Genomic DNA, 71,161 nt, shown 5'->3' on the forward strand with positions numbered 1-71,161 from the left:
AGGGCTCTTCCAGGGAGACATACATGCAATGCTTTATTATTTTTTCCCCAGGACGTGGTTTCTCTGTGTAACAGTCCTAGTTGTTCCGGAACTAGCTCTTGTAGACCAGATCAGCCTTGAACTCACAGAGATTCGCCTGCCTCTGCCTCCCAAGTGCTTGGATTAAAGGCGTGTGCCGCCACTCCTGTGCGGTGCTGTCAAAGTCCACTGTCCTTAGATAAAAAGAGAGCTGTCCACTGGCCAGAATAAACTAGATGATTCAATCCATCTAATCTATACCTTAGCCAGCATCTTGTTTTACATTAATCAGGATCACCTTCCCTTTTCCCCACAGGGGATGAAGGAGGTAGACAGTGGAAACCCTTGCCTTTGGTCCTGACCATACATCCTTTTTCTGGGGGGGGGGGATATTTTAGTATACCTATTCCCCCCACCTCTGCTCATTTACTCATGCTGTTGGAACATGAACCCCGGGACCTTGAGCATGCTGGACCTTCACCTCCCTCCTCCTCTCCTTCCTCTTGTCCCCCCCTCCCTCCCTCCTTTTTTTCCTCCCCTCCTCCTCCTTCCCATGCCCCTCCTCCCTCCTCTTTCTGTGACCACAGGGTCTCACTCTATACCAGAGTGCTCTGGAACTTACTATGTAACCCAGACTGGCCTCTAACTTGAGGCAATCCCTCTGCCTCAGCCCTTCAAATGCTGGGATTACAGGAGTCTGCCCCAACATCCAGCCTAATATTTGCTGATAGTCCCTGAGGGGATCAGGAGGCAAGGATCCTGTCACTCCTCCTAAAAGGCAAACTAAAGCAAGTGATAGCCCCCAGAGGGTTCTGATCCACTCACGTGTCACAAAAGCCTTGCAAGAGCCCAGTCAATTACACATTATCTCACTTATTAACCAAGGCTCAGCGACTTTAAACTAGCAGTCCAAGGTCACCAGTGGGTGTAGAAGCCAGAATCCAGGCGTGATCCTTCGCCTTTTGCACCCAGGTGCTCCTTCGGGACGCGCGGCCCTTCAAGTTTGGACCGGAACCAAATTTCCCAGCCCTCGAAGAATCTGTATCGAGGCGAGGATCGCGAGCGGGGTCACCGGGTACCCCTTCTCGGGGGACCAAGAGCGCTGAGTCAGCGTAACCCGAGCAGCCTAGTGAGCGCTATGCCCCCGCCCCCTGACTTGCGCCCCGCCCCGGGAGAGGGCCAGCCCCGCAGCCCAGCGCAGCAGCCGGAGCGCGACAGCTAGGCCAGGCAGCAGCGCGGCTGCCCAGGGTGCAGCATGACGGCCATCGGCGCACAGGTAGCCCGAGGGGCCCGCGGGGCGCAGAGCCGGGGTATAGCCTACCATGGGGAGGACTGGGGACCCTCAGTGACTGAAGCCTTGGGTCAGGGTGACAACTCCCCAAATGCCCAGTTCTTGCGAGTAACCTCCCCCCTCCCCCGGGAAGGTTTCTCTGAGAGTGATCTGGGGGTACCTGCTCCGCAGTGCAGCTCGCTCTCTGCAGTCTTCTTGGCCCCTGAGGGCACCAAGGGCCACCAAACTTTCTGCGGGGTCATCAGTGAATGACCTGTGAGTTGGCCTTTTCTCAGGGGTCGTTGGGAGTTTTTAAAAACTGGGCGTCTGGAGTGGAGGACCGACAGAATGGATTTGCAAAAGGCTAGACTTGGTTTACATAATGGTGGGCTAGCTGCTTGCAAAGTCAGAAGTTTCTGGGAGTCAGGACTGCAAAGATAATCTTCTCTAGAAGGCCTTTGGGGAGCTAAGTAGAACTGAGGTGTAAGAGTACTCACCGGGGACCCCACATCCCAGGAAAAAGGCTCCTGTGACAGGAGCCTCCACTTCCTTTAAGATCTGGCTTCTTTTGGGGGTAGTGCTGAGAGTGTTTGTGTTGGCTGAGAATCTCGACATTCCTACCCATTCAAAGGGCGGCCGGGAAGTGTCCACTACCCCGAGGCTTGCTTCCTGCTCACCCAGGCATCCCGGTGTCTGGCTGTCCTCTAGGCTGTCCACTGTCTAGTCTTGTCCTGAGGAGCAGATATGTCAATTGACTCTGCCTTCAAATGCTCAGGCCCTATGACACTAATAATGTTGGTAGTGTCCCGCTATTAGCCGTCATTATTATGTTTATCATTATCGATACTGCTTAAGACAGACAGTATTTTGCTTTGTTGTTCAGGATGGTCTCAGACCCCTGGGCTATCTATCTATCCTCCTCCTCAGTCTCCTGAATACCTGGCATTATAGACACAGGCCACCCCTACAGCTCTACCCATTTTACAAAGAGATAATTGAGGCTCAAAAGTGACCTGCCCACAGTGGGTAGCCAGGTGACAGAATGTAGACAAATTCAAGTTTTCCTGCCTCCAAACCTCACCCACCCCTTTGGTGACAAGAAAAAGACCCTGCATAGGCCACCCCCAAACCCTTTTAATCAGAACTCAGTTGCTAGGGTGCAACAGACAGAGACTCTGGTTAGGTGACTTCTTTTTGTTTTGTTTTGTTTTGTTTTTGTTCCTGGGCATACTCCAGATCATTTCCAGGGAAGGACCTTGGGAGGAAGGCACAGGGCACCCCCAAACAAGTGTGGGGGTACCCCAAGGAGATGCCCAGAAACCAGTGTGGGGTGTGGGAGGAGCTAGGCTAAGTGGTACAAAAACCATAGATAAGAGCCCCTTTCTAGGGGAGGAGGAGGAGAAAAGAAGAGGGAGGAGGGGGGGGACAAGGAAAAGAAGTGATGGGAGGAGAGGAAGGGAGGAGAATGGAGGATAGAGAGAAGAGGAGGAGGGGGAGAAAAGAGGAGAGAGGGTAGGGAGAGGATGAGGGAGAAGGGAGGACTGCATCTGCACAGGCATGTTTGCCCTAGGCTCAGCTGTGTGTGGCAGTCAGGACCATGAGCTACACCCATGTTAGTGCAGGGTACAGAGTGCTCTTGTCTCTACTCTGAGGACAACTTGGCCAACAACTTCGCCCCCTTAGTAACCTTAGGAGTTAGGTACTGTTATCACCCTTCAGTGGAGAGGAGGTGGAAGGGGGAATGAGTGACAGCTAAAAGGCAGGACCTGTTAGTGCAGTTCTCTGTTCCGTCTTCTTGAGAGACTAGGGCAGGGCAGGAAGATTGCAGGTTCAAAGACTAGAGTATGATCAGGCCGTCTCAGAATAAAAGACTAAAAAGTGTGTGTGTGGTGTGTGTGTGTGTGTGTGTGTGTGCATGCTAACGCATGTGTGTGTGAGAGTCTGGTGCAGAATGCTTGCCTAGCATGAATGAGGGTCTATACCCAGTAGCAAGGGTGGGCACGTGGCCTGGATCATGCTAGTGGTGGATCTGAAATGAACAGTTAGGTTGATCCTGAGCAGGCTACAGAAGAAATGTCAGTGTGTTAGGGGTGGCCAATGCGGGGACGGTGGCCTGACCCAGCCTGGACAGAACACACCTTGCAGAGCAGTAGATACAGGGATGTGAGGCATGGTGTGAATCCAGTATGCATTCTTGGGGTGCTGTTGGTCTTGGGGAGCAGAGGATAATATGACATGGCATTGGGGGTGGCCTCGGTAGCCCTTGACCTCAGGCAACAGGTCAGCTGGAACCGGTCAGGGTCTCAGGGTAAAAGAGAATGAAAAGAGAATGAGAAGTGTTGTTTAGTGGAGGAGGTCAAGGCCCTGGTTGAAGGGATAACCTTAAGCTACAGAGATGAGACTTATGGGGCAGGGGCAGGACTGGCTGACCACTTCCCCTTTTCCAGCTGGCTCTTGCACTGACTGCTACCACTCAGCAGCACAACCCTCCATGCCACCCCGCCCCAGCCCCCCCACCCCGCCCCAGCCCCCCCACCCCGCCCCAGCCCCGCCCCCCACCCCAGCTTCCAGGAGAAGTTTCCAGCCCCCAGGGTCACTGGAAGCTGGTACCAGCAGTATAGGCTGAGGCAGACACAGTGGTTCAGGATGAAGGCTAACGTATACATGATCCTTGCTGGTGTTATAGACCACTCTCAGGAACCAGGAATCACCTACGGCCACACATTTTGTATGTGGCTTAGGGGCCACACATTTTGTATGTGGCTTAGGGGGATGGGACAACCTGAAGTACCGTTCCTCCTCCTGCTCTGTCTACCTTGTTTTTTGAGACAGGGTCTTGCACTGACCTAGAACTCATCAACTAGGCTAAAGGAATTCCTTGTGACTGGCCTGTCTTCCCAATGCTGAGATTACTAACATCCACTATACCCAGGTTTTTTGTTTCTTCAATTTTTGTTTTTTAACTTGGGTTCTAGGGATGGAATTCATGTCTTTGTGCTTGCAAGGAGGGCACTTTACTGACTACTTTGGTGTGGCCTGGAACTCATCAAGTTGGGGAGACTGACTGGCCAGTGAACCCCAGTGATCCACCCATCTCTCCCTCCCCAGTGCTAGGATTTTAAGTGTGTACCAACACACCCAGCTTTTTCATGGGTTCTGGGACTCGAACTCAGGTCCTCATGCTTGCAAGCACTTTACAGACAGAGCCATCTTTCCAGCCCCACATGTCTTTACTTCATGAGCCTTTAATCCTTGTAGTCTTACTGTTGGTCAGAGAGTTTAAATAAAGCCTACTTCAAGTCCACAGAAAGAAAGGCGACACCGGATCTCTCTGTCACCTCTGTCTGATCCCAGTGTGGCATCTTAGGGCCTGAAGATTAAAGTCCAGTCAGGGCCTGGGACAGGCGGGGCCGAGGAAGGGACTGAATGTGCCTGTTTTCCAGACAGCATGAGGCCTAGGGTCAAAAGGTGTCTGAGCTGGCCTGTGTGTCTTGTGATTCGTTCTCTGTATCTGTAGCTGCCCCATCCTGTGACCGTATTAGCCTCTAGGGATTTCATAACCTTGCCAGGTGCTTTCCTGTGGGGATCGCCAGCTTCACTGGGCAGACGAGAAGAAAACAAGGGCACAAACTGGAGATGTGGCTCAGCTGGCGAAATGCTTACCCAGCGCATGTGAAGCCCTGGTTTCGAACCCTAGCACCAAATAAACAAATGGGGGCTGCTTGCCTGTCATCCCAGGAAGGAGGAAGGGTAGAAGTTCAACATCATCCTTGGCTATGTAGTGAATCAAGGCCAAGCCTGGATGTATTAAACAACGCTGGCTCAAAATACAGGGAGAAAGAGAAACGAGAGAGAGAGAGAGAGAAAGAGAGAGAGAGAGAGAGAGAGAGAGAGAGAGAGAGAGAGAGAGAGAATACGTATACACATTTGAGACAGGTCTCTCACTGAATCTGAAGCTCACTGATTAAGCTAGACAGGCCAATGAGCTCTAGAAATCCACCCATCTACCCCTAGCCCATCCAGCACCGGAGTTACAAATATGGCTCACTTTTTATGTGGGTGCTGGAGATCAGAACTCAGGTCCTCATGCTTGTGAGTTTCCCATCTCCCTAACCCTAGCAGACAGCCTCATAAGGGCTCTGCCTGCGGTCTCCCGGGAACCAGGTTCAGCTGTACCTGAGAGAGGTGCAGCTCACGCTTGCCTTTGGAATCTTACTCACAGCTGCCATAGGATGCGTGCTGCAGTTGCCTTTCCATCATTCCCCTCATTTCCCAGCTGCAATCTTTCTGTGTTATCTCTTCTTCCTACCTCAAACAGTGACGTAACCTGCTTCTGTGCATCCTATAAATGAGTCAGTTAGCTTATGTCTGGGCAGGAGGCTTAGTCTATAAGGAACTTTCAGCAGAAACTTGACCAGTTCCCCTGTGTTCTTCCTCAAGCACCTACCAAGAGCACAGGTCTAACAGTGTGCCGGATACTGCACATACCACGGTCTCTTGACATGTGGCCTTGCCCTCCGAGGGGAACGCAATGTCCAGGTGGACAGCCAATGGCGTGTCACTCCAAAATACCACCAGAATAGAGTAAAGAGCTAAACAGGGCACCTGCCGGAGAAGAGCAGTAGAGGACCCGTGGGGGCTGGCTGGGTGGGAAGGACCTCTCCGAAGAGAATGAGAAGAGACGAGGTGTCATTCTTGGGGTGAGAGAGCTGCCCAGGAGCTGCCAGACAGGGGCCCAAGAGGCCTGAAAGAATATCTTAGGGATGGAATTATATTAACCTGCCATGGTGTGTGTGTGTGTGTGTGTGTGTGTGTGTGTGTATACATGTTCTCATTAGGAGACCAGAGGGCAATCTCTACTATTGTTATTTAGGCACCATCTTCTCTATGTGTGTGTGTGTGTCTTTCTGTTTCTCTCCTCTCTCTCTCTCTCTCTCTCTCTCTCTCTCTCTCTCTCTCTCTCTCGCTGGCCTGCCTTTCTCTGCCTGCCCAGCTCTGGGACTACACACACTTACCACCATGCTTGTCTTTTTAAAATGTGGGTTCTTGGGATCAAACTGTGGCCCTCGTGCTTGTAAAGCAAGCAAGCAAGCAAGCAAGCACTTTACCCACAAGGCCATCTTCCTGGCTCCAGTTTGGGCTTTTCATTCTGGGTAGAGATCCTGAGAACAGTACGGGATTAGTTTGCAGTTGGTAAACACTTGGCCAGGCTCTGGCAGTGGAGGGAGACAGGTAGAAAATGGAAGGGCCTCCATTGGGGGTGGGTTGAATGGGAAGCTGGGAGGGTCAATTCATGGCTTCCCACAAGAACAGAGCAAAAAAACAGGGCTGGAGTAAGTGGGATTGCATTCTGGGAGTTTCCCCTGGTGTCCCAGGCCCTTGTCAACTCACCAATTTGTGTGGTGTCTTCCAGACCCAGAGGCTGATGGGCCCTAAGAGGCCCCACCGGTCCTTCTTTGAGTCCTTCATCCGGACACTAATCATCGTGTGCTCGGCCCTGGCTGTGGTCCTCTCCTCGGTGTCTATCTGCGACGGCCACTGGCTCCTGGTGGAGGACCGTCTCTTTGGGCTGTGGTACTTCTGCACCATCAGCAACCACAGCGGTCCACACTGCCTGAGAGACCTGGACCAGGCTCACGTGCCCGGGGTGGCAGTGGGCATGGGCCTAGCACGCACTGTGGCTGCCATGGCTGTGGTGGCTGCCATCTTTGGCTTGGAGCTGCTCATAGTGTCCCAGGTGTGTGAGGATGTCCGCTCACGGCGCAAGTGGGCCATCGGTTCTTACCTCCTGTTGGTCGCCTTCGCCCTCTCCTCTGGGGGCCTCCTCACCTTCATCATCCTCCTCAAGAGTCAGATCACCTTCATGGGCTTCACCCTGATGTTTTGGTGTGGATTCACTGCCTCCTTCCTCTTCTTCCTCAATGCCACCAGCGGCCTTCACATTAACAGCCTCACGCAGCCCTGGGACCAGCTAAGAAAAGTCTAAGACCCCGCCAGGGGGCCCTAGCTTCTATAAGAAAGCACGGTCATGACGGGACTTCTCTGACATAGGACCTCTGGCTGGAATTGAGACAATAAGCTCTACAAATGGCCCCGGACTCGGGGGGCGTCTCTTCAACTGACCCCCAGGCCAGAGGCCAGAAAAGTGCCTCAGTACCACAGGACACAAGCTGTAGAGGTTAGCCAAGCTTTTAAGATGTCAATTGTAAAATAAGAAGGATGTTCTAAAACTTCTTCCTTGGGTGTTTTCTTCCCTGGACCGGAGGAGACTTTGAAAGACACCAGCAGTTGGTTCCAGGCTGTCTGCCCAGCTAAGCAAGGTTCACACCTGTTTCGTGGATAGCACTGGCATGTGGGCTGGAGGGGCCCTGGGACAGTTTTTTTCTTCTGTATATGCCTGTGCTGTGTGTGTGTCTGTGTGTGTACATGTCTTAACATGTACATGGGTTCATGTATGTGTGGATGTACAAGTAATACAAGTGTGTGCATATGGAGATCTGAGGTTGATGTCTGGTCTCATCCTTAATTGCTTTTCTACCTTATTCATTGAGGCAGGGTCTCAGTCAAACCCAGAGCTCACCTGTAAGACCAGTCTCACCAACCAGCTTGCTCTGTAGATGCCCCGACTGCCTCCCAGGCTGGAATCCCAGGTGACGCCACACCAGCCAACATGTATATTGATTCTGGGGACCCAAACTCTGTTCTTCCTGCTTTCATGGCATGGGCTTTAGCCACTGAGCCATCTCCCAGTCCAGCCCTAAAGACTCGAGGTTTCTAAGAATGGCTGAGTCCTCCACCTAAGGGATCAGTCAGTGGCTAGGACCATCTCCCATCAGCTCAAAAGAGCTTTGCACGCATTTCCCTGGCTTTCCCCACAGAAAGCCCTTTGACTAGTATATTTTCAATTTGCTGACTTAAAGAAGTCCCCCCATCCTTTGTGTGGACCCACAGGTTCTGGCACACCCCAGTTTCTGGAGGCTAGCTGTCCTCTCTCTGGGCATAGTTTGAAATCTTCCTTGAGCAAAGTCCCTGCACAAGTGCTCTTACACAGTCTTCCCCGAGGCCAGTTTCGACTCAGGCAGGGCTGTTAGTGAGACTCTCATTTGTAAGGGTCGGGTGACCTCAGCGCCCGTTTCTGATCCTGGGACACATTTCAAAGAACACACGCTTTCACTGCTGAACGCCACAGCGGGTGTGGGGACAAACAGATGCTGAGTAATAATTAACAGCTTGCAGGGGACAGGTGGAGGCGAACGGGGTCACGAGCCTGTGGAGATTTCCATACTCCTGAAAGAACTGCTCTCCTCTCTTTCATTCTCCCTGTGTGTGTGTGTGTGTGCATATGTGTGCATGTGTGTTCAGGTGCATGTGTGAGCACCAGTGTATGGAGGCCAGAGGACAACCTTGCCTGTGTTGTTTCTAGATGCCATCCTTTTTTTTTTTAATCTTTGTGTGTGGGCGTAGGCATGCGCACACCATGGCACACAGGTGGAGTTTAGAGGTCAGTTCCCCCTTCTGGTCTTCACCTGCCCTTTGGTTTGCGACCGGGTCTCTTTGCTGGTCTCAGCCTGGGAGCTTCCAGGGATTCCCTGCCTCTCTTTTTTCAGCCTACGAGCGCTGGGATTACAGATGTGGTCACTACTGCATCCAGCTTTGTGTGGGTGCTGGGAATCCCAAGATGGGTGGTCAGGTTTGCATAGCAAGCGTTTTTACCCACGGAAACATCACCCTGGCCCCATTTTGTTCAAGATGGTCTCTTTCTGGTCTGGAATTTGCCAGGTAGGCCAGTGAGCTCCAGAGACCTCTGGCTCTCATCTCACCAGAGCTGGGATTACAAGCACATGCCATCATGCCCAGCTTTATTTTATTTTATTTTTTTCTACATTGGCCCTGAGGATTGAACTCAGGCTCTTGTAAGGCAGTTGATCCACCAACTGAGCCATCGCTGCAGCCCCCAAATCTGTTTGCTCATCCTGTTGCCCCATTTCCAGTTTTTGCCACCCAGAAACAGGTGAAATATGTTCTTATATATCCTGTAAGGTTCCTTCCCCCTCCAGCCCCGGTGGGCTTTTGGACTTTGCCCTGATCTTGTCGTAAGGGTCCCTTCCAGGGCTAGGTGAACACACCTGTGATGCTTCTGGCACCAAACCCAGGGCCTTCTAGTCACTCATCAAATACTTTACCACTGAGGGCCCATTTTATTTTGAGACAAAATGTTGCCCAGGCTGGTCTCTACTTTGTGAGCTCAAGTGATCCTTCTGCCCCACCCTCCCCAAGTAGTTCTATTGTGATTTTGTATATGTATGAATACATGTTCATGTGTGTATACATATATGTGTGAGGGTACACGGGCATGTGAGACCAACCTTATATGTCATTCTCCAGGAGACCACATACCTTGCTTTTGAGACAGTGTCCTTCCCTGGCCTAGAACTCACCAAGTGTGCTTTCCTGGATGGCCAGTGAGCCCTAGGGACTTCCTGCCTCTGTCTGCTCAGCACCGGGATCGGAGGCCTGCACAACTGCACCAGGCTTTTACACCGGCTCCAGGAACTGAACCCAGATCGTCATCCACTTTACCCCTAAGTCATCCCTCCAGCCCCTTCTACAGTGAGCTTACCTATCTTCATCTTACTTACTATAGTGCGTGCATGTATGGAAATGTACACATCATGTGCACATGTGGGGGTTGGAGAACAGTTTATGCAGCTGGTCCTTTCTTTCTGCCTTGACGTAGGTTCCCAGGATGCAGCTGAAGCCGTCATGCTCGCTCACCATGAGCTTCCATCGGCTGAGCCGCTTCTCTAGCCCTGACTTTTAGGCATCTTTATTCCAGTTGAGATTCAGGAGACTACAAATGCTACATTGGAACCACCACTATCCAGGGTCCTTGGAGACCCCAGAACTGGTTGTTGGGTTTGTTTTGCAGTGCTGAGGGTCACTCACATCCAAGGCCTGGTGCACCTGGGCAGGTGCTCTCTGACTGAGCCACATTGCCCTCTCTACCTGAGGAGTTCATGGGGACTGTCTGGTTTTACCAAAACCAGAACTCATTGACCACTCATCCTGGGTCTCAGCCTGGGAAGGGGTCCTGCAGCAGGCTGGAAGATGCAAATCAGAGGCCAGCTTTCCGTTTCTGTTTAGGCTTCCCTGCTGGGTTCTGTTTGGAAGGAGATTCAAACACTTCATCCTCTTTCATCCTCTTAGAGAGCCAGGGAGTGCCAATGTGCCGGCATGGACAGCCAGAGTTATGGAAGCTTACAGTGCAGGGAGATGGGCCTCTGCCTGTTTGAGAGTTGGGAAATCACCACCCACCTTGAAGCTCAGATTGTTAAAGACTGCATTAGGAGTCCATGGAGATGTAGCATCGCTGGTAAAATGCTTGCCTGCTGTGCATGAAGCTATGAGTCTGATTTTCAGGACCACATAAAGCAGGCTTGGTGGTGCACGCCTGTGATTCTAGCACTTGGAAATGAAGGCAGGAGGATCAAGTTCAAGGCCATCTTCAGCTAGGGATTAGTAGACCAGCCTGGGCTATAGAAGACACTGTCTCAAAAGAGCGACAAGACTTTCATATTGTTGCCAAGTATCTTGGGCAAGTCTTGGGCCTTCAGGGAGCTGTCTCCCATTCATAGAGAGGATGGCTTACTTTCTGATGTACCTGTTTTCCACCAAGTCCTCATACAACATCAGGGATAATGGAAAGGGGGCTTCAGAAGCTTAGTTTAGCTGCTGTCCTGAATGCTCTATGAGAACTCTAGGGCAGACAAGATCAGCCTAAGACCCAGGGGCTTGATTCCTCATATTTCCTGAGCTTCTAGGCTTGTCCTTAAAAGTGAGCTGGAACCTGGAGGCAGGGAAGCTCCCTGCTCCTTCAGAGAGAAGCTGGGAAGCGATGTCGAACATAAGCCTTCCCCAGGTGGCAAAAGATCGACACACAGAGACTAGGCTGTTCTGGATGTCATTTATTCCCTTGCCTCCTCTGGAGCCACTGAATTACTCTCTCAGAAGAAGAAAGAGCAAATCACAGACCTGTTTCTTGCTCCATGGTGACCCAGTCTCAGTTCTAAGGAGGCTCAGACCTGGAGGAAGGCCTCTCGGCCCCTCAAACACAGAAGAGCCGTTAGAAGAGAACCGTTATATTGAGTGTCCAGCTCTGTGTCCACTGCCAGTCCTGCTGCGGCCTCAGATGATGCTGGCCCTGGGGGTGCTCCGGCTCTGCTCCGAGGTGCTGGTCTTAGTGCCGTGGGTGGCACCACTGGTGGCATTGCTGAAGGAGTTGCTGAGGGCCACAGGGCGTAGCGGGAACTCTTGGAGGCGCCACTGGCGCCATTTTTTCTGAACTTCTAGCTGCACCTGCCCAAAACCAGCCATCAGCTGCAGCAATTGCTCGAGAAGGTAGCTCAGGCCTCTGCCTAGACCCTGGCTCACTGATGAGCCCAGCTGTCCCTACTCTCATGGCCCTGCTGTGCCCCCTTCCCTATAGGTCTCTGACTGACACCATTCCTGCCCCATAAATAGAAAAGGTACTGAGGGCCTTCTCTACCGTGGGAACTTGTACGTGCCATCTTTAAATTTTAAAATTATTATTATTATTATTTTTACTTTATTTAGAGAGCGAGACATGTGAACACCCGTGCATGCCATGACATTCTTGTGGAGGTCAGGGGACACCTTGAGCTCTCCTTCCACATCAGTTCTGGACTGTACCCGCCATCTTCTAACACTGCGTTCCTAAGGTGTGAGAATTGTTCCATAAACTGCAGTCAGGTGTCCAAACCTGCATGCTTGTTCACATAACCCCCTCACCCCAGTCCGGAATCCATCCGCGATCTGAGAGTTTGCTCTTAGACATTTCCTCTATGGTCCTCAAGAGAACACTTGAACCTCTGAAGTCAGCTTTGATGTTTGATTTTTGGGAAACATCTGGGGTCACTCCCATTCAAGTGTGAACCAGACAGATTGGTCAATAGCCACAGAGACACTTGACCTGTGTGCACTACCAATGTAGCCAGGGTCAGTGGCTGGAGCTTCATATCCTGAACCCTCAGTCTCTGCTCAAGCCTGGGGCAGTTCCAAGTGACCCACTTCACTCATGGGAAGCCTGAGCTCTGGGTGGGAAGTGACCCAGGTCCCTCCCAGAGCCGGCAGCAGAGCTGTCAGGAACTTGGGTTTGAGTGGGGTCTGGGCTCGACTGGGTTTGCTGAGCTTGCTCATGGAGTTTGGTAAGGAACACTTCACAGACCTAGTCCAGACCCACAGAATCTATTTCTGTTGGTTCTGCCTGAGGACATTGCCCAAGATGTGATCTATCATACCACCAGATGACTCTGCCAAGCAAGCAGACCTGCCTCAGCCCCCTTCTCACTCTCCTTGGCTGGTCATCGGGGAGTCTTGTACTGGAATCCTGTGGTTCCCCAGGACACTCACCTCTCCATTGAGGAAGCAGTAGAGGACAGCAACCACCAGCCCCTGAAGAAGGAACTGTGTTAGTCCCACCTGCTCCTGCCTGAATCCTTGAGTGAGCACACACATGCGCAACACACACACACACACACACACACACACACACACACCACCTTCCCCACCCTCGCTCCTTAGGACCTTTCAGCCTTGGAGAATTCCCTACTTTGGGGCACGCAGTACACTGATCTGCCTGCCTGTCTTCAACACAGGCAGACGTCATTTTCATTTATTGACCCTGAGACCTAACATATGACCTCCAACTCCTGTGTCAGGGACGATAAGGGAAGAGCTTCTGACTTGGGTCCTGATTAAAGGGACCATTTAGGTCTCTGGAATTGGTGAAGAGTGCCCTCCAGGATAGCAGAGATAGGAGGCCCCTGAAGAATCACCCCCATCCCCTTATGAGGGGCAGGGTCACTCCAGTGGGAGATCCTGGGCTCACAAGAAAGGTGATAAATTCCTGCTGGAGAACAGACGTATGGTGAGAGCAAAGTATGCGTGAGTGCAGGTCTGTAGCAGGTGTGGGCAGCTCTGAAGTCAAGTGCAGGTCTGTAGCAGGTGTGGGCAGCTCTGAGGTCGAGTGCAGGTCTGTAGCAGGTGTGGGCAGCTCTGAGGTCGAGTGCAGGTCAGTAGCAGGTGTGGGCAGCTCTGAGGTCGAATGCAGGTCTGTAGCAGGTGTGGGCAGCTCTGGAGTCAAGTGCAGGTCTGTAGCAGGTGTGGGCAGCTCTGGAGTGGAGTGCAGGTCTGTAGCAGGTGCAGCTCTGAGGTCGAGTGCAGGTCTGTAGCAGGTGTGGGCAGCTCTGAGGTCGGGTGCAGGTCTGTAGCAGGTGTGGGCAGCTCTGAGGTCGGGTGCAGGTCTGTAGCAGGTGCAGCTCTGAGATCGAGCGCAGGTCTGTAGCAGGTGTGGGCAGCTCTGAGGTCGGGTGCAGGTCTGTAGCAGGTGTGGGCAGCTCTGAGGTCGGGTGCAGGTCTGTAGCAGGTGTGGGCAGCTCTGAGGTCGGGTGCAGGTGTGCTAACTGGTGCAGGAAGCTCCGGGGTGGAGTGCAGGTCTGTAGCAGGTGTGGGCAGCTCTGGAGTGGAGTGCAGGTCTGTAGCAGGTGCAGCTCTGAGATCGAGTGCAGGTCTGTAGCAGGTGCAGCTCCGGGTGTCGAATGCAGGTCTGTAGCAGGTGCTGGCAGCTCTGGGGTCGAATGCAGGTGTGCTGGCAGGTGCAGGCAGCTCTGGGGTTGAATGCAGGTCTGTACAGGTGTGGGCAGCTCTGAGGTCGGGTGCAGATGTGCTAGCTAGTGCGGGCAGCTCCGGGGTCGAGTGCAGGTCTGTAGGAGGTGCGGGCAGCTCCGGGGTCGAGTGCAGATGTGCTAGTAGGTACGGAAGCTCTGGGGTCCAGGCTGTGTCTCCTGACTTGGAGGGGTGGAGTTTATCTGGACCTTTTCTCAGAGCTCCTGTTTTCCTGATGATATTCCCTGGGTCGTCAGTCTGCAATGCCCACAGAGCCGTGAGTGATGTGTGTTGGTTGCTACTGACTCTCAACTTGGCAGAGGCTAGGATCATCCTAGAGGAGAACCTCTGAGCATTCCTTTAGGGGTTTTCTAGATTAACCAAGGTGGGAAGACTCTCCCCAAACATGGGGGGCGGGCACTACTCCATCCAGTAGAGAGAAAGTCAGCTGAGTACCACAATGCCACCAACTGCCTCGGGTCCTGCCACCAAGGCTTCTCCACCATCATGGGCTGTACCCTAGAACTCTGGGGCAAAGCAAAGCCTCCCTCCCTCCTTCCCCTACACAGTTCCTGTCAGGGTGTTTGATTACAGCAATGGGAAAGAGCTGTCCACAGAGCACCTGCTCCCTCCCTCCCTCCCTCCCTCCCTCCCTCCCTCCCTCCCTCCCTCCCTCCCTCCCTCCCTCTCTCCCTCCAAGCCCGCCTCACCATCCTGCCTTCCTCACAGGCCTGCCCTCCACCTCCCTGATAATCTTCTTTCTCTAGAGGCTTCCATATATAGCTTAAAACATCAGCTGGCCTGGCCTCTCTGCTCTAGCCTTTAGCTGCTTGTCACATTGAAGGACCCCAAAGGGCAATGGGCCTGCCACTGTGTGGTGGGCTTAATATGTGCACGTGCTAGGGGATATGGGCTTTGTGAAGTGTGTGTGTGCGCGTGTGTGCGCGTGCGTGTGCACGCGAGCGCGTTAAGTACACACGTGCTGACTGATGAAGGCCTGAAGTCAACAAGTCTTAATCAACACCCTTAATCAGGTCTCCACAACTTCCTGAGACAGGAGTTCTCACTGATCCCAAGGCTCTGAACAGCTAGGCAGCTGGCTAATGAGCCCCCGGGATCCACCTTGTTTTGCTGGTACCCAACCCCAGCTTTTGACATGGGTGCTGGGGATTCTAACTCAGGTCCTCATCTTTGTGCAGTGAATGCTTTGCCCACTGAGCCATCTCCCCAGGCTGTTTCTGAAGGGGGCAGGACTTGAACACATGGTCCAGGCATGCTAAACTCATGTTCTACTATGGAGATACAAAGCCAGAACAACACTTGTGAGTTCTGCTGTTATAGTAGGTGTATATGATTTTTCTTAGAGATTTACTTTTATTTATGTGCAGTTATGTCTATCTGTGGATATGTGTGTATACCACCTGTGCTCAGGTACCTGCAGGGGTCAGAAGACAGCACCAGATTCCCTGGAACTAATTATAGGCAATTGTGAGCACCTAACAAGGATGCTGGGAACCAAATTCAGATCCTCTGCAAGAGCAGTAAGAACTCTTAACCGCTGAGCCATCTCTCCAGGCCACGGCCCCATCTCTCTCTCTCTGTCTCTCTCTCAGTCTCTGTCTCTCTGTCTGTCTCTGTCTCTCTGTCTCTGTCTCTCTCTGTCTTTGGTTGGTAGATGCAGGTTCATTCTGTTATTCTCTTCACTGTGGTATGTGGGAGAAACTTTGATACATTTGTATATGAATACACATACATATCTACGGGTACATATATATATTTAATAATTTGTATACATAAGAACATACACACACTTGGGGGGGACAGACTCTCAAGCCACTGACTGACTTGGAACTTGCAATATAGCACAGGCTGGCCTAGAATGTGAAGCTATCTTCCCAACTCAGCCTCTCAAGGGCTCACCAGGCCCAGCTATTTACATGTTTCTTATGGCCTTCTCATTTATAAGCATGTCCATGGGACATTAGGAAAGTGTTCTCAATGTTTTGTTTTGTTTTGTTTTTTTATCTTCCCAGTTCTGGGGACAGGAAGTCCCTATCTTCATGGAGAAGCAGCCCTGGGGTCCCAAGCTCTTTGAATGCTTATTACCTACTTTGGTGGTCAAGCTAAGTCCTTCCAAATGCCTGAACCTCAGAGTCCCTGATGAGATGAGTCATAGTGAGAACACTGTTAAATGCGCAATAGGACCAAGGTGCTGGCAGAGGCTCTGCTCAGGGAAGCTTCTCAGAGGACGCACAGGGACAGCCTGCGGCTGGGTTTGAAACAGCAGAGAGGTCCTGACTCACTGTGTCCCCTCTGAGCAGTCTTCCCTGGAATTCAGAGCAGTGGCTGAAGCTCAGCCCAGCCTACCAAGAGCAGAATCTAAGGGACAAACGGGGAGTGGAGGTCTCACTCTGAGGCTAAGACCTCCCCATTGGGGGGGCTGTGCTACAGTCTCACTGCAAGGAAGACTTAGTGGGGGTGGGGTGGGGGCTGGGGGATGGGTATCCTCAAGCTCTAGGACAGAATCACAAGGCTTCTTTAGGCAGTGGGTTTGCTTTCATTGGTGTGTGTGTGTCTGTCTGTCTGTCTGTCTGTGTATGTGTATGAGGACATGCATACTCAGGTTCTACAGGGTCTCAGGCATGCTGGCAAATGCTCTTCCAGTAAGCCTCAAGCCAAATCTTTCATCTAATGGATACTATAAGTCTTGAAACAAACTGTTCTTTCTTTGGCTTCTGGAAAGCTCCAAACTCAGGGTGACCTGACCTCAAACTTGCTATGTCGTGAAGGGTGACCTCGACTCCCACCTCCTCCTCCCAAGTGCTTGGATTACAAAGTACACTACCACACCGGGTGTATAGTTTTTTCCACTGATAAGTCATCTACATATTTTTTTCTCCATTGGTCATTGCTAAAAGTGACTTTATGTTATTTTTGGAAAGAAATGGCTCCAAGCAAATAAATAAAGTAACAATGTGAAGCTCGAGATTCCAATTAGGGTTTCTTCTTACCCATTTCTGTTAGTGCTGCCTTAACTTCTCAACATCTTGGTGGATTAGAGGTAGTGACCTCCCCCACCTCCTGTCAAAAGATTCTGGTTAAAACCCCAACATCCTGGGGCCGAGAAGATGGCTCAGTGGTTCCATCTAAAATAGTCACATCTAAAACAGGCACACCGAGGAGATAGTGATTGGCAGGTCCCTGGGCTGGCCGGCCAGCTAGAATGGTCTAGTCTACTTGACAAGTTCCAGGCTACAGAGAGATCCTATCTAAAATGCAAAAAGCAAAACAAGGGCAAAAAACAAGGTGGACAGTCCTGAGGAATGGTGTCCCCTGGCACACACTTGCACACACGCACGCACACCCACACAAGTCCAGCATCCTCCTGCCACCCACTCCCACTTCCTGCTCTTTAGGGGTAACTTGAGTACAGCCTGAACACTCTTAACTTTTTTTTCCAATAACATGCTGACATTGCGAGTTTCCAATTTCTCAGTTTTAGACATTTCCTCTGGACTTCCCAGTGAGAAACAGAGGGGCTCCTCTGCATGCCTGTGGCTTTACACAGTGTGTCATTGTGGTTGCAAACGTGCTACCCGTGTGGTTGTGTAACTCCTTGTCCATCATGCTCAGTCGATTTTCTCTTTCCTTCTCCTAGGAGTCTCCCTCCCCCATTCCCATGCTTTCACTGTTGGAGACTCAAAATCAGTTGGCATCATGAGGTCCTCCCCAGTGGCCTTGGGTCGGCACTGTGTGGGACTGCCAGGCTTGCTATCTCTGCAGCCTCGTTTCTCTCAAAGGAAACTGAAAGCTGGTGTGAATGTGTGTGTGTGTGTGTGTATACACGTGAACGTATGTACACAGATGTGGAGGTCTCAGGTGTCCTTTGACTTTTTGTCATGGGGTCTCTCATAGACCTGGAGCTTCTCCAAGTAGGCTAGGCTGGCTCACTGGTGAACTCCAGGGATCACTTTGTCTCTGCCTCCTATTTCAGCATCGGTGGGATTAGAGGCACACACTCCCACATGTTTTCTGTAGGATCTGGGGATTGATCTCAGTTCCCATGCTTACAATGCCAGTCCTCTTCTAACTGAGTCACTGCTCTAGTCCTGAGGAACCCTCTTTAAGTCACGATCCCCAAAACTTACCTGGAAGGAGCCCAGGGCCAATTCAAAGAAGAGCTGGACTTCCATGGCGTCCTCTGGAGAGAAGGCGAAGATGATGTAGTGGATGCCGAAGAGGGGGATCAGCAGGAGGGTGGACTTGGCCAGGCGCCTGGGGACACAGGGTACGCTGCCACTCCTGATCTGCTCAAGCCCTCCTCACACAGAGCTCAACCCTTCTAGGGTCTGATTGTTTTAAGTTATGCTGCAATGTCTCCAGATATTTTTCAATTTGGGGTTTTGTTTATTTTCTGGATCTATCTATCTATCTATCTATCTATCTATCTATCTATCTATCGTCTCCCTATCTATATGTCTATTTGTCTATCTATCTATCTATCATCTATGTCCCTATCTCCCTATCTCTCTCTCTCATCTACCTATCTATCATCTCCCTATCTATATGTCTGTCTATCTGTCTGTCTATCTGTCTATCTATCTATTTATCTATCTATCATCTCCCTATCTATATGTCTATTTGTCTATCTATCTATCTATCTATCTATCTATCTATCTATCTATCATCTATCTATGTCCCTATCTCCCTATCTCTCTCTCTCATCTACCTATCATCTCCCTGTCTATATGTCTGTCTATCTGTCTGTCTATCTGTCTATCTATCTATCTATCTATCTATCTATCTATCTATCTATCATCTACCTGTCTAACTTTATCTGTGGTCTATTTGTGTATCTACCAGTCATTTATTTATTATTTATCAATTATCTTTTTATGTGCCTGCTTATCTATCATGTATCAATCAACTATTTATCACCTATCTGTCATCTTTGAAAGTTTGTATCTATATCTATCATCTATCTATATACCTATGTGTCATCTACCTATCTACCCTCTTATCTATGATCTATAATCTGTGTATTTTGCAGTGCTAGATGCGGAACCCCAACCCTCACTTACGCTAAGCAAGTATCCCATTATAGAGCAACATCTCCAGCACATTTTTTATTTATTTTGCAAAATCTCCAAAGTTCCATGCACTAACCACCCAGGCACAACACTGGACAGATGCATGACCAAGCCTCAGTGCTTCTGGTCTCCCCCCTCTATCAGTAACGTAAGCCAACAAGCATTCAACAGCTTCACTAGCGGATAAACCAGATGCCTGTGCTATTGCTGCTGCGCTCAGCAGATGAGGAGACAGGAAAGGGTCTTGCCATGCCCTTTCTACCCCACCTCATATCAACACCTCCTACCCACTCCCTTGCCCTCCCAGCCTTGCAAGGCTCAGATCTATACTTGTAGGGCTCCTGTCTGGTTTCATAGGTTTCTCTCCCCACAGTGTCTGAGGCTTCATATTCAGGCGTATTTCCTCCCACCCACCCCAGTCACACTACAGGTATGCCCCAGGCCTGCCTTTCTGCTTAAAGTGGGGTAAACAGCAGGTGTTCAGTAGATGTTCGCCGACTGTCCCAGCATGCCAACCTTTCTGCCTTACACTTACTTATATTGGTTCATTTCATTTCCTCTTGTTTCTTGGGTTCTAAGTTTTCTCATCAGGATTCTTAGAATGTTTATGAAAAAGATGAAATTGATCTGCAAGGCACAAGGCAGAGGTCAGGCTAGAGTTGTCCTGGCCCTGACCCCTAGAGCTGGGGACAGGAGAGACGCCACAGCCAGGATGACACATCGTGGCTGTTCATCCTGCGGCCAGAGTCCCAGTGACACATAAAAATCCAGAGACCACAGCTGGAAATGACACACCCTACTATCTGGGTTCAGTGGCCCACGTGTCTACACAATGCCAGCCAGATCACTCACCCTTGGGGCTTGTAATCCCCTGTAAATCTCGATGAATAAAGGTTTGACTGAGCCTTGGAGCCCACTTTTTATTTTATTTTATTTTATATCTGTGTTTGCACATGCTTTCACTAGCCAGCGCACACACAGTGCACACCTGTGCATACACACACGCATGTGCACACACACGCTCGTGCGCACATGCACACACACACATGCACACACGCCTGCAGAGGTCAAAGGCTAACTTGCAGTAGTTGCTTCACTGTTCCACTGCAGGTTCTGGTGGTGGAACTCCAGTGGTAAGGTATGCACAGCCCTGAGCCTCCATACCAACCCACACTTTTCTCCTTGATAGAGCATGCTACCACACAGCTGGAACAAGCCTCAGACTCTCAATTCTCCTGCCTCTGTATTCTGAGTGCTGAAACGAACTTAACACACTTGGGAAGGATTCGATCTCTGTTTTGTTGGTGGTGGGTTGCTTTTGAGGGGGGGGGTTTATCTCAAATCTCTGAGCTCTAGGTCCTAAAGATAGGGAAAATGACTCCTGCCAGACCTGACCCACTCCCTCCTCCAGTCCTTCGGGGACAGCCTGCCTGCCAACCTCTGGAATCTTGCCGTTTCTACCCTCCTGGTACCTGCAGGAAACTCAGGCTCCAGGATCTCCAGCCCCTGTTTCTCACGGGTCCACTGTTTCCCTACTTGTCCCCAGCTCAGGAGAGGATGGCCACTCACCAGGATGGACAGAATCACAGGCCCTCGGATGAGCCACCAGATGGAAGGGTTGGAGTTGATGTCCCAGCATCTACGGAAGAGAAGAGAGTGTTGGGCATCATTAGGAGTGGGGAACTGACTGCCTGGCAGACGTGTTTCCCAGTGCCACCCTCGGAAGGAAGACTGTGTTCATTACCCCTTTAGCCATCACACTTGTGCCCACCACCATTAAGATCTGTTCCTCTCAGGGCTAGAGAGATGGCTCAGTGGTTGAAAGCACACACTACTCTTGCAGAGAACCTGACTTCAGTTCCCAGCATCCTTGTAGGACAGCTCACAACTACTGTAATCCAAGATCCAGGGGATCCAGTGGTGTCTTCGGTTTCCGTGAGCATCTGCACTCACACGCACACATCTACACATATCCACATAATTAACAAATTCTTTTATCCTAAAGATACATCTGTCCTCCTCTGCTACATCCAGTTAATGCAATGCTGGAATCAAACTCTGAGCTTCATGCATGCTAGGCAAGCATGCTACCTCTTGAGCCAGTGTGAGGTTAGCTGAATTCCTAGCTGCAGGGCCGGCTGCTGTAGAGACTGACTGTAAAATGTTGTGCCGTGTTCTTGCTTCTCCTCCTATCAGCTTACCCAATGTCTTCCAGGAAGTGCCTGGTGATAGCCCATGAAGCAACAAAAATGGCTGGAGAACCTGAAGGCCAAAACAAAAGGGAGGCACAGTATGATGTTTAATGTTGACAGTCAGCCTGATGGAATTTAGAATGACTGAACAGACAGGACTCTGGGTGTGTCTTCAGGGAACTATCTAGGTAAGGCTAATTGAGGCAGAAAGACCCACCCCAAATGTGGGCAGCACCGTTCCATGGACTGGGGACCCGGGCTGAATAAAAAGGAGAAAGTGAGCTGAGCGCCAGTGTTCATCTTTCTGCTTCCTACCTGTGGATGCCGTGTGAGCAGCTGCCTCAGGTTCCTGCTGCCCTGCCTGCGCGGCCATGACAGACTGTCCCCTCAAACTGTGAGACAAACAATCTCTTCTTAAGCTGCCTCTGTCCGGATATTTTCCCACAGCAGCAAGACAAGCAACTAATCCAGGTAGGGGAGAGAGAACTCAGGCACAGTGAGTGGGCATTTATCCTTATCCGGGTACCAGGTGGATGACAAGGTTTGGTTGCCATGGAAACCCTCTTTATCATCTTGCATCAGTGTGCAGCCACATGCTACTATCCTAAGTACTGCAGTGGGTTCTTATGGAACCTGAAAGCCACTTGGGGTTAGGATACTCCCAGGAGCCTGGGCCAGATTCCTGAGGGCTTCTGGGAAAGAAGGCACATGGATGCAGTTTGGTGAGGCCCTGGTTTGAAATGGGATAAACCCGGCAGAATGGGGAAGACAGAAAATCCAGCTGGTGGAAAAGCCATTGACTTTGTTAAAGTATTGACTCATAAACCTTGTCCATTGGGGCTGGGGAGATGGCTCAATGGGTGAGAATGTTTTCTGTGCAATCAGGAACACTTGAATCTGAATTCCCAGAAGCCACATAAAAAGCTGGCACCAGGGCCCCACAACATCAGGCCTGGCTATTTGCTTTGCTTTTTCTTTGAGACAATCTCATTTAGACCAGGCTGACCCAGAACTCGATATGTAACTGAAGATGACCTTGAACTCCTGATTTTCCTGCCTCTACTTCTTGAGAACTGGGATTACAGGTGTGTGCACTACCACGCTGGGTGCTGAAGCCCGAACCTAGGACTTTGTGCATGCTAGGCAGGCACTCTACGCTCTGACTGTTTTAAGAGATGAGGTTTCACTGTGCTGTCTAGTGGCCTCCAACGCCACCTCCTGCTGCAGCCTCACAAGGGGCTGAGGCCCCAGGAGTGCACCGCTGTGCCCAGCTTAGGAGTGCACCGCTGTGCCCAGCTTCTTAGGAGTACACCGCTGTGCCCAGCTTGCTTAGTTTTTCACTGTGGCTCATGCAGTGATTCTCACAGGTTTGCTGATCTACACAATGGATGGAGAGAGGTCAGGCACCCAGACTACTCTATTTTTAGATCTCTAGTAGGCAAATCTCTACCTCACTCTGCTCCCCCAAGCAGAAAAGGATGTTTTTCTGAATAAACTGAATGACCCTAGACAAAGGCCAAGAAATGGGGCTGCTGAAATGGCTTGTTGGGTAAGTTTGATCTAAGTTTGTTCCCTGGACTCAGGAACTGACTCCTGCAAACTTTCTCTCACCTCTACATGTGTACTGTAACATGTGTGTGTACATGAGCAACACACGCAAACACACACACACCTGTACATGCTAAACAAATAAATGCAACTTTTTAGTCCCCTGGGGGAATGGATAAGAATGGACTAAGTCATTCTTATCTATGAACAGAGAGCCAAGGTCACAGACATCAGATTACAGCAAAAGCTGGAAACAAAACAACCAGAGAAAAGGAATTGAGAGGAAACGGAGCAGAAGGAACCTGAACAAAAACAACCCCAGGGAGATCAGAGGGAGACAGGAAAGATAACATCTACAAGAGATACAGGATGCTGCCAATTGGGAGCATCCAGAGGACAAGAAAGAGGGCAGAGAAACAAATCTACAGTTTCCAAGATAAACATTCAGTAGAAAAGTTGGAAGATAAAGGCAAGAAATGCCTGAAGCAGAAGAAGCCAACAGAACCGCAGGAGGCAGAGCAGGAACTTAGAATAAGGGAGGCTGTACCTGTGACTACAGAGCTTCCGCAGAGAGTGAAGCAGGGGCAGACGGGAAGGTCTAAGAGGTAACGCAGGTCCAAGGATGTGGTCTGTCAGATGGCTCAGAGTTGCACCCTCTGAGGGAATCAACTCCTGCTAGATCTGTCTCTCCATACACGTCACAACACACACACTCATGCACACATACACATTAAATACATTATTAACAGTAAATGAAAAAAAGAGAGGAAGAGAGGGAGGGAGGGAGGGAGGGAGGGAGGGAGGGAGGGAGGGAGGGAGGGAGGGAGGGAGGGAGGGAGGGAGGGAGGGAGGGAAAGAAGGATGACTGTCCTATAACTGTAGCCCCAAGGAGACTGAGGCAGGACGGTTGTATGTTCAAGGTCAACTTGAGTTAGATAGTGAGTTCCTATCTCAAAACAAAACTTCAAGAAAAAGAAATGGAGACCTGCATCTGTAGAAGACAGGGTAATAGAATAGGGCAGGGGAGGGCAGGGGAGGGCAGGGAAGGGCAGGAGAGGTCAAGGGAGGGCAGGGGAAAGGAAGGAAGGGGAGGGGAGGAGAGGGGAGGGGAGGGGAGGGGAGGGAAGCTGTATCATAGTACATTCTTGTAACAGTTGAAAACACAAAAACATCTCTCATTTTTATTTAATGTTTTTGTGGTGTGGGGCCCAAGCTCAGGGCTTCCAGCATGCTAGGCAGGACCATACCATTGAGATACATCTCTAACCCTGGCATTTTTGAAACCAGTCTTTAGACAACATCCTTCTCTAATTGCTTTTCGAAAAATCTTAGGTATACATGGCTGGAGAGATGAGCTCCGTCAGTAAAAGTACTCCTGTACAAGCAGGCGAACCTGAGTTCATACCCCAGCACCACAGGGAGCTGGAGAGGTGTCTCAGCGGTTCAGAGCATTTGCTGCTCTTGCAGAGGACCTGAGTTCAGTTCCCAGGACACACACATAGTGACTCACAACTGTTTGTAACTCCAGTTCAAGGGGACCTGATGCCCAGTCTGATCTCTGTGGACACCAGGTATGCATATGGTTCACACACACACACACACACAAAAGCAAACACTCATAACATACAATAGCAAATATATCTTTAAAAGAACTGGACATGGTACTAGGTGTCTTAGCATGGGAGAGAAAGGAAGCAGATACGGGGGCATCCCTGGACTTCACGGTCCCTCTTGTTTAGTCAGTCTGCTCTGGTTCAGGGAGAGATCTACTCAACAGATGAGCTGGAGAGTGACAGTGGAAGACACTTGACATAAACCTTTGACTTCTACATACATGTGCGCGCGCACACCACACACACCAGACATACACACACACCAGAATACACACACCAGACATACACACACACCAGACATACACACACCAGACATACACACACACCAGACATACACACACACCAGACATACACACACCAGACATACACACACACCAGAATACACACACCAGACATACACACACACCAGACATACACACACACCAGACATACACACACACCAGAATACACACACCAGACATACACACACACCAGACATACACACACACCAGACATACACACACACCAGACATACACACACCAGACATACACACACCAGACATACACACACACCAGACATACACACACCAGACATACACACACACCAGACATACACACACCAGACATACACACACACCAGAATACACACACCAGACATACACACACACCAGACATACACACAAGTAGACACACCCTGCACATACCAGACATACACACACACCAGACATACACACACACCAGACATACACACACCAGACATACACACACACCAGACATACACACACCAGACATACACACACACCAGACATACACACACCAGACATACACACACACCAGAATACACACACCAGACATACACACACACCAGACATACACACACACCAGACATACACACACACCAGACATACACACAAGTAGACACACCCTGCACATACCAGACATACACACACACACTACACACACAAGACATATACATGCTCAGACGCACACACTACACACAAATAAACACAAAATTCAGGTTGACAAAGCATGTAAGAGCTTAGAGATTTCCTTTGTATTTAATGATTTGGAAAATAATACTGCAAGCTTTTTCAGTGAATTTGGAAGAATTAGTAAAAACAATCTAATCAGCTGCCTCCCTGCTGGTCTAATAGAGAGCCAAGACCCCAGCATATGGAGATTTAGACAAGCAGAAGAGTCAGATGAGGGAGAGACACTTATTAAGTACACGAAGGAGGAAGAGGAGCTGGAGAGAGACTTAGTGGTTAAGATTACTCACTGCTTTTTCAGAGAGTCCAGCTCCCAGCACCCAGTTGGTTGGCTCACAACTGCCTGGATGCCCCCTCCATGGGATCTGAAGCCCTCTTCTGGCCTCCATAGATACTATACTCAGACACACACACAGGTACATACATATAATTATAAAAGAAAATATTTAAAGGCACCAGGGGAAGCCAAATGCAGCTAGTGGTTGGGGAAGATGATTCCCTCTGTAAACTCTAAGTCACTCACAGGACCCTGACTCTGCCTAAGCCCAAAGGGTAAATCACATCTGTATCAAACAATGATAATGTACAGATAAAATATGACTTTAGGAAAAAGTTAAATAAATAGAAAACAAAATAATTGCATGCCACTGGCTCAGCAGTAAGCAGTATTTTCACAGTTCTGATAATGTACACACTGAATATGCAAATGAATATGTGGGCTTGAGTCACAGCTGTGAAAACTAGGAATATAGGTGTGGATGAGGAGTTTTGTAGCTTTTCCATCAGAAGGCAAAAATAATATCTCAGTTGGACAGATCAAGAAAGAGTGGTATGTTGTTTAGAAATGTGAGAATGGGGGTTGGGAAGATAGTTCAGTTGATAAGATGCTTGCCTTGCAGGCACAGGGGCCTGAGTTCAACTCCCAGAACTTGAAAAACAGCTGTGTGAGGTGAAATGTGCTTGTGATCCCAGCACTGAGGAGGTGGAGGGGAGGTGAAGCACACTTGTGATCCCAGCACTGGGGAGGAGGGGACAAGCAGAGTCCTGGAGCCTGAGCACCCGTTCACCTAGCACTTGGAAAGTTCAGCACCCATCTTCCTGGTGGATGGATTCCAAGACATGATGCCTGGGTTGTCCTCTGGGATGCACACGCATACCCCTCTCAAGAGCACCTCCTCCCACGAAGGGAGAAACATGAGGATAAACATTAGGAGAAGGAGCTGGAGAGATGGCTCAGAGGGGGCTGGAGAGATGGCTCAGAGGTTAAGAGCATTGTCTGCTCTTCCAAAGGTCCTGAGTTCAATTCCCAGCAACCACATGGTGGCTCACAACCATCTGTAATGAGATCTGGTGCCCTCTTCTGGCCTGCAGGCATACACACAGACAGAATATTGTATACATAATAAATAAACAAACAAACAAATAAATAAATAAATAAATAAAACCGTTAGAAGGAACCATCAGCAGAACTGAAGAGTGGGGCTGGGGAGCGTGCCCCAGTGGTAGAGCATCTGTGTAGTATGCAGGAGACCCTGGCCCAGTCCCGAACACTGTTCCATCTCTTACTTGACTGAAGTCCTGGGGGTAATGGGGTTGGCAATGTGGTATCAGGAACCTTTATGTTGATTTAGTAAATATACACAGAGACAGCATCTCCTGTAGCTCAGACTGTCCTTGAACTCACCGTGTAGCTAAGAGAGTGGCCTCATATTTGCGATCCTGGGATTACAGGTGTACACCACCAACCAGGCTGATTCATGAACAGAAGGCATGTGCTCTACCAACTGACCACACCCCCAGCCTTAATCCCTGTATTTTTGTGAGTTTTGAGCACAAAGAACGGCTTAATGTTGAATCAATCATGGTCCTGATCTTACAGATTTCTCAAAGCCTGACAGATTAGAGCTATGGAGCTCGGTGAGCTGCCTTCCAAATCAGGGGCAGTCAAGGCAAGTCCCTGGTCCCCGTGGGATTACCCGCCTGTGCAGACACCTGCATGGTTCTGCAAGCCTCTGATGGTCAAGGGTCATGTGCTAAACAGGCCGAAGTTCTGGAGCAGGAGGGCACAGTGTGTTTTGCCAGCCTTCCTGCTGGTCTGATGGAGAGAAGAGACTCTAGCCTGTAGACATTTAGACAAGCAGAAACAGCAGAAGAAAGCTTCCCCTGCAGGGACACTTCATAGGTAAAGGCGCCAGGCAGAAACCAAATGAAACTGGGAACCACTCCCAGGAACCTTATTCAACTTAGAACCTTATTGTGTGATAAATCAATATAATGAATGGGTAGATAGGTAGGTGGGTGGACGGACAGATGGATGGTTAGATGGATGTATGGAGAGGTGTGTGGATGTGTGAATGACTATGTGGAGAGGTGTATGTGTGTAGTATGGATGGGTGGGTATATACTGTTTTCATAAGTAGGTAGCTGGATGGATAGACAGATGGATATTGGCGCATAGTGACTGAGTGGGTGGGTGGGTGGATGTTTGTTACTGTCGGGTAACCCTGAATCTACCCTTGTCTAGAGTGTGAGTTGAGCCCATGCATCCCATCTCTGAGCTTAAGTCTCTGAGTGACTTCTGGAGGTTTGTGAACTGATTTAGTGACCAGTGCAAAGCAGGAAGCCACCACCTGGAATAAGTGTTCAAGAAATGGGAAAGGAGGAAAATATGCAGTGGGGCCTTTGCACAACTGGCTCGCTGCCATGTTCTCTTTCTTAGAAATTAAATCCTTAACGTCCTTCGGAAACCAGGTGGTTTGAGAGGCTTATGGCCATGGTGCACTCAGTTCTCTCAGAGCCCTGTGGTCATCTCAGTCACATGGGTGAGAGTCATGTGACTCAACCAGAATGAACTGCAGAGCAGTTCAGAGAAGGGTGGGACAACTGTGTGTGTGTGTGTGTGTGTGTGTGTGTGTGTGTGTGCTCTCAGAGGTCCCTTGTCTTTGTGTTATGGGAGCCTGTTAGTGAGGAGCAGGCATCCCACAAAGCTCCTGGTGATAACATGCAAAACAGTGTGAATAAAGCCACTGTTACAAATGGCTGTGAAAAGCAGAAGGAAAAATATTTAACGCCTGTATACAGCTTTGTGTGAAGTTGATGATTTATGTACTCATCAGTTATGTGAGCCGGCCTGTTCCCTTTCTACTGAAGTCTGTCTGAGCCATGTCTCCTGAACTCAAACATAAAGAGGACACAAGAATCTGTGGAAGATGAGACCAGTGCTGGGCGGAATAAAATTGGAAAAAGCTCAGGATGCTCAGCATTCAGTTGGAGCTAAATTACACCTCTTATTTCACATTTGAAAGGCAAAAACCAAAACAAACAACAAAACCCGAGGTCAGAGGGTTAACTATCCAGCAATTTGTCAAAGATTACACCAGTTAGTTCAATGTGGGTCTGGGACCAGACACTAAATCCCTGGTTTCTTTCTGCGCATACTCTACAGGTTGAATGGATGGGTGAACAGATGGAGGAGAGGATACATGAGTTGGTGGTTGGGTAGATAGGGGGATGAATGGATGAGCAGGTAGGGGGTGCATGGATGGATGGATGGGTGGATGGATGGATGAGTCTGTGGATGGTGGGTGGGTGTGTGAATGGGTGGATAGATACATGACTGGATAGGTGGGTGTGGATGTGTGGGTAGATAGATGGTGGATGGTTTGGTGAACAGATTGATGGGTAGATGGATGAAGCTGCAATTAGAAACCAAGTCCTCCTGGCTCTCAATTTAGCATCCTTTCCTGCAAACCACACACGCACAGTACCATGGACAGACATACCCCATCCGAGGAGCACAAAGGCCTGCAGGCACTTCCTCTCAGAGAAGAAGGAGATGGCGAGGAGCGTGTGAAGGTAGAGGCCTTCCACCAGCAGCCATGCATAGTTGGCCATGATGCAGTACTGGAAGAAGATCATGACCAGCTTACAACCCACCTGGAAGAGATAGGCGCATGAGCCGGGGCTGGGTGGCTGAGCCTCTCCTGGGTAACTACTCCCAGAGAAACCAGCACCGCCTGGTAGGAGGCAGGTCTAGAGTGAAACTCAAGGGGTACAACTGTCTCCACAGGGCTCTGGAGATGCTCAGTGGGTGAAGGGTTTGCTTCACAGGCATGAGGACCTGAGTTTGATTCCCAGAACCCACATTTTTAAAAGGCAGATAGCACAAGCTTGAAATCCCAGCCCTAGGGAGGTGGAGACAGGCAGATCCTGGGGCTCACTGGCCAGCCAACCTAACAGACTTGGGGAGCTCTGGGCTGGTAACGGACCTGGTCTCAAAGAATAAAAGAAGCAGAGGCTAAGGAAGGCTATCTGAGTTTGACCTCGTATCTCTGCATGTATGTACACACTCATGCATAAGCATGTGCACACACAGGAATGAACACACTCAAGGGTTCTCCTGAAGCTTTCCTTGGTCAGAAGACCAGGCCCACAGTGTTCTCTAGAGACTGCAAGCCCCCAGGTCCAGTGAGGTTGACCTAGGATCTGCCAGAAATCAGGAAGTAGATTCCAATTGTGAACTGGCCCTGAGCCTTGAATTCCTTCGGAGAAAACCACCCAGTACTGACCAACACCTTCATTTTCCAAGGAGAACATTGTCGCCTAGGGAGAGAGTGGGGTGCTAAGTCAAAATTAACAAAACTGCTTTTCCTCTTCTGAGTGTGTGTGTTTGCACGTGTGTGTGCACGTGTACTTTCTGGGAGATAAATAAAAAAGCAAAATCTCTCAAAATGAAAATAAACTGTTTAATCTGCAGCCTTCTTCCTTGCCCAGAATATGGATGTGAAATTTGGAGGTGCAGCACCCATATTGCGACCCTGAGGTGAAAGCCTGAGGTTGAAGGCCCACATCCGGGCAGGACAGACAGAGGGCAAGACTGGGTCACTAGGAGTCTTCATCAGTGAGCTGCTTATGATGAGCGGTCAGGGATGCCAGGGGACACGCAGAGTGAGTGCAGTGGCTTAAGCGACATCTAGACAGTGGGAGGAAGAAAATCACTTAGGGAAATGATGTTTTTCTAGAAGCCTGGGTGTGCAGATGTTCAGGCATGAATGCACTTTCCCCCTCCAATAACCAGGCAGCTTGCTCCAGACTTTGCCATTTCGGGAGTTGGCAGGAGTCCAGGGAAGTCTGACCGCAGTTCTAGTTCCCAGGGTGGCTGGTCCACTCCTGAGCACTGGGAATTAACAGAGGCCTCCACCAATTCCCCACACACATGACTGACATCATGTCTCCATGGCTGTGGAACCCTATTGAACCTTCCGGAACCTCCTGGAACCTCCATGTCCTGCCAAACACCATTTTCTTCCTGGGGCATCTGTGTAATCTTAATGGATGCTTGCAGGGAGGACGATAAGCTACAGGGTTTGATCTTCTCCAAGGTCAGTCTAGGACACTTAGGCACATTACCCTACGGGCATCACAGTAGGTGACGTCATCCGAGGGGAAGAGTACCGCATCCTTGATGAAGTTGGACAGGGCTCTCAGGATGAAGGACACGAACAGGTGCATGTGGATGTAGTTGCGGGTGCAGTGCAGCCTCCTGTCAGAGAGAATGTGGGGCTGCAAGACCATGGAGAGGGGCTGGTGTTCTGAGGGGTCCACCTGCCCTGCTCCTCCCCTGGCATGAGGAAACCAAAGCCCCGCCACAGTCCTCAGGTCCTAGCTCTCTGTTAACAGAACCTTCATGAGGGCATAGGTCTCTAGGTGCCCGGTGCACCCTGTACTGTACTGAAGTCACAAAGGAAAAGATAGCCAAGCATAGTGGTGCATGCCTGTAAACCTAGCACTTTGGCAGTGGAAGCAGATGGATCATCTCAAGTTCTAGGCTAGTAGGGACTACGTGGTGAGACCATGACTCAAAATAGACTAGAACGGAGCAGAACAGATAACACGATCACGAGTTTTGTAACAGCAACCTGTCTTCAGCCCTGACCAACCACTGCCACCAGTTCCTGGGTTTTCTTCTGTGCTCTAGGGGCTGGAGGTTTCTTGCTGGTCCTCCCCGCCGTCATCTCATTTTGAGATAGGATCTCATGCACCTTGGTCTGGCTTCCGCTTGCCTATGTAGTCAAGGAGGACTATGACTTTCTGATCCTCCCACCTCCAGCTGGGGTGGCCACAGGGATGTGTTACCATGGCCAGTTGATGCAGAGCAGAGCATTGAATCTAGGGCCTTGCGCTTGCTAGGCAGGCCCTCTACCAACTGAACCACACCCTCGACCCTCAAGGAAGCTTAAATAGGAAGTGTCCAACCTTTCAGCTTCTCTGGACTGCACTGAACAAAGAATTGTCTTGGTGTGCACATTAAATCCAGGGCTCCAACTGCAGCCTTCTGGATTGGAGGACTTACACATGTTTACATACATTCATTTTGCATGACGTTGTATCAGCACATTGTCATCTACAAATTCGCTGCTTTTTTGAGTTGTAAAAAATCCATTTTAAGTTTCTGATTTTGTGTTGAGTCACATTTATAGCTATCCTGAGCTTCACAAGATGGTCAGGCAGCCCACCAAGACCTCCCTCTTTCCATCCCGAGTAGTTAGGAAGACTTGAGGGCTGAGGGACTCACCGGAAAGAGCACAGGATGCTGAGGGCGACCAGGAGCATGGCCAAGGAGGAGCTGTAGCCTACAGTGTACATGACCTTGAGTTTCAGCAGGTACGCATGCTGCAGAGAGAGGCACAGGTCAGCCCTACCTGCCCATCCAGCCGTAGCCAGCCCTTCTGTGTCCCAGGGTACAAGCTTGAGGCAGCATTGGTCCTGACAATCTTGACTGCTATTCTGATGCCTGTTGGTGGTTTCTTTACCAGCACTATGAATGCAAGACTTTACTGGATTACTTCCAGAGACAAGCTCCTCACTGCTTTTGGAGGAAGGCATTTGGCATACAATAATGCAAAATACTGGAATTTTGTTTGTTTGTTTTTTGAGACAGGGTTTCTCTGTGTAGCTTTGGTGCCTGTCCTGGAACTAGCTCTTGTAGACCAGGCTGGCCTCAAACTCACAGAGATCCACCTGCCTCTGCCTCCCAAGTGCTGGGATTAAAGGCGTGCCTGGCAGAATTTTTTTTTTTTTTTGAGAAAGGGTTTCATGTATCTCAGGCTAGCCTCAAACTTTCTATGAGGCCATGGATGACCTTGAACTCTGGCTCCTCCTGCCTCCACTTCCAAAGTGTTTGGATCACAGGTGGTGTGTGCCGCCATGCCTGGTTTGTATGGTGCTGGGAACCAAACACAAAGCTCTATGCACACAAGGCAAGCATTCTTTTAACTTTACTATGCCTCCAGCTCTTGTTTTATTCTGAAAAAGGGTCTCTCATATTCCAGGCTGGCCCTGAACACAGTATAACTGAAGATGACCTTGAACTCCCGATCCTTCTGCCTATACCTTCTAAGTGCACTCGTTGAAGGTGTGTGATATCAGTCCCCACCCGAATCTTGTTTTGTTATTGTTATTGTTTTCAAAGGCAAGGTTTCTCTGTGTATTCCTGGCTGTCCTTGTCCTCAGACAAGGCTGGCCTCTAACTCAGAGATTCCCCCTCTGCCTCCTAGTGCTGGGATTAAAGGTGTGCACCACCAAACCTAGCTCCAAATCCTTTTAAGTAGCCCTGAAGGTAGCTAGCTATTGTGGTCCACCTATTAGTCCTTCCTTCCTTCCTTCCTTCCTTCCTTCCTTCCTTCCTTCCTTCCTTCCTTCCTTCCTTCCTTCCTTTCTAGAACCAGCTAAAATCAGTTAGTCTTCTAGATGAAGGTGTTGTCTGTAGGAAAGTTGTAATTGTATGCAATGCCTTGCCATTTTCAAATAAAGCTCCTCTTCCCACCATCCCTCTGCAGCCTGCTCTGCATCCCTTGCCTATTTCTCACCTCTCTCCACACCCGTCACCATTTCATTCACTTCATTCATTAAAACGGCCAAGTTTGTTGGTGCTCGGTGTCTTAAATGAGACACCCAGGGGCTGGAGCAGTGACTCAACACTCAAGAGAGCTTGCTTCTCTTTAGAAGGCCCAAGTTTGGTTCCTGTATCTCCATCAAGCAGCTCACGACCACCTGTAAGTAATTCCAGTTCCTGGAGAACAGACACACTCTTTTGACCTCCAAGGGTGCCTACACATATGCACATATATGTACAATACACATAAATAAAAATAAAATATCTCTAAATGACAAAAAGAAGCACTTTACTATACAGCACTACAAGGAAGAAGCAGAGGAGCGTTGCCTCGACCTATGGCCTACACTACCAGTGGTGTGACATTTACTCAGTCACCGCCTCCTCACACTGATGCAAAAGTATTGCAGTAGAAAGAAATACTGAACCAAAAAGAGGTAAGACCTGCATTTAGGCCCAGGTACAATAGTCCAGGTGGGTCAAAGAAATGGACATTAAAATAGTGGTAATATTAACAACCAAATTGAGAGTTTTTAAAATTAATAATACTCTACAAAGGTGAGGGTACAGTGGGAATGAAAACTGGTTCAATTTTCAAGAAAAGAATGTGGAGATACATACTGAGGGCCTTTGAGATGGGCGCTTCTATCTTGTGACAGGGTCTCTCTTGTGGCTACCAAGCTGGCTTCAGACTTGCTCTGTAGTTGATGGTGACCTTGAACTACTAGATTTCTTGACGCTGCCTCCCAAGTGGTGTGTGCCACCCTGCCAGGCTTTCACGGTGCCAGGGCTGGAAGCCAGGGCTTCCTGCACGCTAGACAAGCACTCTACCAAAGGAGCCCCTGACCAACTCTCCAGGAGTTAATCCTAAGAAACTGAGTCAGCCTTCCATAGTCACAGGTTCTGTGTCTACATATTCAATTAACCACAATTTTAAAATGTTGGCGAGCCGGGCGGTGGTGGCGCACGCCTTTAATCCCAGCACTCGGGAGGCAGAGGCAGGCGGATCTCTGTGAGTTCGAGACCAGCCTGGTCTACAAGAGCTAGTTCCAGGACAGGCTCCAAAACCACAGAGAAACCCTGTCTCGAAAAACAAAAAATAAATAAATAAATAAATAAATAAATAAATAAATAAATAAAATAAAATGTTGGGGAGCTGTTTCCGGGCCGGTGAGGTGGCTTAGTGGAAAAGGGTATTTGTCATCAAGGTTGACCCTCTGAATTCTACCCCTGGGACTCCCATGGTGGGAGGAGAGAACCAGGTTGTAAGTTGTCCCCTGACCTCCACACATGTGCCATGACACATGCTCCCAACATGGGATAAATAAGTGCAAAAATAAAAAACCAAGCTGTTTGTGTCCCAAACATGTGCAGACACTGGTCCTTGTTCTCATTCCCTAGAGACTCAATACCACTGTTCTAGAGCGCCCACGGTACGTTCCGCACTGAGTCCTCTAGAGGTGGCTTCGAGTACACGGAAGGGTGTGCATAGGTGCCATGTGGATATTATGCAATTTTATGTAAGAGATTTGAGTAGCTTCAGATTTGGGTATACACAGGTTTCCCAGAACCAGTGCCATGAGAACACTGAGGCACAAAAATCCTTTAAAAAAATTTGTTTATAAAGACATTTTTTTATTATTTTTATTTATTTATTTACTTATTTACTTACTTACTTATTTATTATGTATACAATATTCTGTCTGTGTGTATGTCTGCAGGCCAGAAGAGGACACCAGACCCCATTACAGATGGTTATGAGCCACCATGTGGTTGCTGGGAATTGAACTCAGGACCTTTGGAAGAGCAGGCAATGCTCTCTTAACCTCTGAGCCATCTCTCCAGCCCCCTTATAAAGATATTTTTAAGATTACATTCATTTTTTCTGTGTGAACATCATCAAGCCTGGATGAAGCCCTTTTCTCCATTGTGTTGTCCATAAAGTTCATTACAGAACGACTGTGATGGAAGCTTCCAGCGCCCAACAGTAGAATGTTGTATGCTATCTTAACCTACATGTCTTTTTGTTTGGTTTTTCGAGACAGGGTTTCCCTATAGTTTTGGAGTCTCTCCTGGAACTAGCTCTTGTAGAACAGGTTGGCCTCAAACTCACTGACATCCACCTGCCTCTGCCTCCCGAGTGCTGGGGTTAAAGGTGTGTGCCACCACCGCCTGGCTCACCTACGTATCTTTAATGTTCTTCCAGGGTTAAAGTGATGCTTTCAGTGAGATTTTAAAGAAGTCAGGGCCTGTTCTCGGTGCACACAAAAACGGGAGACAGACTTGGAGCACTGTGTGATTTCAGCTATATGGACAGAAGGGTTGAATTATGATAGGTGGAAATTTTCGTGATCAGTGTGATTGGGTAGCTGGGGCTGGAGCTCGGTTTACAGACTGCTTATGTAGTATGTGAGAAGCCCTGGCTTCCATCCCCCGCACTTCAGAAAGTGGGTTTGGGGGTGAACAAGCAGGTAGAGGTTGAGGGGTCAAAAGTTCAGGTTCTTCCTGGCCACACAGAGATTAAAGCTATGTTTGACTACATGAAATCCTGACGGAAAAGGAATAAAGCAAGCCACTGGAATTCTCTATCTGGGCAAAATATTTTTGTTTTTAAATTGAATACCACATTCTGGGGGTCTTGCCTGGGACCTGCACTTGTATATCCTGTGATTAGACCTCATAATCACTTTTTAAAAATCTATGGAGCTGTGTAACATAGTGAGTTTGAGGCTAGCCTATGGTACACAAAACCTTGTCTTGGGGGAAAAAGGTATCAGCCAATCTGTGGGGTTCAATTTCTTATCTTCATTAAAAACAGGCTTGCGGTGAGCTGGTAGGGTTGCTTGTCGAGGGAAGACACTTTTCAGACAGACGATGGTGCGAGTTCAGTGCTCAGTTCCACATAATGGAAGGAGAGAACAGATTGCAGCAGTGCCCACTGGTCTTCTGAGTCGGGGTACAGAAGCCAACCCCTCCCCCACAACACAAACAAAAAATGTGTTCAAAATTTCTTTTAAAAAATGGTAAGGAGATGCATCACGTGGTAAGGAGACGTGTCACGTGCCAGCAAGACCTTGGTCTCCTGGTTCTGAGCAGAGTTGTAAGTTCTTTTCGTCCTCTTCTGTGCTGGCATTTTCCACAGTCGATGAGTGCTGATTAGTAAGCGAATGAAAAGGGGAATTGCAGCTTTAAGGCACCAGATCTGCGCAGGGAGCCTTCCTGACTTAGTACAGCTAGGGCTTGGGATGGGAACGGCCCACATTCTGCAGCATCACACGGTACACAGGAGGGAAACAAGCCAAGCTTCCAAACCAAGAAGGCCAGCCCCTGAGCAAATGACTCAACTTCTCTGAGCTTCAGATTCCTCATCTTCAAAGCGGGAATCATATGTTCTCCCCTGCAGGCTTGTTGAGAACGGGAAGAAGGTACGAGATGGTCTGGGTTTACAATGCTTGGCATTCAGAAGCCCCTCGACATGTGGTTCTTCCCCCAGCGCCATCCACCCTTCAGCATGAGTCAGCAGGGTCAGATGGTAGGAACTCTGAGGTATGAGTTAGCCTCCAAAAATAAAAATGGGCTGATTTTCTCTTTCACTAATAGAATGCGCTGAACAGGTGGCCATGTCATTGGGAAGTCATGAGTGCGAGCGTGTTATTTTAGGAGGTACCTTAACGAATCTGGGTGCTTTGGGAAGACAGCGATCGGTTGCCTCGCCCAGAGTGCACGGGAAAAGCCAAGCATGTGGGGTGGTAGAGTGTTGACAGTTTAGGAGGAAAGTATCAGCATGATTGACAAGATAAAATGTAAGACTCCCTGCGTGAGCCCTAGTGCAGGAAGCTTGCGTGCGTGTAGATTTCCACTCAGAATAAACAGGGACATTTTGGCATCAGATGACTCTCCATGTGAGGCCAACTGTGTGGGGTGGAGCCTCCCTCCTTCAGCAACTGTCCCTGAAGTCAAAGGCCACCTCTCAGGGTGATGAGAAGTATAAAGGCCTTAGATTAATGACCCCTAAAGTCTGGGACACCAAAGAACCCTGTGGGGCTGGGACGTGGCTGAGTTCCAGCCATATAAACTGGGCATGGTGCACATACCTGTCATTCAACACAATGGAAGCAGGAGAATCAGATGTTCACAGTTACCTCAACTACATAAGGAGTTTGAGGCCAGCCTGGGTGTGAAATGGTTGTGACTGGCAGCAGTTTGGGGGGCTGGAGTGGGGATGACTGGTTCAGTAGGGGTGGAGCCTCCCCTTCCTAAGATGACGGAGAGCTGATAGGATGCCTGCCTAGCAGGTTAAAAGCTCGGAGTTTGAGTCTTAGCACCACATACGTCAGGCACGGGGTAGTGAGCCTATAATTCCAGTACTCTGGAGAGGAGGGAGGAGGAAAAGGAGTTCTAGGCCATTCTGGGCTATTTAGGGAGATTGAGGCCAGCCCGGACTGTCTGAGACTGCTTTAAAAAAAATCAAGGAAAGAAAGAGATCTGTGGAATTTGACAAGTTCTTGGGTCAGCCTGTTGGTGTGCAATCCCAGTTCCCGAGTTCTTAACCGCTACACCGCACTCTCTCCTTCAGCCACCACAGCACGCTCTTCCTTCAGCCGCCACAGCACGCTCTTCCTTCAGCCACCACAGCACGCTCTTCCTTCAGCCGCCACAGCACGCTCTTCCTTCAGCCACCACAGCACGCTCTTCCTTCAGCCGCCACAGCACGCTCTTCCTTCAGCCACTACACCATGCTCTTTCCTTCAATTTGAAACTTGGCGCAGGAAGGCGCACACCATTGAGGGTGGCAGTCTGGTCTTGTGTTGCCTACACTAGTTCATGGGAGCCCAAGAAGGCACACGCTGACTGTGTGAAGTGTCCTGGCAGAATAATTTGTCCTATTCAGTACTAAGTGACCTTGAGCCCCGATTTCATATGTGTGAGGTCTGACCCCAGCATGACCCTGATTCCCAGGAGTTCTCATGTGACCCTTGTTCCCTCAGCTTCTAACATCTGCAGCTGTGCCTTGGCCCTAGAGGGCTCAGAGTCCGGGAACACCCCTGCTCTCTCTCCTGGGGCCTGGCAATGCCACCTGCTTGCTGTGCCCTCTACTCAGCTGACAGCAAGCGTTTCCTATGAAGAGACAGTAAATAGTTTAGAGTCAAGGTGTCACACGGTCTCCCACAACTACTTAGCCCTGTCCCTGTCACACAGAAGCAGCCTTGCAGTGCTAATGGACTTGGCTCTGTACCAACAAAACTTCATTTGCGAAAGCTGCTCATGGCCCAAGGCCACAGTCTGGCAATCTTTGTTGTGAGTAGGTGCCCTAGACACTGTAGACACTTAAGGGGCATCTGTTACCTAGTCTATCAGTTTAAGTCCACTACTGACATTTGTCAATACTCTAGTAACACATGCCCGGAAAGGGGATGGGAAAAGAAAGAATGGAAGGAACGAAGGAAAGAAGGAAGGAGGGAGGGAGGGAGGGGAGGAGGGAGGGAGGGAGGGAAGGAGGAAGGGAGGGAAGGAGGAAAGGAAGGAAGGAAGGAAGGAAGGAAGGAAGGAAGGAAGGAAGGAAGGAAGGAAGGAAGGAAGAGAGGAAGGAAGAGAGGAAGGAAGGAGGGAAGGAAGGAAGAGAGGAAGGAAGGAAGGAAGGAGGGAGGGAGGGAGGGAGGGAGGGAGGGAGGGAAGGAGGGAAGGAAGGAAGGAAGGAGGAAAAGCCAAGCAGGACATGTCATCCTCAGCTAGTGGACGGGGGAGGGTTTTAACCAAAATAAAGTTTGAGCAGAGATGGGACTCAGCCTGTTGAGCGCTGCTTGCCCAGAGTGCACAGAGCCCTGGGCTCCATCACCGCACCCTATGAACTAGATGTGACGGTACATGCTGATAATCCTGGCCCCAGGTCCTCTCTGACTTCCACGTCCTGTCTAGGACCTCATCCTGCATTCACCCATCTCGGGGGCCCGGGTGCCACATGACAGGCTTACCCGCTTCTCGTTAGAGGAGTCATTCATGTTGACGCCGCAGGCCAGGTCAGGCCTGGGGAAAGTTTCTGACCAGCCGTCCTGGGTGCAGTTCCTGAAGAGGGACCCTGAGGGTGACAAGTGTATGGAAGATGAGTAGAGGGGATCAGGCCATGGAACCATACAGTACAGTCTCTGGTGACATGAAAATATTACCACCATTTTACAAGTGGGCAAATTGAGGCATGCAGTGGTAACATAACTTGCCCACATCATTATCTCAGTAAATGGAGAATTGGGGTTGGGTCTGTTCTTCACACCACGTACGGATCCCTGTTCTTACTTGCACCCCAGTTCTGCTGATGTAATAGGGGGGTCCTGAGACATCTGGGTGGATGGCAAGGACTTAGCTTCTGTTACAGTGAATCCTTGGACCCTCACAGTTCTCTCTGTCTATCTGTCTATCTCCCTCTCTGTCTGTCTCTCTCCCCCTCCCTCCCTCCAGTCTCTCATCCCTCCCTCCCTCCCTTACCCCCATCTCTCTGTGAGGTCAGAAGTCAACCTTGGGTCCCATTCCTCAGATGCCATCCGCTGGGGCATTTTGAGACAGTCTCTTATGGGCTTGGAATTTGCCAATTAGACTAATCCATCTGGTTAGAGAGTCCCGGGGATTCCCCTGCCTCTGCACGCTGGCACTGGCATTACAAGTGCATTTTTTAAAGGTTCTGTATCTTCACACTTGCCCACTGTGTCCTGCTCGTTTTACCGGATGGAAACCATCAGACATCACCGAGGCAAAGCCTGTCAGGCAACTGCCCCTCGTGGAAGGAATCCTTTGCTTGCGATTAAGGCTGCCTGTTGAGATAGTTGAAACTGTCTGTCCTCCATCCCTGCCTGGCACAACGCTGCAGGCTGACTCCTCTGAACACTTGGGTAATGATTTCCTAGACCTAAGAGTGTGACCCCAAGTCCGTGGGCATCAACACTGGCTTGCTTCACAGGCAGAGTAAGGTGTGAGGTGGGCAGACCTGTGCCAAGCTCTTCTCATAGAGAACTGGGTTGTTTTCTACTGCATGGGGTACACTAGGAGGGGAGAATTTCCCACTGTGGGGATACATGTGTGTGCTTGTATATATGTACATGTATGCTCTAGGGATTTTACCAGGACCTCCTGCGTGCTAGATACACATTCTAACACCTACCCTTTCCTGTTCCCCACCTGACTTTTCAAAGCCATCATCCAATACAAAGGAAAAGGAGCCACTGGCCAGGAAGGAACCACTGGCCAGGAAGGAGCCACTGGCCAGGGCGGAGTCACTAGTCAGGGAAGGCCTCTCGCAGGTTCCAGCAGACGCTGCCCTCCCTGGCCTGAATGACCACCTGAATTTTCATCCCAGTCACTAAGGACCTGTGTCCTTCGCAGACTGAGGATGCCATCCCAATTCCATGGATGAGAATCCTGTCTAGTGACCCCTTAACAATCATTGCTGAGCCTGACTTTCGCTCTCTTAGTGACCCCAGGGCCTAGGTCCTCATTTGTGGTTTGGGTCCAACAGGCTCTGAGCTGGAGACACTCTGACAGCTTTTCTCAGACCGTTCCGGTTCTAAACTCTGTACGGATCCTGCTCTCATTCCACAGCCGTGCACAGCCAGGGTGCGTGCCAGCACTGGCTCCTCCCATCAGGGGCACTCCCTATCGCTCCACAGTGGCTTCCAGTCTCAGAAGGCCATGTCTTTAGGGCCCTAGACATGTCCAACCTTACAAGGTTCCGGAGGCTGGAACCGCCAGCCTAGAACCGACCGAATCACAGTTCTCTGCCCAGCGCAGTTTTTTGGTCTTAATGAGGCTTTACCCACATCACCCTCACCACAGAGTGACGTAAAGAAATGCCCAGGCTGGTGCCAGCCAGAAGCAGCCTTCCCGCAAGAGGCAGGCATGAGCAGGATATAGAGTCTTAGCGCTCAAGGGAGGGGTGAGAAAGTTTTGGAATGAAGTCGGGGAGCGACTGTGGGATGGAAAAGAATGGTGGTCAAATGCCCACTGACTGGACAGAAATGGCTCCAGAGCCGGAGGCTGTCAGTACAGGTAAGCATGGCAGCTCTCTATGGGCCCAGCACAGCACAGCTGCCTGCCTGTCTAGGACCCTCTATCCTCAGGGGACCCAGTAGCATCCCCAAGATATCTGACTGTGACTTGGGTTGACTCCTGAGCCTTTGACAAGCCTACATGGTGCCGATGGAGCATCTCTATAGGACAGCCTAAGGATGGGCTCTCTCCACCCCCTCTCTCCACTCACTTCCTCTGGGGTTCATCCCTAACAAGGACAGGGATTCCTTCCCAAGAGACCCCAGAAGCTTCAGTTTGCATGTCTGTATGTGCATGCATCGCAGTTCCAGGCAGAACCTGTCTAAAACCAGCACCTGATCCCACCCAGAAACGTGTGTGTGTGTGTGTGTGTGTGAGAGAGAGAGAGAGAGAGAGAGAGAGAGAGAGAGAGAGAGAGAGAGAGAGAGAGAAGTATGTACATTGCGAGGGGAGAAGAAAGGAAGAGAGAAAGAGAGAGATTGAGATTGAACCTAGGGCCTGGGGCATGCCAGGCAAGAGCTTTCTCACTAAAATATATTTCTAACCCTTTTTACTGTGTGTGTGTGTGTGTACTGGGAGGTCAGATACTGACATAAAGTATCTTCCTTGACCACTCTTTGCTTTATTTTTTTGAAACAAGGTTTCTCACTGAACCTAGTCTGGCCTAGTATTGCAAGCTGACTGGCCAGCCAGCTCCAAATCTTACTGCCCCTGCCTCCTCAGCACTGAGGGCACAGGCCAAGCTTTTCCCTGGTCAGTAGGGATCAGGTCCTCGTGTTTGTGCAGCAAGCGCTTTCCCAACTGAGCCGTCTCCCCAGCCCTTCCTTTTACTCTTTATTTTGGGACAGAGTCTCACTGAGTTGCTCAGAAAGGCCTCAAACTTGGGATCCTCTCGCCTCAGCCTCAGAGGAGGCTGGGATTACAGGCCTGGGGGATCATATCCTGCTAACTACATTTTAAACAAGAAACTTCAAAAATGCCAGTACTGTTTTCAAAGGAAAATAAATCAAAGGAATGTCTCAAGGACATTGAAACATTCAAAGAAAGTTCTAAGCCTGGCATGAGAACTGTCCAAGGCAGAAAGCAGCCTGCAGTTTTCCCAGCCACTCAGATGCCTGTCTGGGCCAGTACGGACTGTTGTGGTAAAGAACTACTTAGGAAATAACTCTAGAATGTGTTTTCCTTGTTCAAAAAGAAGTTGCCCTGAACACTGACTGATGTCCACGAGTACGTCTCTCTGGAGTTGGGGACACACTATAGGGAACCTTCTTCTCTGGAGGGCCAGAGAGCAAATGTCTAATCAGATCCAAGTTAGAGCCGTGGGAGAGAAGAATTCTTGGTGAACAGCAGGCTCAGACAGGTCCTGACCCACGCTCTTGGGCCAGCCAACTCCCTGAGGCTAGGTATGAGTCCCTGGAATGAGCTGTTCCTCCCACCAACCCAGGAACCAGGCCACCACCTACAAGGCAGGGCCTCAGTGTAAACCTGCGGCCCCACAGTGACACCATGTGGTAGGTAGGTGAAGCTGCAGCGAGGAAAGCTGATCATTCAGAAATCTTCCAGTTAATGGGGTGGGCGGGAGTTCAAGCAGTTAACTGGGGAGGGGTGTGATCAGGCAAGCCTCTGGTCACCCTGGGGCCACAGGCAGTGGTTTCTCCTAGTCAAGCCGCAGAAGGATAGGTGTGCCGGCTCAGAGAAGGCTTTAAGCAGATGGTCGGTAGACAGAAGAAGCCCTTTTCAACAGGAAGCTGGCCAGCCATGGATGAGACCTGGATGTTAGGGCCAGCGCATGGCTCCAAGCCAACCACGGCGGCATGAATGGCCTGAGTCCTAAGCTTCATGGACCCAAGTGCCTCACGTCAGGCACTGTGGGGTATCTGAAGCTGGTCACCAAGGAAGGGGAGAGGGTTCCTAAACTGGGGCAAGGCTGCTGCCTCCTCTCCCTCCTCTTCCCCTCCTGCTCTTCCTCCTCCTCCTCTTCCTCCTCCTTTATTAAATTACTTTTTTGGACACCTGTATGGAGGTTAGAGAACAAGCTGTGGGAGTCAATTCTCTTCTTCCACTACGTAGGCCGTGGCAAGCAAACACAGATCCACAGACTTGGCGGCAAGCCCCTGCAGCATGCTCAGCCATCTCACTGATCTCAACCTTCTTCATACTTCCCTAAAGACGCTGTCTCCCAGTTTCTTCCCGTGTCCCCGAAAACTGCTCTCACACAGCATGACCATGCAACAGTTCTGGTCTCCAGAGACCTCCCCTTATTGGTTCCCCCACTGATTGTCCTCAGAGACCCCTGCATTCTCATCCAGGAACCATTGCAACCTCTGGCCAGGGCCCTTCAAGCCTCATGGTTACCATTTCTGCCCGTGAGCATTTGGAGGAACTTCGGACATTGCACTTCCACCGTCTGAGCTGGTGCTGAGGAGGGCCAGCAGCTCATGTTGTCCCACAGCCCTTCGCAGCCTGCAGAGAAGAGCCCAGCACTGGATTAGGATGGAGCATGGACCAAGGCTACCCACCATCACCACCCTTTAAGCCCAGTTCCTATTATATGACTCCTTGAACTCTGCCTTTCCAGGGTTGGGATATGGATGAAAATCATGGTCTTGCATGCACTGGGCAAATGATTAGCATGTGAGCCTATGGAGAACCTCTCGTAACTCCAGGGCCAGGGATGTGGCTCGGCTGGTAGAGCACTTACCTAGTATGCACAAGACCCTGGGTTTGGTCCTCAGGATCACAAAAACTAGGCATGGTAACACATGCCTATAATCCCAGTAGGGAGGAGGCAGGAGGATTAAAGGTTCTAGATAAGCCTCAACTACACAGCAAGATTGAGGTCTTAAGAAAACAAAACAAATACAATGCTATCCAAGTAAAGGACTTCCTTCTTCTTCCAGATCCCCACCATCCTTGTCCTGGGCTGTAGCCTGCCCTGTCCTTCACCCCACCTTTGAAGCCTCTCCCAGGCCCACTAGGTGCTGGCGCTACTAACAGGGCAGAAACACACCATATGACTTACTTTCTTACCTCCCCAGGCCTTTGTACTCTCTGCTGACCCTATTCATCCTGGCCAGGCCCATCACTTGTGTACACACACACCCGCACGCATGCACACACATACACACACACACACACACACACCTCCTTGTGCCTCTTCATACTGGCCTGAGGTTAACCAATGCCTCAAGACAGGTCAGGGGGTTGGAGACTATGAACCAGCACCAAATGGCGAGCTAGGCAGACACATCTTCCCTCTGTGTTTCATGGCTGTGTAGACTCAGTAAACCATTCTCCCCTCTATTTCATGGCTTCAGCTTCACTGTAGTGTGGAGGTGCCTTGGGTCCCCCCACAAACACCAAATTAAAGAGAGCGGAAGGCCCAGATGAAGACATGGAACTGAGAAGTTGCAGAGATGTCAAGGCCGAGCTTACAGGTAGAGGAGGCTGTGCCAGCATTCGTCCATCTACTAGCTCATAGCCCATATCGAGTGTCTTTGCTACGCCAGGCCCACAGGGGGTCTAGGGACTCCAACTGTCGGCCACTAGATAAGCTTCTGTTCTTGGGGACCCTCTGCTTGGTGGACAACAGTACTTGGAAGCTAAGTCAATGACTGCTTCTGTTGCTGGGTGCTGGAAGCTGGGGTACTCTGTACCCACCGACCAGGGCATACCAGGGAAGACTGGAAGACTGAGCGGATTCTCCAAAGCCCTGATGCACACAGAGCTGCATCTCCGGGGAGTTTATGATATGCAGTCTTCTGGGTCTGACCTCCCAATGGTTGAGTTAGAATCCAAAACCCACAGGTCTGTGTATTGGACATGTTTCCAGCTGCTTCTGATGTGAAGTAAGGACAGAGCCTTTATGGTGGGACTGGTTACTATGGAAACTGTACTGAGAAAGGATAATGATGTTATGAGGACACATGACCAAGGATGAGACATTGGTCCTTCAAGGAACCCAAGAGGTGAGCAACCCTTGAATGCTTCTGAATCTACATCCAGGATCTCAGTGAGCCTGGCAGGTAGAAAGCCCTGTGCATTTCTGTTTTGGAACTGGCACAGAGCACGGTGTCTGTCCCATCATTCCAGAGGCTGATCTTCTGACCGCCAGCCGTGAATGTTCGCTCCAGGCCTGAGAAGGATCTTCCCAGCTTTGCCTGGCTGTGAGAGTCAACGTTCACTGTTAACTTGATGGGATCTAGACTCACATAGGAGATAAACTTCTGGGCATGCCTGCGTGGGAGTTTCCAGATTGAGTTAACAGAGGTGGGAGGAGCCACCACTCCAAGGGCTGGGGTGAGCAGAAAAGGAGAAGATGAGCTGAGCGCCAGCCTTCACCTCTCTCTGCTTCCTGACTGCGGATGCCCTGTGAGTGGCTGCCCCACGCTCCGGCTGCCATGCCTTCCCACCGCGATGGGATGTGGGTGCAATGCCAGCTCCCTCAAGCACCTGATGCTGTGCCTGCCCTGCCATGAGGTACTTTGGTGGTGTGAACCAAAGCCACTCTTCCTTTTCTTAGCTGCTTTTGTCCCAGTCATGACAAAAGGGATACAAGGGATGTGATTTGGCCCTGCCTCGATCCTTTCCTGAAGATACTGCCCTCTCTTTCCACCACCTTCAGTCCCAGCAGGCCAAAGAGAAACCCACGTCCCCTTCCTTAAGCTCATGTTTCCATGTGGCTGCTGGACGCAGTCTCCTCATCTGCTCAGTGGGTCTCCAGTGTTGGAGGCAGGTGACCCAAGAAAAAAAACTCAGAGCTGACTGGGGCTGGCCCGGCCACCAAGCACTAGCCTCCAGTCCATGTGGCAGATGACCTTTCCTGACTGGCAAGACAGACTGAGGTGTCAGAGTGTCTGAGAACCTTCTGGAGGTCACGTTGGGCAGGGCCCACAGAACAGGGAACCTAGAGCTGGCTGAGGCCTGGTAAGAGTGCCTGGGGAAGGTAGGAATCCCTGCCAGCTGGCTCAGAGACGCTCTTCATGCCAGCTAGGCCCTGGGCTGGGTGGAACCATGTCAGGTCTGAGCTATGTGTAGCCGGCATTCTGGAGCTGATTATCCCAACAGCCCAGGTGTAATGGGGTGTCAATTTCCCACGTTTAGAAGAACAGAGGACTCTGGGGTGGTGGCAGAGTGGCAAAAGCAGAGGCACTGATAGCATTGGGATTCCACACAGCGATTATGTGTCCTCAGCCCAGGGAAGCCTGACCCTGTCAGGACGCCCCTCCACCGCAACAGAACTGCCTCCTAACCCCACACTTGCTGAACACCCACAGATGATTCTTCAGCCAGTTCAGCTCTAGCCTCTGGGCAAAGAAGGCTAAGAGCAGACCTAGGAATTCCTGACAGGCAAGGAAACTGCCCACATGGAGACCCAGGCTTTGGGGTGGTAGTTGTCTGAATAATTTTTATCTTACCAATTGTGTATTTTTATTATCTCTTCAAAAGATGAAAGAACGGGCGGTGGTGGCGCACGCCTTTAATCCCAGCACTTGGGAGGCAGAAGCAGGTGAATTTCTGTGAGTTCGAGGCCAACCTGGTCTACAAGAGCTAGTGAGTTTGAGGGCAGCCCGGGCTACATGAAACCCTGTCAAGAAAGAAAGGAAGGAAGGAGGGAGGGAAGGAAGGAAGGAAGGAAGGAAGGAGGGAGGGAGGGAGGGAGGGAGGGAGGGAGGGAGGGAGGGAGGGAGGGAAGGAAGGAAGGAAGGAAGGAAGGAAGGAAGGAAGGAAGGAGAGAAAGAGAGGGAGGAAGGGAGGGAAAGAGGATGGGGAAGAAAGAGGAAAAGGAGGAAAATAAAGAAGGGAGGGAGGGAAGGCACAAGACAAGCCATATAATTGAGCGGCAGATGGTTCAGAGGACAATGGCTATGGAGATGAGACCACAGAGCCTTGAAGAGCACACTTCCCACCATGTGTAGAGCAGCCCTGTGGCCAGGGGCAGGGATCTGTTAGCTACGGCGCACACAGAACATAGTTTGAGGTGTTTCTCAGAAAATTCCAAGGCTTAAGTGTCAGCTTCACCAGGAGAATGGAGTTCAAATAAAAGCCACAGTGAAGAGACAAGAGTCTGTTGCCACCCTGGGAGGGGTACAGGCTTCTCTAGACTTGGGAAGATCCCCAAGGCAGTCACCCAGTGCCTGTGTCTTGCCTAGACACACCCCCCTGAGGCAGGTATAGGATAAGCTGGATGGTGAAAGAGGGAAGGCTGAGCTGGAGGGCAGAATGGGCCTTGGGCATCTTCAGGGCCCCAGCCAGCTGGATTACAGCCAGCTCTCTGCCAAATGTCACTTTTTCCCCGTGCTGACCCGCGAGGGCCACCGTCAGGCCCTGGCTTATTTATAAATCAGCACAGATGACCTGATGATAACCCGGGGCTATTTCTGGAGCATCTGACAGAGGACTTGTAGCCTTCCTGCTCGGGGCCCTGTACCTGCTGATGGAGGTCAGCAGGGAGCCCACAGTCCCTTCTTGCCTGATGAGAGCATTTTAGAACTTGATGCAAGTGGTTGCATAGTATGACCAATGAGAGAGGATTGTAAACCTCCAAGGAATTAATTTAATACGAATTTCATCTTGGCAGAAAAGTCCAAAGGTACCAGGCAGTGATGGAACACACCTTTAATCCCAGCACTCAGGAGGCAGAAGCAGGCAGATCTCTGTGAGTTGGAGGCCAGCCTGGTCTACAGAGGGAGTTCCAGGACAGCCAAGGCTGTTAGACAGAGAAACCCTATCTCAAAAAAACAAAAACAAACAAACCAACAAAAAAGTGCTTTCCCACTCATGCTGTGGGGAGATCAACCCGCCAGTGGAGACTAGAAGAAAGTGCTGGCATACTCCCCTTGACAGAGAGGGCAGGGCACCAAGGTCCAGAGAGGTCACACAGGGGTCACACAGGCCTATGTGACAAAGCTGGATGGATGCCCACATCTGTTATGACCACAGAACCTACAAATATATGGCCACCATACTATTCTTCTGGAACATTCTTCTTGGAGGGAAAGCCAGAAACACCTCCCAGCCTATTCTGAGAGGGTAATGGCTTCTGTAAACCAAGAAATAAACATCCCAGGAGTGCGACCAGGGACATGACCCTGAGACATTCCCACGGAGTGGACTTGGTCACCTAGCTCAGAAGAGCTGGAGAGTTAATTGTTTATTTGTGGTGAATTTGCCAGGCTTGGTGACACTTCCCCAGTGGAATTTCCTGTCATTTGTCTAGCTTTAAACATTAACCTCTGCCGGGGAGAATCAACAGCTTAACCATTAACCCAGGCCCCCAGCAGAGTCCCCTGACTGCTCCCAAGAGCATGAGCCAAGACAGAACCTTGGGAGAGACCCACAGGGTCACAGGGCAGGATGAGGAGCCCTTCCCAGGTCCTGCATCAGTCTCAGAACACATGACACCTGCCGAGTTCTAAGGATGATCCTCAACGTGTGTGTGTGTGTTTGTGTGTGTGTGTGTGTTCCTGTGGATTTGTGTGTGCATATGTGTATTATTGTGTATTTGTGTGTGTGTATTCATGCGAATGTGTATGTGTTCCTTTGTATTCATGTGGGGTATTTATGTGTGTGTGTTTCTGTGTATTTGTATGTGTGTGTTCCTATGTTTACGTGTGTGTTTCTGTGTATTCATGTGTGTGTTCCTGTGTATTTACGCTGTTTCTGTATATCATATGATGTGTGTATTTGGGTGTGTGCATGTATGTGTTCCTGTGTATTCATGTGAGTGTGTGTTCCTGTGTATACGTGTGTTTCTGTGTATTCATGTGTATGTGTTCCTGTGTATTTGTGTGCGTGTGCATGTATGCGTGTGGTCTTGTGTATTCATGTGTGTGTGGTTTCATGTGGAAGTCAGAAGACAACCTCAGAATACCATCATCCTGTTTGTTGAGTCAGTGTGTCTCATTGGTCTGGAACTCGCCAACATGGCTCATCTGGCTGTCCAGTGAGCCCCAAGAACCTGTTGGTGCATGTCCCTCCAGCCCGGCACTGGGATTGCAAGTATATGCCACGTGCCTGGCTTTTTAAAATTGGATCCTTGGGATCTGACTTAGACTCTCATGTCTCCAAGGCAAACACTTAACTGATTTAACCATCTCCCCAGCCCCAGGTTCTTTTCTTAACGATACCCTCTTAGATGATAGACAGCAAAGAAGAGGATGAGAATACAATTAATACTCAAATACAAAACATATAATAGTGTTGATTGATAATAATGGTAAGTATGTATTTACTGACTAGTAGATGGCCTTGGTGCTATGGAGTGAACGGAGGGTTTTGCCCTGTGCCCACTTTACCACACTTATCATTATAACTCTGAAGCTGACATGGTTATCTCCATTCTAGAGAGTAGGGAACTGGGCCTCAGAAGGTTAAATAATTTGCTACAATCACACAACCAGTGAGTGCCAGTCAGTGCTCCCTAAACAAGGATGTGGGGGTGATTAGTGGTACCCTCTTTGAAAGCTGGGTGTAGAGGGTGTTGTATACAGCCGTATTTGCTAAGATGCTCCCTGGCAGGGCTGGAGAGATGACTCAGTGGGTACGAGACTTATTGTTCCCGCAGAGGAGCCCAGTCAAGAACCAGCACCCAGACAGTGGCTCACAGCCCTCTGTAGCCTCAGCTCCAGGGATCTGATGTTGTCTTCCGCCCTCCTCAGGCCCCAGAAATGCACGGGTACACAAACTTGTGAGCAAATTCTCATACATGTAAAATAAAATAATATTTCAAAATTTTTAAGAAGTTTAAAGATGCTTCTAAGCCCATATAGGGCTTCCAGAGAGGAGTTGTCAGGAGACATCCAGCAACTGGGGACACGTGTTTCTGTCTGTGTTGAGAGAAATCTCAGCACAGTGCTCCTAGCAGACTTCTGAGCCTGTCATCCGGCAACCAAGGACAGTGTCTCTGTAATTCTCTCAGCACAGAAGTCTCTTCTGAGCGTCTGGCTCTGCACTGTCAGCAGCAGATGTGCCCCCCCCCTTCAGCCATTCTGACACCATCCTGCCCCTTCAGCCCTGCTCCTCAGCATCTCAAGGTTATGGATGAGAGAACCATGACCCCGTGAAACACTTCCCACCAAACCTCCGCTTTGGGTCGGGGAGGTGACTGAACAGTAAAAGTGCTTGTTGTTACAAACATGAGGATTTGAGTTCAGAGCCCTAGACCCTACATAAAGCCAGGTGTAAAATCACACATATGTAATACCAGCATTCCTGTGGGAGGAAGAAACAAGAAAGACCCTGGAAGCTCTCCAGCCAGCTAGCTAGCCTGGCACGGGCAGCAGTGTTGAGGCCTTGTCTCAAACAAGTACCAGTTCTCCTCTGACTTCTACACCTACGCTCTGGTATGTCCCCCTTCCCAAACACAGAGGCATACATGTATCATACACACACTCCATACATGTGCACACACTCAAAGATTTATAAACTAGCAAAAAACAACAACAACAACGAAAAACTCACCTTGATAAACTGTGTGTGCAGAAGCAGAAGGCGAGAAAGTGCTGGCTGTCCAGAGAAAGGAAGTATGAAGCTTCCAAGTCCACTGAGACCATGTACCCAATTTGACAGCGGATGGAGTGGACAAACCCGGACCTACCCTGGACAGCCCACTTGGTCCTGAGGACAAGCCACACCCCCAGGTGACAGGATAGGACCCAGGTATGGAGTGCCCCTGGGCTGAGGGAGGCCTCCTACCTGACACTGTCTCCAGGCCCAACTCTCCTGCCTTCTCTTTGGAGAGCTCCTGCACACACTGGGCCCGTTCCTCTTGCAGGACACGCAGCACATCACACAACCGGGGCAGAGCTCCGACCTGCAAGTGGAAACCCAAAGAGTGTGCGGTTGATGGTGCTGTTAATGGACCCTGCTTTCCTCAGGCAAGAACAGGCAGACAAGTGACGTGAGGGTGGGAGCTTCAACCCCCACATCGTCTCCAATATCAGCTCCAACATTGTAGTGGGAATGAGCTCATTATCACCAGGAACCCCCACCCCCCGCCCCGCCTCCTCACGACCATTACTCTGTCAGGAAGGGAACCCTTGCTACTTCTACGATGGTGTCAAAGTCACCTCTATGGATGGATGCCAGCCCTCCACCGTGGGGCCCCATTCCTATCTTCAAAGGTACACCTACGATGACCAGGAGGCCTCCCACCCTATTCCCACTTAAGATCTCCACCGTCTCCCAACAACACCAAGCTTGGGTAGTTCTTCAACACATGGGATTTGGGGGATATTCCAGATTCAATTTTTAGAAAAAAAAATAAAATTTTAAGTGTGATTCTAGCAAACATGCACAAACTTGTGAGATAGAAGTATATGGTGTTAGCAGCTATGTATGGGGATGGATGTGAGCGCAAGTGCCCATGGGCCTAAAGAGGGCACCAGACTCCTGGAACTGGAGGTGCAGGTGCTTATGGAGCGCCCTGGCTCTTTCTGAGAACCAAACTGTGCAGGAGTGTGGTACTCTTTCTTAGCCCCAGCTCTCTAACTCCAGCTCTCCAATGCTTAAACCAACACTACTCTTCTTGGGTTATTGGGATATCCCAAACTTCCTATTAAGGAAGCTAAAGATTTAGATGTTTTAAATTCTCCCTAGAAGTATTTCTTGCCCCCAGATTCCGTACACTCCGTTCATATCACTTTCAGTGAAAGCAATGCCCGATGTTTATAATGGCCTCTCTTGACAATGAAATATTGTTAGCTGTTGAAGCGAGTTCCTAGGAGGATTATGTGTCCTTGGGAATTTTGTCCCGTCCCCCTCCCCCAGGTCAATAATTGCTGGGTTTTTCGGTTCGATTAGTTTCTGTGTACCTGTGCTGACTTTCCCCTTCTCTCTCCCTGTTTAACTAGAATCCCTGCTAGTTGGATGATGGCCATCAGAACCAACCCTCTAGCCTTTCATCTTTCTGAAGCTTTTTCTACCATTTCCTCTTCGCAGTCGTTCTGTGAAAGAGTTTCTTGGTGTTGTCTGCCGAAGCTCTGTTGTTTGTTTTGTTCTCTTGTGAGAACATATATGCCAGGCTAGCCTTGAACTTCTGATCTTCCGGTCTCCATCCCACTCTATCCCTATGCCCAGTGCAAACAGCCTCTGGGGCTTGAACCCAGGATTTTGTGCATGCTAGGCAAGCTTTGCACCAACCGAGCCACATACTTGGTTGTTTTATTTTTTAATCTTATATATTTTAATCCAGTTTTGGTATCGTCAGGGTAACCCTGTACTAATGTCTTTTTAAGAAAAGATTTGTGTATTTTTATTTATATGTATGCACCTTCATGAAAGTGTGCATGCAGTGCCTGTAGAAGCCAGAAGAGGACTCTGATCCCCTGAAACTGGAGTTAACCAGCAATTGTAAGCCCCATGTGACAATTGAACCTGTGTCCTCTGCAAGAGCAGTAAACATTCTTAACCACTGAGCCATCTCTCCAGCTCCAGTGATTTCCTTTTTAAAGAACCTGTACTTGACTTGTTATCTGTGTGTCTTTACACATCAAACTGTGCCTTTGTGGAGAATGTCACCCTCTGTCTTAACACTTAGTTAGGTTGAGCATGCTATTACACACAGCTCACGCTTGCTGCTGAGAAGTCCTTTGACATCCACCATCTCTGTCTTAGGGATATTTTCCAAACAGAAGACGTGTTTTACGAACTCTTCTTGACCTGAGACCAAAAACTGTCCCCTGGGAGCAGCTCTGCGGCTCTGTGTTTGTTGCTCTGTGTCCCCATCTCACTGATTAACCCAAAGGAGAAAAAACTAAAACAAACAAACAAACAAAACCCCACACAGTTTCGGACAATCTGTCTGCTCTTGGATACGTGGCCCTACAATCTACCCGGTTCACCAAGCTGATGGACTTGAAGCTCTGGGCAGCCATAGTCTGTCTTCGGGAAAGCAATGGAAGAATCCAGTCCAGCGTGGAGGTTGGAGTGGGGAGAGAGTGAAGCAAATATCAGCAGAAGGAAAGAAAGAGGCAGAGTTACGTTAGCCACTGTGAGTTTAATTCCGGACTCTTACATTTGAGAAGATAAAATGTAAGATGGCAGAACTTAAAACTCGGCTAAATTCTTGGAGGCGTATAAGAGGGCTTGGTTGGTGAGACGCCGTGCAAGCTTGAGGACATGGGTTTGGACCCCCAGCACCCATGTAAAAAGCTGGGCATGGCGGTTTGCTGCGGTAATCCCAAAATTGATGAGGTGGAGACAAGAGGTGAGGTGGAGACGAGAGGATTGTCTTGCTTGCCAGCCAACCTCACCAACTCTGCAAGCCCCTGCTGTCTTAAAAAACAAGGTGAGGGGTTGTGGAGGTAACTCAGGAGACAAAGTGCTTGCTCCGCAACCATGAGGACCAATTGTGGGCTCACCACACCCCAGAACCCATGTGAATGCCTGGTAGGCATGGTGGCCTGCCTGTAATCCCAGCACCCAGAAAGTGGTGGTAAGGGATCCCCAGAACAAGCCATCTAGGTGAATAATGGTGAGGCTCTGGGTTCAGTGAGAGACCGCCTCAGATAGTAAAACTACAGGGCTGCAGAGATGGCTCAGCAGTTAGGAGCACTTGCCACTCCAGCAGAGGACCCAAGTCCAGTCACTAGTACCCATGCTGGGTAGCTAGCAATCACCTTTAACTCCAGCTCCAGGGGACCCAACACCCTCTCCTGGCCCCCCCAGGAAGCTGCACTCATGTGATAAGGCTCCTATGTAGAAATGCATACACATAAACAAAAATAAAATAATATAAATTTTTAAAAAGAAAAAATTGTGGAGAGTGGTTAAGGAAAATATTCAACATCAACCTCAGGCCTCCCTACCCACACACATACATATGAGCACACAGAAACACACGTGTTCACACTATATACACATGCAAAGAAAAGAAATGAAAATAAGGTGGATAGCTACTGAAGAGGGCACTCAGTAGAGAACTCTGGCTTCCACATGCACCATACTTGTACACACACACACACACACACATGTCTAAATGCAAAAGACAGTGAAAAGACTCAGCATCGTCCTGCTCTTCACATCCCATAATGCCATTACTTGCCTGACAACTTGAGTGTGCAAATGAATACTTTTGGTAGCGCAGCAATAATTGAGTGTATACAGTGAAAAATAAGAAGGAAACCCACTGTCATTTAATGTGGGATTCCCCTCTGTATTCTATGTTTTACTGCCATTGGTATTAACCAATGAAAAGAAGCTGCTTTTGGCCAATGGTTTGACAGAATATAGCCAGGCTGGAAGAGAGAGAGAGAGAGAGAGAGAGAGAGAGAGAGAGAGAGAGAGAGAAGACAGAGTCAATGAGAAGCCATGTAGCTACTGCAGGAGACAGATGCCAGACTCTGGACAGAATCTTACCAATACGTTACAGCCATGTGACAACACATAGATTAATAGAAATGGGTTAATTTAAGATATAAGAGCTAGCCAATAAGAAGCATGAGCTAATGGGCCACACAATGTTGTAATAATACAGTTTCTGTGTGATTATTTTGGGTCTCAGTGGCCAGGAAATGAACAAACAGTCTATGCCTACAGTCATTTGACGAATTCAGAACATGGAATGTCACTGTCAAACATTGGTTGGCATGTCTATATGCCCAGCAATCTGCTTACCTCTGAGGACACAAAGGGGAAGGGAATATGACTTCCACTCTTGGGGTTCTTGGTCTTCAGTGGGTACAGAAAGGTCAGTGGCCAGAGTGTGTAGTGTATACGGGCTTTGAGGGAGGAGGTGCTGGACGGAGGATGGGGGTGGGCATGGGGACAGCAGGAAAGGACAACACTTAACCCGAGTGCTGAGGTGAGAGTAGTGTGTCCAGATGAAGAGGTGCTCATTGTGCAGGGCCTCCAGGTGGGAACCAAAGCTTAATGTGATGCTCTAAGTACATGGAGGTGAGGTGGATGGACAGATTGACGGACAGACAAAGAGATGGATGGATGGATGGATAACTGCAGCCGAAACTCATTTGATAACATCAACAATCAAGGGGACAAGGACGACCAGGACCTGTGATATGAGGGATCCTCCGAGGCTGAGAAGATGCAGCATGAAGAAGCACGCAGAGGCAGATGGGAGAGGCAGGAAGACGGGAGCAGCAGAAGCTACGGGGACAGAGTTAGGATGGAACCCAAGCAACACCACACGCCTGCAGGAAGCTGTGCTCCTGTGCCCTCTGCCCAGGTCAGCAGGGTGTGAGCCTCCTGACTCCATGTCTCCATGGCTGTGTCCGTTCTCTTTCTCAGATAGTATGCTGTCAGGACTTGAATGTGTCACCAAGGTTCTCATGTTGGAAACTCAACTCAGTTCCCAGTGTAATCATGTTAAAAAGGGGAGCCCTGGACAGGAGATGAAGGTATCAGGGCAGCACCCATAAATTGATGAATGCTATTATCAAGATATATATTAATACAATTGTTATATAGTAATATCAACATATAATTATTATATTACACAATGTATGGTTATATATAAATTAAATATATAATAAAACAAAATAATATATTAATATAACTAAGCCACAAGATATATACATATGTCTTAGTTATCCTTGGAGTAGACTATAAATAAAGGGATATTTGATCTCTGTCTCTCTCTCTCTCTCACACACACACACACATGCACACGGAGAGTCTCTTCTCCTTCTGCCTTCTATGATGACATGATGATGTAGCTTGAAGGCCTTGGTTAGAAACAGATCCTCAGTATTGGATTTTCCATCCTCTGAAACTGTACTAAATAACTCTGTGAGCTGGAGCGATCACTCCATTGGTAAAGTGCTTGACACACGGACCTGAAGACTGGAGTTTGATGGCAAGAATTTGTGTTAAAAAAACAGACATGCCTACATGTTCTTGTGATTTCAGCCCTGGAGAAAACGACACGGGTGGATGCCAGGGTCTCACTGGCCCACCACCAAACCGAATCAGCAATTACAAGGCCAGATGAGAGACTTTGTCTTATAGAAACAAGGTAGACGGCACTTGATAAATGACACCTAAAGTTAACATGTAACCTCCAAACACACACGCATCTCTGCATACATAAACATACACACGCACATGGAGAAATCCCAGCCATGACTGACAGTGTGCTTGAACTTTAAGGATATTATAAGCCAATCATAGAAAGGAAAATTCTGTATAATCTCACTTCCATAGAATCAAAACAAGTCAGATGTGTAGAAAACACTTGCCCGGGATGAGTGAGGCTCTGAGTCAATCCCCAGCACACACACACTCCAAAAGATAAGCAGATAAAATCCAGAAAAATGGTGATTGCATGAAGCCGGGATATGGAGGAAAGGGGGAGAGATACTAAGAAAGTTGGTTTCAAGAGTTCTTCACACCCACACACATACACTCACACACTCACACACACAGGGGCGGTAGCTCTGTGAAAAGACAGACATACATTCGCTTAATTGTGGCAATCATTTTATAACGTACATCAGCGCATCGAGTCCCCTTAAACACACGTGACTTTTAATTGTGTGGTCAGGTGTATGTATGTTCATGTATGTACAAGTGCGTGCACATGTGACAGTCAGAGGAAACTTCGGGTGTCATGCTCAAGAATACCGTCTACCTTCTTTGATACAAGGTCTCTCGTTGGCTTGAGACTCACTAATTAGACTAGACCGTCAGGACAGCAAGACCCAGGGATTCTCCCGTCTCCGTCTCCCTTGTGCTGAGTTTATAGTCGTGGGAGGACCACCATGCTTGGTGCTTTGACGCGGTTATAGAGATGGAACTCAGGTTCTCATGGTAGCCAGGCAAACATTTACCAACTAAGCCATTCCATCCTGAGCCCAAAACGCATACAATTTTAATTTTTTTGTTCTGTTTTTTCAAGACAGGGTTTCTCTGTAGCTTTGGAGCCTATCCTGGAACTAACTTTGTAGACCACGCTGGCCTCAAACTCACAGAGATCCGCCTGTCTCTGCCTCCCGAGTGCTGGGATTAAAGGCGTGAGCCACCACCGGCCAGCTAATTTTAATTTTTTTTTCCAAAAATGCCTGGCAAATGTGACTAAATGGAGGCCGCTGTTAAACCCGATTCTGTGGGCATTGAGAAGGAGTCAGGCTGCAGCATGACAATCAAGAGCCGAGACCATAAGCCCAGACACAGCTTCCAAGAAGCTGGCCACCAGGGGGCAGAGGTGGTACCGGGAATGAAGGGTCAAGACTGTTTTACCAGCCCCGAAGGTACTGACCAAGGGGGCAGCTAAAGATAGAGAAACGCTCCAAGTGACCTCACTTCTGAGTGGATGTTGAAGAAACCAGACATAGAAGCAGGGCTGGGACAGACCTCAGTGGTTGTCACGCAAGATTTTGTCACCCAGGGAAGGAAGTTTCTGAGGTGTGAGATGGTGTTGGGTTCGGATCTAGAATGTTCCCCTAAATCCTGTGTGTTAGAAGCTGTTCCTATCTTGGTGCTATTTGGCAGGAACTAATAAAAGATAGGCCAGTGGGGGTTGTCTTAGTTTTGCTTCTGTTGCTATGATAAAATACTCTGACAAAAACAAATGTAGGGAGAAAGGGATAATTCCAGCTCACGGTTCCATGAGACCATCAGTCACGGTAGCAAGAGTTTGAGAGAGCTGGTCACATGACATTCATGTCTAATGAAAACACCAACGAATGCGTGCAGCTAACGCCCTGCTCCTTCCTCTAGTCCCATACAATCAGAATCTCCTGCTGGGAGAATGGCAACTCCCTCAACCTTCTGCCTTAATTGTCACGATCCGAATAATCTCCCAGAGACAGGCCCATAGGCCAACTCAATCTAATACCACTCAATGGTATGCCATCCCCAGAGATGCAAAGCTAACGTCCCACGGTGTACCTTTGCAGGGGATTGTGGGGCCCCAGTCCCTTCCTGGCTTCATTTTGCTCTCTGGCTATGATGTTTGCTCCTCTGTGAACTTGCACCGTGATGCCGGCCTCACCGCAGTCCAGAGCAACAAGCTAACTCACAGTGCGCTGAATCCCTGAAACTGAGCCCAAATCAGCCTTTCTCTTCAGAAGAAGATCGTCCCATGCATTTGTTTTAGTGACAAAAAGGTGAACAACACAGGTAAGCAAGGTACACAAACTAGGCATGACAAGAGGGCGGTACCCCTACCCCTCCTCAAATAGTGGCGTGAACTGAATGTTTATGTCACCCCCAAATTCCCACACTGAAGCCTTCACACCCAGCGTGAGTGTTTGGAGACGGAACGGTCCAGAATGTAAGGGATGGCAGTAACGTGGCGAGGGTAGAGGCTGGACGCTAAAGAATCCACGTTCTTGTAAGAGACAATATCCACCGGGCATGCTCCCTGGAGAGGTCACGTGAGGACAGAGTAGCCACCTAGAAGCCAGGAAGACTGTGTCTCCAGAACTGAGGAAAGGAAGCCTTTGTTTATGTTTTTTGTTTTGTTTTTCTTTATTTCTTTGTTGTTTTGTTTTGGGGCAGGGTCTCTCACTGGCTTAAAACTTAACAAGCAGGCTAGGCTGACTGTCCAGGGAACCCTAAGGGACTCCAATCTCCAACTTTCCATAGCTGCGATTACAAGCAGGAGTCATTACATCTGTCTTTTTAAAACACGGGGATCTGGGAGTCAAACTCAGGCAAGCACTTTCCCACCAGAGCCACCTCCCCAGCTCCTAGTACAGGGGTTTTGTTAGGGCAATCTGGCTGACCTAGAAGAATAGCACAGAAGGGCGCAGAGGGTTCACTGTAGATACATCCTCCAGGAAGCTACAGCTCAGAGGAAGTCTGCGAAGGTAGTCTTGACTCTCTGGAAATGACAGGAGAATGCATCAGCTAGAAGGGAGAGTGTAAATCAGGAGGCCAAGAATTCAAATAGATCGAGAGTGCCTCTGAGGGCTGCGGGTGGTGGCTCCAGATAGAGTCCTTGTGGTTAACTGAGGTTATGGGGCTAGGATCTGATGCTCACAGACTCATGTCCCTATAAGGGGCAGAGCAGGATGGTCTGGGCTGTAGGCATGGTTGACCAGGTCTGTCTGTTCCCCTTAGAGTTCATCTGTCAGAGTGGTCTGTCGAAGCCAGCAGCCCCAGGATATTCTCATTTTTTCACGTCCTCCCATTGCTACACACTCTATTTATTATAAGCAAGTAGGTAGGCTCTGAGTGTTGTGGGTTTACCTTGGGCTGCCAGGTACCCCCAGTCTGATGAAGGTCAGTGTCCTTGACAGAAGAGAGACTGGGTCCAAGTAAGAGACATGGAAAGGGATCACCACATCGTCAGAACTCTAGTCCTGGAAAGTCACCTTTCAGACCTGCAGGGATGCTAGGAAGGCAGTTCAACTTCCTCTGTCAAGCTCCAAAGTTGGAGAATTTCTGTTTTGGAGGCATCAACTGAGAAGGGGGCAGGCAAGAAGGAGAAAATGCAGATGCAGGACAGAGAAGACAAAGAACACATTCTCTGCAGAGTCTTTATCTGGCTTGGGACTAGGTTTTCAATATGTATTAGTTAGCGTCCCACTGCTATGATGAAGAAGTACCAGACAAAATCAATTAAGTAGGCTACATTTATTTTATTGACTTAGAGTTTCATCTGGGCCCAGTTGTTTTGGGCCTGTGGAAGCAGAGTGAATCATGGAGACAGCATGTGGCAGAGAACACTGCTCACTTAGGGTAGCCAGGAAACAGAGAGAGGTAGAAGAACGGCCAGGGTTGCAATATCACCTAACTTTCTCTCATCAGTCTCTAGATTGTTCTGTGGACTGGGCATCAAGGCTTCCACACACCTTTGGAGAGTATGCAAGATCTAAACTCTAGGGCTTGGAGATGGCTCAGTTGGTAAAGTGACTGCACTCTAAACACAACGACCTGAGTTCAGTTCCCCAGAACCCACAATAGAAAGCCAGGAAAGTGGTACTGGCATGAAAACAGATAGGAGGACCAATGGAACCAAGTCAAAGACCCAGATATTAATCCACACACCTATGAACGCCCAATTTTTGACAAAAAAAGCAGAAAAATATAAAATGGAAAAAGGAAAGCATATTTAATAAATGGTACTGGCATAACTTGATATCAACATGTAGAAAAATTAAATAGATCCATATCTATCACTAAAGACAAAATTCAAGTCCAAATGGATCAAAGACCTCAACATAAAGCCAGCCACACGGAACCTCATTGAAGAGAAAGTGGGAAGTACACTTGAACTCACTGGCACAGGAGACCATTTCTTAAATATAACCCCAGTAGCACAGATACTGAGAGAAACAATTAATAAATGGGACCTCCTGAAACTGAAAAGCTTCTGTAAAGCAAAGGACATGGTCAACAAAACAAAACAGCAGCCTACAGAATGGAAAAATTTCTTCACCAACCCCACATCAGACAGAGGTCTGATCTTCAAAATATACAAAGAATTCAAGAAATTGATCACCAAAAGAACAAATAACCCAATAAAATAATGGAGTACAGACCTAAACGTAGAACTCTCAACAGAGGAATCTAAAATGGCTGAAAGACACTTAAGGAAATATTCAACATCCTCAGTCATCAGAGAAATGCAAATCAAAACAACTCTGAGATTTCCATCTTAAACCTATAAGAATGTCCAAGATCAAAAACACTGATGACAACTTATGCTGGAGAGGTTGTGTGCAATTCCTCAGAAAATTAGGAAATGACCTTCCTCAAGACCCAGCAATACCACTTTTGGGTATATATCCAAAGGATGCTCAATCGTGCCACAAGGACATGTGCTCAACTATGTTCATAGCAGCTTTGTTTGTCAAAGCCAGATCCTGGAAACAATCTAAATGCTTCTTGACTGAAGAATGGAGTACTACAAAGCAGAGAAAAATAAAGACATCTTGAAATTTGCAGGCAAATGGATGGAGCTAGAAAACATTATTTTGAGTGATGCAACCCAGACACAGAAAGACAATTATCACATGTACTCACTCATAGGTGGTTTTTAAACATAAAGCAAACAAAACCAGCTTACTAATTACAATCCCAGAGAACCTAGACAACAATGAGGACACTAAGAGAGACATACATGGATCTAATCTACATGGGAAGTAGAAAAAGACAAGATCTCCTGAGTAAACTGGGAGCATGGGGACCATGGGAGAGGGTTGAGGGGAGGAGAGAGGATAGGAGGGGAGCAGAGAAAAATTTAGAGCTCAATAAAATCAATTTAAAAAAAAAACAGGCACGGTGACACAGACTTAAACTTTCAGGGCTTGAAAAGAGAGCCAGTTGGGTCCCTGGGGGTTTTGAGCCACTTAGTCTAGCCAAACCAGCAATTTCCAAAACCCAGTGAGAGACCGTGTCTCATACAACCAAGATAGACAGGGTCCTGAGGAATGACAGCTACGGTTGGCCCTGGCCTCCACACACAAATGCACACACAGACAAGATCCAAACCCTAACAGCTTGTTTCCACCCTGCACTCAGTTTCTCTATCTTCAGTCTCTCTTAGTCCTGTTGATGCACCCCTCGGAAACACGGCAGCCCTAAGACGACAGCTGTCACACAGAGGCAACTTCCCTCCTTGCAGTCCTAGAGCACTTGGTGTCTGCAGACAGTCTGTTGTCGCAGCTTTGCAGAGGTTTCCCTCTAGATGCTGCTGGAACTCATACAATGCACAGAGCTGCTACGTGTGGTCCACATGTCAAAAGGTCGAAGTTGACCTGGGGATGTGGCTCAGCTGATAGAGTGCTTACTGGTATGCCCGAAGCCCTGGATTCCAATCCTCCACCCACCCGCCTCCTGCACAGCATAAATTTGGTATGGTGGCACACATCTGTACTCAGTATATAGAGGCGGGAGGATCAGAAATTCATGATAATCCTTAATTACATAGGGAACTGGAAGCCATGAAGGACCACATGAGAACTGTCTCAGAAAGAAATTGTGTCAAAGCTCAGAAATCCTGTTTGAATCATGAAACACAAAGCTAGCAAGAGCCAGAAGTTACAGAAGCCTGCCATAAGGCAGTGTTTCCAGATATGCCAGGGCAATCGTGCACATGAATGCACTGGAGCTGTGGCTGCCTAGACAAAATGAGCCAGGCAACACATGGGCATGGACGGGGAGTGAACTGGAGATGCCACCTCTACCTGAGGACCACCAGCAGTCAACACTGATATGGGGCTGGGGGTCAGGAATGTGGACCCTGGTAGGTTCCACAATCCCCTTGGATTGCCGCATACCCATGAGTATCTGGGCAGCACAAATGGGGGGGGGGTAAATTTGGGAAGGGGTAGGGATGGATTTGGGAGGAGTTAGGAGAATAAGTAGGGAGTGAATCAGGTCAAAATACACTGATAAAATATTATAATAAGAAACCACAATAATTTTTAAAAGTTCTTTTTAATATGGATGGGTATTTTGTCTGAATGTATGTCTGTGCACCATGTGCATGCCTGGTGATTCTAATCTGTGGCAAGTTCACATTAAAACCAGCCAAGCTAACCAGTGCTGGGAAGTGGAGACAGGAACGTCCCTGGGGCTCACTGACCAGTCAGCCTAACTTACTGGGTGAATCCCAGGCCAGTGAGAGACCTTGCCTCAAAAAACAAGGAGGATAACACTTAAGGAATAAAAGACAAAAGTTCTCCTCTGGCTTCCACGTTTACACACATGCAGCCCCCACACACAAGCTTGCACACGTATGCATACACACAAAAGACACTCTCTTGAGAATGCTGAAGTCATCTCCATCCACACACATGACACTGGGCAGCAGGTCCTAGGGATAAAGGTAAACGAACCAAGGTGTTCAAGCTACAGCACGTGTCCGGTGGGACAGTGGGGAGGGGGGGCGGGCAGGTGTTATTGCAGGTGAAAGCCCTCGTGAGCTGTATGGAGCAGGGCAGTATAGACAAGGCCCTGTGCTCAGTTTCTTATGGGAAAAGCAAAACAAAATGCGGTCTACTTCAGTGGTCGTTACTTTTCAGTTTCTGCTTGCAAAGGACACTTCTGACACCTCCCCTGAAGGAATGGGCAGAGGAGGGAGGCCAGAAGAAGTACTTCAGCCTCAGTGGTCTCTTTGGAAGGGGCCTATGATGTCCCTTTGAGAGAAAGGAAGGAAGAAATTCAAGATCCAACGTCTGACCACCTGGAGTCCAACAAGCAAAAGGAAAAAGTTGCAGAAGGTGGGAAACTGTCCAAATAAAGTAGGTCAATTCCACCCTCATTTATTAAAGGCGTTTTCTGCTGCAAACCCTCAGAGATAGAGTCACAGGTCAGGATAAGCCCATACAATAGCCAGGAGCCCAGGTAAAGCCTTCTCCTAGAGATACACGTGCATACACAGGGCCATGTGCATATGTAAATGACAAGCAAATACAAGGGGCACAGGGGACAGAGCAAACCTCAGACTGGTGGCACCCTTCCTCCAGAAATCAGGAATCCTGAGATCTGGGCACTAGTCCCAGCCCTGCTCCTGACACGCTGATATGAAGCAAATCCCTCTCTGAGGGCTTTAGATTCTGTAAGATGAAAGGTTTGAAGCGACCTCCCAAGGTACAGTGAAGACTTGAACCAATCAAATCTTCCGTTTTCCCATCTGTTTAATTCTGAGGTAACCCGGAGCATCCCTTCCAGACCCCGCCCCCCCCCCCAAAAGTAAGCTGCGCCTGTTCCTTCTGCACAGATGCCTCAGGAAACGGGGAAACTAAGTCACTGACCTAGAAGGGAGTCTCAGGAGCTATGATTCCCTGTGGTTTCTTTAGGACGCAGATCTTGGGGGAGGGGTGACATTTTGCCGAGCTTGTTGGGAGGAGTAACTCCGGAGTCCTCAACCCAGCAGCCTTGAACTTCTTCCCAGTTCTTTCCATCCTGCCAGTCTCAACCCAGCCTGTCTCTCCTTCAGATATCCCAGGGGAAGCCGCCCAAATTTCCCAGGAGTTTCTATGGGAAAGAAACGGAAACCATCCCCTGGCTTCTCTCTGCTTCAACTTTCTCCTTTTCCTGCCCTGAGTTTGTTGCGACCCGCGCTGCTCCCAGGAGCCCACAGGCACAGACTTTAGAAAAGCCAGTCCCTCCAGGCGGAGGGGGCGCGGAAGACACGACACTTGGGATTAAGAATAGTCCCACCACAGACACGAAATCTCTACTCACAGCTTTCTAAATTTCCCATCTGCAACTCGGAGCGTGCTAGCTAGCCTGAAGAACTGGAGTTCTAACTCTTTTCCTGAATTGGGTTAAGCCTCTCCCGCCCCTTTTCTGAGCCTTGGTCTCCTTGCTTTTAAAGCCTGAGATCCCGGGGTCTAAAAGGGGAAGAGGGGGTTTTGATGAAGCTCTGGAGGGCAAGTGTCTAGCATATTTGATATTCTGGGGCTGCTGCAGAATCGTCTCCTGGAAAGAAGCTACTCAGTGGGCGGGAGGGGATGAGTGAAGGGCAAGGGGACCGAGCCTAGATCTGCCTCACCTAGGACGCAAGGGCCAGGAAGGTTTTGCCTTTGGAGAAGGGATCTCCGAAGGGGGACCCCGAAGGGGACTCCGACAGAGTGAACGATATTATTGCTGCGGGAAGGTAGATCGGCTGCTCCCCATAATTCCTAAGACCCAGTCGAGCAAGGAGGGCTGGTCCCTCTAGTCGGTGTCCTGGAGGGGCGCGGTACTCACAGTGTAAGCTGCTCTGGCTAGCAGCAGCAGCAGAAGCAGTGACCGTGGTCCCCATGATGACAGCCGGGACCTCATGGTGCCTGACATGCTCCGCCGATTATTTTTCGCCTTTGCGTTCTGGCCACTCGGGAGCTCGGTGTCTATTTCGGTGACCCCCCTCAGCGTCCTACACGGCGTCCAGGACCATGGGCGACGCCAAAGCACAGAGAAACCATAGCTGAGTCTGTCCAATCCGACCAGATCCACAGGCAGGCTAGGGACTGCTGCTCCCTGAAGGAGGTAGCTAACCTGCCCCGTGCGAATTGATAAGGACTGGACGCTGCTCACTGCTCGCGACTCCACCCGCTGGGAATAGTAGGGAGGGGATGGGGAAGCACGGGGCTGGCAGAGAGGAGAGAGGGGGAGGGACCCCAGCCACCAGGCTGGAGGCAGCTACAACCTCCTTCCTTCCCCTCCAATTCAGAAAGTACTCTCTCTCGAGTCTAAGGATCTAAGTCATGCGCCTTGAGCAGTGACAGGGTAGACAACACAACACTTCTTTTTTTTTTTTCTTTAAAAATCCTCTATTGAGGATTGAGACCTGGTCTCACTATACAGCCCAGGCTGGCTTTGAACTCACAAACCTCCTGCCTCAGTTTCCCCAGTACAGGGATTACAGATGTGGGTCCCATACCTGGTCTAGGTCATCAGCTAACACTTCTCAGGTTGACATTTAGACAAACTGAGTCAATGTCTACTGCGTCCCAAAGGACAATTTGAAGTGACATAAAAATCTCTAGTTATTCAGCCTTCACTACAACAGACCAAGCAGCTAATCCATGCATAAAGAGAAAAAGGTTGATTTGCTCATAATCCAGAAGGTTCTGGTCCGTGACTGGCTGCCCCCTGGCTTTCAGCGTGTGCCAGAGCAGCCCACCATGCTGAGAGTGTTGAGAGGGCACAGTGGAGCCCTGGGGACAGAGAGAAAGAGGTCAGAGTCCAGTAGTCTCCTCTGAGATCCCATCCCTTACGACCAAAGACCTTTCACTACGTCCCACCTCCTAGAAGCTGTCACTTTCCCTATTTCTACCCCAGGGACAAAAGCTTTAACCCGGGGCCCCTTGGGCAACATTTGACACCCCAAATGTTTTTTTTTTTGAGGTACAGTCTCAGGTCCATCCTGGCCCCAAACTCATTATGTAGCTGGGAATGACCTTGAACTTCTGACCACCCTGTCTCTACCTCCTGAATGCTAGGACTATGACCGCGTGTCACTCAGTGACACCCACACATTCAGTGTTTGTGGTACTGGATCAAACTCAGGCTTCTGGAATGCTAGGCAAGCACCCTTGGTGTGAGTGTGGGGCGGTAGACACTGCAATGGCCACCATGGGGGAAATATGAACTGTGCATTCTTCAAACTCCCTGAGAAAGAGGGGAACCATTCCTTTATGTCAACGGCCTCTTAGTTCTTAATTCTAATTTAGTTCCCCGAGTACGTTATACAAGAAAGTGGCTCATCTAAACCAAAGTCCCAACCATCAGAACCCTGGAAATTCAATGTCCTCCCAACAGAGTCTTAGAGGTTATCCTGAGATCAGGAGAGTCTGTTCTCGACTTCAGGGTAAGATCTACAGATACTTCCAGTGTGAGTATGTGTGCCTATGCAGAGGTTTGTGTAGTAGTGGGTGTCATCCTCAATCACTCTCCCCTGACTTTTTGAGGCAGGGTCTCTCTCTCCGTGAACCTGAAGCTCATTATTTGGTTACACTGCTGGTCACTGAGCCCCAGGAGCCCTATCTCCACCTCCCCATTGTTGGATAGCAAGTGAACTCTGTTGTCCCCGACTTTTTATAGGGTCTCAAGCTTGCATGGCAAGCACCTTGCAGATTGAGCCATCTCCCCAGCCCATTTGCAGGTACTCTTAGAACCTCATGGAGGCATGTTGTCAAGGTAAACACAATCCTTGGGAAATGAAAACTTCCATGAAAAATTTACCTAGTGCAAGAGGGAAAGAAATCTTTCCTCTCCCCCCTTTTCCTTCAGCACGTCCTGGAGTGATGTTTCAGAGAGTAAACCTGTCGCATTGATCAGGTCTACAGATTAGGCAGTGGTGACACACGCTTTTAATCCCAGTAGCCACACTAGTTTGCCATAGAAACCGGGTGGTAGTGGCACACACCTTTAATCCCAGCACTAGACAGGAATATAAGAGGGGCGGGGACAGCTCTCACACACAGTCTCATTCTGAGATTCCTGGAGGTGGGATCTCCATTTGGGACTAAGGTAGAGGTAAGATCCGATGGCTGACTGTTTTACTTTTCTGATCTTCAGGTTGAGCACCAATTTTTGTCTCTGGGTTTTTATTAATTGTGCTACAATATCCTTTAGGATACATTCTGTTTCTCCACTGTTTATACAAATCCTTAAAAAGCTAAACAAAACTCTCGACAGTTCTGAATTACAGCACCACCTCCAACTCCTTCCAACACTTGCTTTTTTGAGAGAGTGTCTCTAGCCCAGATTTGCCTTTAATTCCCTATGATACAGCTGAGGATGCCCTTGCCTGGTCCTCCTACCTCCACCTCCCGAGTGCTGGGATTGCAGACCCAGTCCACCACTAGTTTTCTACAGTGCTAGGGCCAAACCTAGGGCTTTGTGAATGTTAGAAAAGCATTCCGCCAGAGCTCGGCTACTGCTTGGAGCTCTCAACTTGTCCAAACAGGTTGGGGAGTTTCCTCTTTTGTTCAACTAAACACCATCCTGTGGGCATAAATGAAAATCCTTCCTGGCCGTCTCAAAGAGTGAGTCACAGCACATTCAGCCTGGCTTGATGCTGACTGAGTGCATCGGTCACTCTTTCTGTTGCTGTGATAAAATACCTTGACAAGAGCAACTTGGGCTGGAAGGGTTTAGCTTGGCTCTTGGTTTGATGGCACAGTTCATCCTGGTGGAGAAGGCACGGAGGCAGGAGTAGGAGGCAGCGGTCACATCGCATCCACACTCAGGAAGCAGAAAGAGTTGGATGTTGGAGCTCAGCTCAGTTTCTCCTTCTTATTCAGTACAGGACCCTGGACCAAGGGATAGTGCCGCCCACCTTCAGGGTGGTCTTTCCTTCTCCATTAACCTAGTTTCCCTCACAGATACGCTCAGAGGTTTGTCTCCATGGTGATTTTAGAGCCTGCCCAACTGATTGCATTAACCATCGCACTGAATTAGAAAAATTTTCTTATTTTCTTTACTTTGTAAAGAGGATTTGCCAAACTGGCTGGAGGACCCTCCCTTTTTTAAAAAAAATTATTTCTCCATTATGTCTTATATTGTTTTTCTCCTCACAGCAAGGAAAAGACATGGTAGAGAATTAACATTATTGACAAATATTTACTGAGCGCCTGTCCTGCTCCAGTGCTACATGAGGGTGATGGGGACTGGGAAAAATGCCTTTGCCAACCTCAGTCCCATGTGGAGAGACAAAGATGTTCTGGCCACACCCATTCCAGGAGGCTAAAAAGGACAACTGAGGCTGCCACTTGTTTAAGAGTCTTGAATCGCCCCAAAATGAATAAGCTTGCAGTCATAAGCAACCGTAGGATGAATTCAGTGGGTTTTTCCAGACTGCTGTAAGTACTATTCACAGTGTATAGCAACACAATAAAGATGGTTCTCTTGGTAAAGAAATTGTAGGATAAACATCAAAACCTGAGTTTGATCCCAGCACCCACATAAAAAGCCAGGCTTGGTAGTATATACCTGTAATCCTAGTTCAGAGGAGGTGGAGATGGGCAGATGGGGGAGGGGTTCTTGCTGGTCAGCCAAACTAGCTTTATATGTGAGGAAAAAAAAGAAAGAAAGAAAAAAGAAAGAAAGAAAGAAAGAAAGAAAGAAAGAAGGGAGGGAGGGAGGGAGGGAGGGAGGGAGAAAAGAAAGAAAGAAAAAAGAAAGAAAGAAAGAAAGAAAGAAAGAAAGAAAGAAAGAAAGAAAGAAAGAAAGAAGGGAGGGAGGGAGAAAAGAAAGAAAGGGGCGTGCTGCTTTAAGAATGACTCCTGAGACTGATTTCTGACCTTCACATATATGGTGTACACACGCATGCACACACACAGCATATAGGAAGGTATCAGACAACCAAACCTAGTGAATTTGTACATCAACTAAGCCCTACCTGTCACCAGGCTCATAGGCCAAGCACATTTGAATATCCATTTTTCATAAGGCCCAAGTCTGCAGTCGTGTATAGCTTTTCCCGCCATCCTCAACTCTTTATTTATACAAACTTCTCTTGTCCACTAGCAGACCATGGACCTTGCTGGGCTTTCAGGAAGAGTAGCTCAAGTGTTATCACATGTCCCAACAAGGAAGTGGCTTCTGCACTCGTCAATCAAGTAACAGTGATTGGTTCTGAGACAGGCATGGGATTCATTCTGACCAAAAGAAGTGATACCAACACATTCAATATGTGGGCACCATGATCAGACGAACAACAAGATGGCAGTCTTTCCCAGAGCATGGGACATCTTTGTTGAGAATGGAACCAGTTATAATGGAAGAGCCAGCGATGGAGAGAAGAATGTCCTAGCATCTGTCATGTTGGGGCAGCCATCACTGAAGTCCTAGCTTGCTGTTCTTGGTTGTCAACTTGGCCACATCTGGAATTAACTAAAACCCAAGCAACTGGGTGTATCTGTGAGGGTTTTTTCCCCCTTAATTAAATCATTTGAAGTGGGAAGACCCACTTCTAACCCGGATCTCGAGGTGTAAAGATTTGCCTTTAATCTGGACCATACTTTTGGCAGCCTATACACAAAGGACCAGGAAAAAGGAAGCTTGCTCTCTTTGCCAGCTCACTGTTGCTCTCACCCAGAAGTCCATTCCTTCACTGGCACTGGAGTCTACTTCTTCGTGATTCAGTGTATATTATAGGCCAGTTGAGACATCCAGCCTTGGAAACTGAACAACTAATGGTTCCTTGGACCTTCTATTGGTAGACAGACATCATTGGACTAGCTGGACCACAGCCTGTAAGTCATCTAATAAGTCTCCTACATAGAAAGAAAGAAAGGAAGGAAGGAAAGAAGGAAGGAAGGGAGGGAGGGAGGGAGGGAGGAAAAAAGGAAGGAAGGAAGGAAGGAAGGAAGGAAGGAAGGAAGGAAGGAAGGAAGGAAGGAAAAAAGGAAGGAAAGAAGGGAGGGAGAAAGGAAGGGAGAAAGGAAGGAAGGAAGGAAAAAAGGAAGGAAAGAAGGGAGGGAGAAAGGAAGGAAGGAATAAAGGAAAGAAGGAAGGAAGGAAAGAAAGAAGGGAGGGAGAAAGCAAGCAAGGAAGGAATAAAGGAAGGAAAGAAGGGAGGGAGAAAGCAAGGAAGGAAGGAAGGAAGGAAGAAAGGAAGGAAGACAGAATCATTCTGTTTCTCTAGAGAACCCTAACTAATACACTTGCCCTCCAGCAAGGCTTCCCTGAGGAAATGAGATTTGAGATTCAGTGGTCTGGAGGTTCTGCCAGGAGATAAAGAAGAAAAGAGGAAGAAATTGCCCACTTCAGGTGTCTGAGTCCAAGAGTCTGCACAAGTTCAAAGAGAGCCGTTGGAGGCACGGAATCAGCCACATGGAGAGACCTGTGCCCTGAACGGCGGCTTTACTGACAGCAGAGCTAATGTTTTATCGATGAGCCGTAAATAATGGGCGAGAGTGGTTTCAGAGTGGTTTCCTATTGAGCGCTGCACTACACAGTTTAACATTCCCATTCTAATGAGGTTTTCATGTCCAGCCTCTGTGTTTGCTCTATAGAAACATAGACTTTTCCCGGGGAAGCAGTTACTTCTTTACTTTTTGTATTTTCCTCCACTACTTGTCAGCATTTTTGTGAATTTTTATATGAAATATGAGCGTTAACGCAGATCAAATAAAAGAACAAATAAAGCCACATCTAAAAGAGTGTTGTCAGTGCTTTCAAGACTTTATCTTCCCTAGGTGGAAGGTCAGGAGCACCCAACTCTAACAGAGAAACCCACAGGGCAGCTGGTAAGAAAAACAGAATATTTGTGGGCTGGTGAGATGGCTCACCAGGTAAAGGTGCTCACCTCCAAGTCTGATGATCTGAGGTCAATCCCTGAATCCTATACCATGGGAGGAGAAAACTTACTTTCCTAAGTTGTTCTCTGACTTCCATACATGCACTGTGGCACACACACACACACATACACACACGCATGCACACACCAAATGTATAAATAAATATTATTAAACGTTAAAAATTGGCAACAACCAAACATGA

At 49.0% G+C, this 71,161-nt stretch overlaps 2 protein-coding genes across 2 annotated transcripts; one reads left to right on the top strand and one right to left on the bottom strand.

Moving 5' to 3' along the window:
* The first annotated feature begins 1,223 nt into the window (after positions 1-1,223).
* Tmem37 (transmembrane protein 37) lies at positions 1,224-7,706 on the top strand. Its single transcript, XM_057770546.1, has 2 exons — positions 1,224-1,294; positions 6,702-7,706. Exons 1-2 carry the CDS (start codon positions 1,274-1,276, stop codon positions 7,272-7,274), a joined length of 594 nt encoding a protein of 197 aa, XP_057626529.1. The 5' UTR covers positions 1,224-1,273; the 3' UTR covers positions 7,275-7,706.
* A 3,767-nt stretch (positions 7,707-11,473) lies between these two features.
* On the bottom strand, positions 11,474-53,187 carry Sctr (secretin receptor). Its single transcript, XM_057769160.1, has 14 exons — positions 53,146-53,187; positions 51,008-51,125; positions 50,774-50,818; positions 43,667-43,774; positions 39,250-39,353; positions 31,958-32,055; positions 30,793-30,925; positions 29,166-29,319; positions 21,264-21,324; positions 20,632-20,701; positions 19,598-19,689; positions 18,121-18,247; positions 12,719-12,760; positions 11,474-11,644 (listed from the first exon to the last, which is right to left on the bottom strand). Exons 1-14 carry the CDS (start codon positions 53,185-53,187, stop codon positions 11,474-11,476), a joined length of 1,365 nt encoding a protein of 454 aa, XP_057625143.1.
* Positions 53,188-71,161: the final 17,974 nt, after the last annotated feature.

The sequence above is a fragment of the Chionomys nivalis genome, chromosome 5, assembly GCF_950005125.1.
Source record: "Chionomys nivalis chromosome 5, mChiNiv1.1, whole genome shotgun sequence".
In the NCBI taxonomy this organism is placed as follows: Eukaryota; Metazoa; Chordata; class Mammalia; order Rodentia; family Cricetidae; genus Chionomys; species Chionomys nivalis.

What these genes read in the sequence shown, in the direction of transcription:
- Sctr (XM_057769160.1), bottom strand. Translation starts at nt 53,187, where the DNA reads ATGGCTGCCCAGAGCTTCAAGTCCATCAGCTTGGTGAACCGG. An exon ending in CCATCAGCTTGGTGAACCGG is followed by an intron (nt 51,126 to 53,145) that starts GTAGATTGTAGG and finishes TTCCACTTGCAG; the next exon opens with GTCGGAGCTCTGCCCCGGTT. An exon ending in GGGCCTGGAGACAGTGTCAG is followed by an intron (nt 50,819 to 51,007) that starts GTAGGAGGCCTC and finishes TTCTCTGGACAG; the next exon opens with CCAGCACTTTCTCGCCTTCT.
- Tmem37 (XM_057770546.1), top strand. Translation starts at nt 1,274, where the DNA reads ATGACGGCCATCGGCGCACAG. An exon ending in TGACGGCCATCGGCGCACAG is followed by an intron (nt 1,295 to 6,701) that starts GTAGCCCGAGGG and finishes GGTGTCTTCCAG; the next exon opens with ACCCAGAGGCTGATGGGCCC.